Source organism: Sapajus apella, unplaced genomic scaffold (assembly GCF_009761245.1).
Source record: "Sapajus apella isolate SASKATOON/1434 unplaced genomic scaffold, GSC_monkey_1.0 scaffold31, whole genome shotgun sequence".
Taxonomy (NCBI): Eukaryota; Metazoa; Chordata; class Mammalia; order Primates; family Cebidae; genus Sapajus; species Sapajus apella.
The window spans coordinates 8,617,070-8,689,158 of record NW_022436971.1 but is presented as its reverse complement, the minus strand read 5'-3'; the positions used below and the strand labels follow the sequence as shown (position 1 = coordinate 8,689,158).

The 72,089-nt window shown below is 37.8% G+C and overlaps 1 long non-coding RNA gene across 1 annotated transcript; it reads right to left on the bottom strand.

The window, feature by feature from the left end:
• Positions 1–16,107: 16,107 nt before the first annotated feature.
• On the bottom strand, positions 16,108–33,850 carry LOC116562009. Its single transcript, XR_004273706.1, has 3 exons — positions 33,513–33,850; positions 33,263–33,438; positions 16,108–20,187 (listed from the first exon to the last, which is right to left on the bottom strand). It is a non-coding gene; the product is annotated as an uncharacterized LOC116562009 (long non-coding RNA).
• Positions 33,851–72,089: the final 38,239 nt, after the last annotated feature.

Below are 72,089 nucleotides of genomic sequence, written 5' to 3'. Positions count from 1 at the left end.
CACACGCACGCACACACACACGAACACACACACATGCACACATGCATGCACACTTGTAATTCTTTGCCTCATAGGATGTTTAGCAATATCCCTGCCCCCAACATACACCTGCAGTTCTCGCAACCAAAAATGAGCACTGATGGGAGCAGGGGCTTGGGGCAAAATCACTCCAATTTACTAATGGCTAAAACTACAATGCTGAGACAAGCAGACAAGCAGAAGGCAAAGAACTCCAGCATGCTTGAGCCAGGAGAGCAGGCTTCAGTGGGTAGAGAGAAGGGGGCTGAACTGATTCTAAAGAGACACAGGTGGGCAGGAGGAGGCTTTGCCTATGCCTCTAGGCCTCTGCTCATATCTTTTTCTGACTTGAACACTCTCTCTTATAAATCCATTTAACCACTAACTCCTTCAAGGGCACTGTATTAGCCAGAGTTCTCTAAAGGACAGAGTTAATAGGATATATGTATATATGAAGGGGAATTTATTAAGAAGTATTGACTCACACGATCACAAAGTGAAGTCCCACAATAGGCCATCTGCAAGCTGAGGAGCAAGGAAAACAGTCTGAGTCCCAAAACCTCAAAAGTAGGGAAACCAACAGTGCAGCTTTCAGTCTGTGGCCGAAGGCCCAAGAACCCCTAGAAAAACGCTGGTGTAAAGCCCAAGAATCCAAAAGATGAAGAACTTGGAGTCTGACATTCCAGGGCAGGAAGCATCCAGCATGGGAGGAAGACAAAGTCTTAAAGGCTCAGCAAATCAGCTCCTTGCATCTTCTTCTGCCTGCTTTATTCTAGCCACACTGATAGCTGATTAGATGGTGCCCACCCAGATTGAGGGTGGGTCTTCCTCTGCCAGTCCACTGACTCAAATGTTAACCTCCTTTGGCAACACCCTCACATACATGACCAGGAACAACACTTTGTTTCTCCTAATCCAATCAAGTTGACACTCAATATTAACTATCACAGGCACTTTCTCCAAAGAAACTGGCCCTGACCACATCATGGCTCAGATGTCTTTGAATTCTGCTGGCTTGGACTATCTGTGCCCCTTTTTGGACACCCAGTAAAGTGGTCATCTTAAGATGTTTAACTGCCCATGTGTGGAACTTCCTCCTCAGTTGCATTATAGGTTTTGCCAGATGAAGTGGTTTTGGTATTGCCCAAACACTATTGAAGAAGAGTGTGCTGTCTCCCTGCACCAGCCTCCTCTGATTCGCAAAGGTTTGGGAGAGAACAGAAAAACGTTCTTAGAGTGAAGGATCAGTAATGCACTCTTCAAAAAACTTGTCAGTCTCATCCTTCTCCTCTTTGATCTGATCATCACCGACCCTAAAGAAAACGGGGAATGTAAGATTCACGTGGGTCCTCTCATGAAGAACTTTGTAAAGGGTTTCTTATGTTTCCTGTATGGTCAACTTTTATTTATATGCTCACCAGGGGCTCCACAGTGAAAATGCTATTGACAAAGAGCATGCTGTCATCCCTGGGAACTCAGATATGTTCCCAACATCTTTGAGTAAGGAATGAATGGCATGATTATGAATGGCGGGAGTGCATACTGAAACATAAGAAGCCTCTGACCCACTTTCTTCTGAATTTGTAGTATGCTGCCTTTCAGAGGAGATGTAAAACTGCCTGGGGTGGAGTTCCTCAAGCAAGAGTTAGCTGAGAAGCAGCAATGAGACCCTCAGACTCAAGGTACCACAGCACCTCCTTTATCCCATCTGCAATGAACGCCGCAACACCATTGTGGCAATCTATATGTTTTTAGAATAGCTGAAGACCAGAGTATTCATCCATATAAAAGTGTTTCTTGTTTGTTTGTTTTGAGGGATGTAGAACTCGAGTTCTTCAGGAATCCAACATCCACACATCTCTGAGCATTTGGAGCTACACAAGAATCTATGACATCGCTTGGTACATAGATTTTCACTGTGTCAGCAGTACTTCCCTAAAGCAACCAATCTTCAATCCATAGCAAAGGCTGAAGAATGCAACAAACGTTAGTGACCCAGATGCAGCAGACTTTACCATTGAGTCTGACTTCGGGAAAATTCTTTATAAGAAAGGACCATCCTCATTTCGTCCTCAGGTCCCCCTCCCACTGCTCTGAATCCTGCAGCCTACTATGTACTTAACCACTCACTGCTCCCCAAACAAACTTGTCCTCTTTATGTGTCTTTCCGCCTGTTGTTTCCCTGGAAAACATCCACTCATCCTTTGAGCCTGACCTCAAAAGTTATTTCCTCATTGAAACTTCTCCTGAGTCCTACAAACAGGGTCAATTCCTCATTGTCCTGGGCAACTGCTGTCCCTTGCACCTACCTCCATGATGAACACATTCACCTATTTTAATTCTTTTTATCTGTTGCTTTGTCATCATTCCTTACATCTTGACCAAATAACATTGCTTCACTCATCTATGTAAACATCTCTGGCATAGGCCATGCTATACTAGGGGTGGTTCTAACATATCTGTTGCTTTCTATCATAAATAATGACCTGCCACTGGAGAAAACATTCCAGGCTGTATAGGTAAAAACTCATAAAGAAAGCTGACATTAACTTAAAGATTTTATTGCCTCTCATATCCCCAGATTTCATGGCATCAATAAACATATTTGTGTAATGTTTACATTCATAGTATTTACCCTGAAATGATGGATTACCATTCATTTGACTCTAGTGTGGACAGACTTTCTGAATTACTTTAAAAATTATTCCAAAAATTATTCATTAAAACTGGTGTATATCATATCAATCTTCTCTCAAAAAAGAATTCATTATTATAGAACGAGTGGAAAGATTCTCATTTTAAAAGAATGCATTTAAACTTCAACACCTAACTCTAAGTATTCAAAGATTTGGCAGTCCCACTTGAAGTGTTTATACCTGTGTAGAATTTAATAATTTCTTTTTAAAATACATTTTTTTCTGATCATAAAAATTGAGAAATATTTCTACTCCTAATTTGATTTGAATGATATTTTGTCATAATAAAAATTGCTAACTTTTATTGAACAATCTTCCATATTATCATAAATTGCTTTATTTTATCATCATAACATCTTAAGGTAAGTTTTCTTTTCGTGTTTTTTTTTTTGTTTTGTTTTGTTTTGTTTTGTTTTGTTTTGATGGAGTCTTGCTCTGTTGGCCAGGCTGGAGTGCAGTGGCACAATCTTGGCTCACTACAACCTCCACCTTCTGGGTTTAAACAATTCTCTGTGTCTGCCTCCCAAGTACCTGGGGTTACAGGCACATGCTGCATGCCCAGCTAATTTTTGTATTTTTAGTAGAGACAGGGTTTCACCATCTTGGCCAGGCTGGTCTTGAACTCCTGATCTTGTGATCCACCTGCCTCGACCTCCCAAAGTGCTAGGATTACAGGTGTGAGCCACTGTGCCTGGACTTCAGGTAGGTTTTTAGTCTTACAGCTAAATAATTTGCAGTTATTTAGAGAGGCAGTAAGTTTTCCAGGGTCTAAGTAGAAATATTTCTCAACTTTTTTAAGCTGGGTGGGAGTGGGGGTGGAGAGTTAGGATTTGCCACAAACTCACATTTTATGACATAATCCAAGACTTTTTCATTTCAGGTGCTAGAAACACTTTAATAGGTATGGCTCTGTGCAGTTTGCAAAGCGCTTTTGGAAAGCATGACTAGTCTGGTGATTCATGTGCTTATTTCATATTAGAAATAGATAACCTATAGTTTGTAAGATAATTTGTCTAAATTCAAAGAATTGAAGAGTGGGAAAACTGGAAAATCAAGCCAGGTATTGTGATTCTCAGTTCAGCACCTAATCCGTCCTAAATTACCTTTTCCACATATCTGGACATTTAGGAGAATTAGAAAATATGCATGAGAATATTGTGATGGCTAATTTTATGTGTCAACTTGACTGGATCATGGAGTGGCCAAATATTAAGCTAAAAATATTTCTGACTTGTTTGTGAGGGTATTTCCAGATGACATTTGCATTTGAGTTGCTAGACTGGGTGAATCAGATTGCCTTTCCCAGAGTGGTGTCAATGTACATTAACAGAGGTCCTGAATAGTCCAAAAAAAAAAAAAAAAAAAACTGGAGAAGGGGAGAATTTGCTCTTCCTGCCTGAAACCTTAAGCTAGGACATTGGTCTTTTCCTTTCTTTGGATGGGGATTTACACCATTGGGTCCCCTGTTTCTCAGATCTTCAGACTCGCACTACACTACCTGCTTTCCTGGGTCTTCAGCTTGCAGAGGGAAGATAATAAGACTTCTCTGTCTTTATAATTGCTTAAGCCAATTCCTTATAATAAATCATATATATGTATATATTATATATATGTAGAAATATATGGATATAAATAGAAGATCGATAGGTGTCTATTTTTAACTATCGATCCAGCTGAGATCTCCTATTGGTTCTTTTTCTTTGGAGAACTGGTATGGTTTGGATGTTTTGTCTCCTCCAAATCTCACGTTGAAATATGATTCCCCAATGTTGGAGGTGGGGCGTGGTGGGAGGTGTTAAGTTCATGGGGGTGGATCCCCCATGCAGGGCTTAGCATCACCCTTGTGGGTAATGAGTTCTCCCTTTGTCAGTTCATGTGAAAGCTACTTGTTTAAAGGAACCTGGCATCTCCTCCTCTCTCTCTTGTTCCTGCTCTCACCATGTGATGCACCTGCTCCTCCTTCACCTTCTGCCATGACTGTAAACCTCCTTAGGTCCTCGTCAGAAGACAAGCCATGCTGGTTTTATGCTTGTACAGCCTGCAGAGCTGTAAGCCAAAATAAACCTCTTTTCTTTATAAGTTACCCAGCCTCAGGTATTCTTTTATAACACTGCAGAACAGACTAGCACAAGAACTATGACTAATACACACCACACACACACACACACACACACACACACACACACACAACCAGCCTTACCTGATTACACAGCCTTTAAAAATTACATGAAAAAGAGACATTAAATGCTCTAGTTTATCCCCCAGGCTGGATTAAATTGGCATAAACTGAAGACTGAACAATTGCTCCATTCTCCCCTGGGATAGGGACTTTTTTTAGATAATTAACAGATTGATGTCATTAAAAATATTTATGAAGAGTATTATTAATACAATTCTATATGTATGATGAAAATTAATCAAATGTGTTTAACTTAACACACAAAATGATGTTATTTTCTCTGCAGGTTAGTTATGGTCAAGCTCAAGGACATTGGAGTCTCAATTCACTCAGAGTAGTACCAGGATGCATGCTCAGATTTACTCTGAGACTCACAGATTCTGTTTTTGCTGGTGAAGAACATGGATTGCATACAGATGAATTCACCTCTGCAGCACAGAATTTAAATCAGGCAAGCAAGAAGCCAGCTAGTCTCCAAAACATATGTAAATCTGCCCCTAGAACAAACCTGCAGACTGACTAAATATTTTGGTTTTATCAAAATTCCAACGTATTAAACATCACTTCGAATAAAGGTAATGTTAAAAGCAACTAATTTTGTCAAATTACCCTTGCATTTATTATAAAGAGTTCTGCTCTGTTCATCTCTTGTTTACACTTTCATTAGAGAATAGTCGACATACAGCAATATGTTCATATTTAAAGTGTTCAATTTAATACAGTTTGACATAAATCTGTACCTGTGAAACCTTCACCACAAACAAGACAATGAACACGTCCATCCCTCCAACAGCTTCCTTGAGATATTTTGTAATCTTTCCCTCCTGCCTGTCTGTGTTCCTCTCCCCACAGTCAACCATTGAGCTGCTTTCTGTTATTATGGATTAATTTACATTTTCCGAAGTTTTCTATAAATGAAATCATACAATATGTACTCTTTCATCTTATTCCATTCACTTAGTAAAATTTTGTAGTTGCATGTATTACAACATTCATATTACTGCACTATCAGTGGTTCATTAATTTTCATTACTGAATATTATTTCATTGTATGAGTATACCACAATATTTTTAGCTATTCATCGGTTGATGGGTATTTATTTCCAACTTTTGCCTTTTACAAATGAAGCTGCTGTGAATGTTCTTGTGCAGGTCCTTATGTGGAAGTATGCTTTCTTTTTGGTAAATGTGGAGAAGAGGAGTGGCTGGGTCATACGTTAGGTGCATGCTTAACTTTTTCTTTTTTTTTTTTTTGAGACAGAGTTTCACTCTTGTTACCCAGGCTGGAGTGCAATGGCATGATCTCCGCTCACCACAACCTCTTCCTCCTGGGTTCAAGCAATTCTCCTGCCTCAGCCTCCGGAGTAGCTGGGACTACAGGCATGCACCACCATGCCCGGCTAATTTTTTTTTAAGAAACTGCCAAGCTATTTATCAAAGGCGTGGGACCATTTTATATTCCCTCCAGCAGTGTATGAAAGTTCCCATTACTACTCCACATCGTCACTAATACTTGGCATGATCTGGCATTACTTTTAACTCTTCCATTACAAATGCAGTGATATCTTTTGCTTTTAATTTATATTTCTCTAGTAACTCTTGATGCCAAATATTTTTTTCTTGTGCTTATTTTCCATTATTAGTTGTTCTTTAGTAAAGTGTCTGCTCAAACCTTTTGCCAATTTTTAATTGGGCTGTTGGTTTTCCCACTCTTGTGTTCTAAAAGGTCTTTAGGTGGATTTTGTTATCAGATACACATTTTGCAAATATATTTTATCTCAGTCTATAGATTATTTTTCAACCTTTTAATAATTTCCTTTAAAGAGAATATGTTTTGATTTTGATGAAGTCAATTTGTTCTTTTATGAGTCATAGTTTTGGAAGAAATCTTTGCTTTACACAAGTGCACAAAAGATTTTCTCCTATTTATTTTCAGAAATTTTCAGAAGCAGAGAAGTGACATAGTCTCTTTTGCTTTGAAGCACTCATTCTAGATGCTCAGCTGAGAAGAGACTGGAAGACAGAATGAAAGGAAAAAGATTGTTTAGGAGATCATTACAGTAATCCAGACATGGGGAATACATGCTAGGATTATCATATAAGAAATGGAGGTGGTGAGAAGTGGTTAAATTCTGGACATATTTCATAGGTGTAGCCACATAATTTCAATATAGACTATATATGAAATGTGAGAAAAAAAGAAGAGTCAACTATGACTCTAAGTGTTTCACCTGAGTTCCTAGAAAGATGTTCTTTTCATTTACTGAGATGACGAGGTTTTGTACAAGGAGAGGATCTTCAGTGGGAACTGGGGAAGATCGGAAGTTCAGTTCTGGATTGGTTACTCATCCTCGTGGAAATGTCAAGTAGGCAATTGGACAAGTGAAGCCAAGTTCAGGGGAGAGGTCTGGACTAGAGGGACACATTTGGAAGTCATTGGCATTTTGATGGAATTTAAGGACATGAAATTTGATGATATCATCATGAGTGTAAGTACACGTAGGGAATAGAAGTAGCACAATTCCAGGACTGCACTGCCTCTGAGGTATATAAATGTGTATGTGTATTTGCTAGTTTCTAGCCAATTGCAGACTGAAACTTCTGTAAAATAAAATAAAAGTGAATTACTAGAAAAATAAAACAAAATAAAAATAAATACATACAAAATGCAAGCCCAAATTTGTATTACTATATTTAACAGACATGAAACTACATTGCAATAAAACAATCAGGAAAAGCACAATGTAGAAAAAAAATTATCAAAACTGCACATTGCTCATTGAAATTATGCGTATAGGGGATTATTGACAGCACTGCATTTGTTATTTTTTATCCTTTTGAAATTATAGCTAAACAAAACATTAAGAATGAGACAGTGATTTCACATTTTCAAAATCTCTACACACATTTTGAACATTCACTGCATATCAACAGTTAACTTTTTAAAGGGACAAATGAACTTGCTTTTCCTTGTTAATTTAAATTGATGACAAGAGTACTTATTGAGGACAATGTATACCTAAACTATTTCTATGTTTTTGTTTTACTGTTACTCATGGTAGAAGAGATGAGCATGGAAGAAACAATTTTAAAGTGAATTCTTCAGGCTCAAGATATTCATGTTTAACTTTTACGTAAAATGAAAGAAAGTTATATTTTCAGTATCCATCTTCAATTCTTCACCAGCAGCGCATTCAATGACACATCCTATAACATGTTAGTTGATTTAATTATATTTTTTCAGCTTTATTGAGGTATAATTGACAAAATTGTATATATTTAAGGTGTACAACATAGTATTTAATGTAGCTATACATTGCAAAACGATTAATACAAGCAGGTTAACTAGTTAACACATTCATCACCTCACAGTCGTCTGTGTGTGTGTGTGTGTGTGTGTGTGTGAACACTTAGGATCTACTCTCAGTAAATTACAAGTATGTAATACAGTATTATTAACTATAGTTGAGTTATTTATATTTTATTGAAATTATTTTTTAATAAAATACATGGATTCAGATTTTATGTACTTTTACTTGACTAATTAAGTTAAAATATCACACACTAACTTATTTTGCATGCCTGGTACACAGCTCACATCACGTGTGACTTTCCATGAGTTCAACAATGCCCAGACTGGTCTGTACCTGACCAGATCATGAACACTAGAAGCGTCTAAGTGGGGCAATGTGGATGCAGCAACACTGTCACACTGCTCTAAATGTTCGTTTCTAAATAAGTGCTCTCAATATCTGTTCTTGCCTTGTGAGCCGAGAGCAAACAGTTGGTAGACCAGCATCAATTGGTCTATGATCATGCTTCAGCACTGGTTTAGTGAATAACTGGGTGTTGCAGAACTCCAGATAGCACCAAGATATCTATGTGAATGTGCCCCCTGGTGTCAATTCATGCAGCATCTTAGTGGTCTAAGAATTCTAAGAACCAAGAGACTAAAATGTTTAGAGCTCAAGTTAATGAGAGCTCCATGAAAAGAATGACATAAAAAGGGATGAGCCAACCCAGGAGACTGTGGTGTTCTGGAAAGCACATGCTCTGCTAGGTCAAATGCTGCTGATAGGTCAAGTAGGAGGAGGCCCGGGAAATGACTTACAGATTTTATAACATGGTCATTGATGAGCTAATGGGAGATGTGTAGTCTGATTAGGAAGTTCCAAGAAAGACACAATCAACCAAATCAGTGCCCAGCTGCATTCTCAAAGAGAAGCTGTTTGAATAGGCTGTAAGAGTTTTATGAGCCTTCATTGTTTTGACAATAGAGGAATTAAAGTCTACCTTAAAGGATGTAACACCTTACTTGAGGCAGTAAGGTCACAGAAGGTGGATTCCTTAGGTAGATGGACTGCTGAATTCCTAGACCACTCAACACCAGGTTCAGTTCTCACTCTCTCTAACTGCCCCATGTATCTAGGGTCTCAGCTGCCAAGGTGCCACTGACTTGCATGTACCCTATTTGACTGATCTTGGTCTGAGCCTGTAAGAATGCTGTCTCCCCACTGTGTGCAGGAAGGAGCTTGGCACCTAGCTTGGCACCTTGGCACCTACCTAATTTATATCAATTACCATGACAAGAAAAATCATAAGTGGGTTTTTATATTTAAAGAGTCTTGCTTTGTTGCCCTGGCTGGAGTGCAGTGGCATGATCTCAGCTCACTGTGACCCCCATCTCCTGAGCTAAAGCAATCCTCCTGACTCAGCGTCCCAAGTACCTGGGACTACAGGTGTGCACCACCAAGCCCAGGTAATTTTTTGTATTTTTAGTAGAGATGGGTTTCACCATGTTGGCCAGGCTGATTGCAAAGCTCAGATGATCTGCCCACTTTGGCCTCCAGAACTGCTGGGATTACAGGTATGAGCCCCCACGCCTGGCCATAAGTTTGTTTCTGTTTTTGCTTTTAATAACTAGGATTAGGACAGCTCTTTATTTGTAATGAAATTCATTAGGAGAATATCTCTCTGAAATAGAAATGGTCCTGTAGAATCCAGATATCTTAGTCCCAGCTCTCTCTCTAAATGCAAATCCTGTGGTTGGTGTCTTCCCCCAGTCTGTCTGTAAATAGTCATGGTCTCACTTCCTGATGCCTCACAATTTAAAAATCTCCACTTGCTGCCCTGACACTTAAATCACGAAAACATCTCCCTGATTGAGTAAAGTCCTCCAGTTCATCTGAAACTCAGCGAAGGCCTTCAGAGGAGGGAGGGCCGAGGGGCTGGTGCTCTCCAGCATCCATTTCCAAAATGAGCTTTGAACAGCTGTGTGGTGTTTCACCACCTCCCACAAGGAAGAAGTGAATTAGTATGGCTGCTTGGTCAGGACTCAAAGAGCATTACAGTATTTCCTTAAGAATTTTTCTATTTTTTTTTTTAAGTCTTAGCAGAGGGGAGATACAGAATAATTTTCAAAATAAAACTGATTGACACAGAAAGGTTTATGAGGATGAGATATCCATCTGGGCTAAGTGCTTATGGGCCTTGGATGAGACCTTAGGAGAGGTCAGAGGGAGCTTCCATGGGGGTAGGGACATAGTCCAGTGCTGCTGTTTCTTTCCTCTTTACCCAAGAAAGGTGTGGGTTGGACTACACTGCCCTGTGAAGGGCCCTGACAGCCTGGGCAGTGGAGATGCCTCCTGTCTATCCTTTATGTAATTATTTGTGGCTACGTGGTCTTGGTTATCTTGACATTTAAATGCTGAGTGATTTTCTCAAAACATTCACACTTTCTGAGGGATGAATGCAATTTCTGCTGTGTTTCAGACAGCAGTGTATAAATGAGGTGAGAACTGCATGTAGGGGCCTGGGGCCGGTGGAGTTAGGGGACTTTTGAGGACCCAGAAGCTGAAAGTCAAAAGCTATTTTGATGAATTTAACTGTTTTAAGCCCTCAGTGATATTCACAATCTGAGCACATCCATTGGAAGAAGCTGAAGAGAGAATCAGAAGGGAATTCTGAGAAAGGGTGGAGCTGGTGCAAGCTCCTGGGGACACCTGCACAGCGTTGAATGAGGGGAAGGAGGGCAGTCAAAATTCTTCATGCTGATCCCAAGGTCTAAACCCCACCTTTTTTGACATATGAGCTATAAAATCTAGAGAAGACATCTCATCTTTAGTAGGAAGTAAGAAACAGCCTTCCCATGGGGAAGGAAGGAGGAATGAGATCTCAGGAGCCCTGAACCTGGACCCAGCCCAAATCTGCTGAAACTAGTGAAAAGGAGCCAGCTGGAGGTAGACTGTCAGAAATAAAATCCTGAAAGGACAGATGCATCCAGGGGTTGCCAGAGAGTGAAGAGGGATATGCCCCTGCACAGCATTGTGCTTGGCGCAGCTAAGCATGGAGTGCTCAGCCACCAACTCAGAGTCTGGAAGTGGAGGGGACTCCTGCGGCATGGAGAATGATGGTGACGCAGGACTGGAGACTGGCCTTGAACCTGAATCAGGAGGAGAGACTTCTGCAGAACCAGAGTTCCAGGAAATCAGTCCACAGGGGCAGAGGTGGAGTGGATGGGGAGGTGAGTGGGGAGTGAAGGGGTGTGAAGGAGTGTGAAGGGAACAGAGACACTCTACAGTATTCCATAATATTCCACCAGGTCTAGTGGGAGAAACCCCTGTTACCCTAGCCTAGGAGCTCCCCTTGAAGAGCCCAAGGAATCCTAGCAGGAGGAGCTTCAAAAAGAGCAAGGCTGCTTGGCTCAGAGCTCATGATCAGATCTGTGTTTGCATTACAGGGGCCAACCCACTCTGGGAAATCAAAATGCCTTCCAGTGGAATCTTTCCAAGGTTCCTTCTCGTTTGCCCACATAAATCTATTTGGGGGTTTTCACTGGGAAACAGTTACCACCACCCTCTGGTAACTTCATGGTTTCCTTCCTATTCTGATGCTTTGTGATTCTATTTAAAATTCCTTTGTAAATAAAGTTAGGTGATAGGACACATATGTTTTATTATGTTTTCCCAAGTAGGTACCCACTGTTCATTTGTTGGACATTTACTGAGCAATTGTTCAGCACCAGGCTTGATACTGAAAACAGAGGTGACTGAGACTGTGACCACCCCTGAATTATTTCATCAAGTGCAAGAGAGAGAAGCAGATAGCAGGGAGGCTTTTCGCATGCAGCAGGGTAATCACAACGTTAGACGGATGTATGTGGTTCTGTGTACCCTGCAGAGGATGAACTGCACTGGAGAAAGGTGAGCGTGAGGGAAGGATGCTCAGAGGAGGAGGTAGAGGAGCTGGATCTGGAAGCCAGAGTGAGATTTCACCAGGTGCGAGTTGGGTCGTGGTCGGGAAGAACATAGGGGCTGGGAAAAAATTTTGTGCACAGAGATTGGCATTTGCAGAGTAACGTTAGCCTGAAATGTTGATGTTTACTTATGCAAATCCATGAAGAGTGACCACTTTGGACTTGGACTGACCAATCACCAGATGCCCAGAAATCAGTCTTCCAGTTCTGCAGAAACTAGAAAACAGGGGCAGACAAAGGAAGAAATGGATGACAACTACTAGGTGTCTACCAGGTGGAGAACTCGCCTGTCTCATCACTGCTGGGACTCCAGGCTCTGAACCCCCTTCAGGGCAGTGGAGACTAGACAAGTGGAAGTAACCAAAGACATCAAAAGCAGAGATCTTTTCAAACTGAAGCAAATTGTAGATTGATTATATTACTGGGGATTGAGGTTGCCACATAACTTTTGGCAAATCTGTAATAGGAAAATAGAACTCTTATGGACTGGTAAGATGGGGATAAGTAAAAAAATAATAACATTTGCCTTCTTGCAAATCACAGAGTGAACAGCTGAGCATGGAAGGGCTGGCAGGAAATGTGGTTGGAAAGACAAGCAAAAGACGGATTATGGCTGTGCATGCTATGTTAGGGAGCACGGACTTAACTCTGCCTGCCTGAGAGCTTTTCAAGAATTTTAAGCAGGAAATTGGCATTACCACATTTGTGTTTCAGAAAGATTACCTCGGCTTCAGTGCAGTTGGAAGGATATGAGGGCAAAGGCTGGAATCAGTGAAATGAGACATCGAAGTGTTGTTTATATAATCCAGGCAAGAGATTTCTGATAGCTGCAATAAATCACAGGGACATTTGAAGGTAAAATTTGGTGCCTGACTAGATGTTTGAGGTGAGCTTGAAGGGGTTATGAGTGACTGATGTTTTGGGCTGGGCAGCTGGATGCAGGCTGGTATCTGTTATTCGCCGAGTTACGGAATGCAGGAGAAGTAGGTTGATGTAGGGCAATGTGGAGATGGCTGAATCCAGGCCAGACATGTTGATTTGAGATGCCCCTGGGGTATCCAGGTTGGGAAGTCTAGATATTCAGTACAGAGGTGGTCATGTGGCTGGTGCTCAGATGGGAAATGGGGGCTGGAGATAGAGATTTGGGAGACATTAAGTGACAGGAGTAGTGAGAATGCCAAGTGAGGAGGAAGTCACACAGAACATCTCTGTGAGACCAACAGCAGGGAAGAACCTGAAATAGGTGGTGCCAGGAGTCAAGGAAGGAGACAAGTTTGTAACTACTAGTGTGGTTTAAAAGTACCAAGGACAGCAGCAAGTGCAAGAAGGTGAAAGAAAAGTCTTTGGGCAATTCCAAGGTTATTGCTGACCTTGGTATGAACTGTTATAGCCAGACTGGGAGGACTTGAAAGCTGCATTAAAGTTAACTAAAGAGTGAACAGGAAGAGAGGGGGTGACAGTGAGAAAAGAGAAGAGATGGAGCCATGTCTTGTGCAGGTGCTGAATTGCAGGAGAAATTGGGAAACCTGTCTTATTTTTTTTAAGACAGAAGAGATTTGTGTATGTTATTGGCTGTGTATATTATATTTGTGTATTTAATCAGATGTAAATTTGTATATTTAACTTGGATCTAGTCAAGTCTTCCAGAAGCACATTACAGAGCACAGACAGGGACTCTTCACATGAGGGAGGAGAAAGAGAATGAGGGCCGTGTGCACGTGCAGATGAGTTTAACAGGGTAGGAGGCAAAAGGCTGAGGGATGCCTGGCCTGATTTCCTCTACTTTCTAAATTAGTCAAAATTTCAAATAAATGTCTTCCATTTACCATGAATTTGTATTCTTATCTTAGAAAACATGTATCACAAAATATCACAAATGCCTTTGTACTTTATTTTATACCTGATTGTGCCTGAGGAGTCCTTATCAAGAACAGCAGGTTGGTGAGAATAAGTAAAATAAATACATCTAGTATTTGGTGAAAGCAGAGCTCCATATTCTAATATCAACCCAAACCAAACATGCATGTACCTTGCACACACGCAACTCTAAGACACTGGAGAAACTACAAGGGTTATACTTAAATTTTAAGAGCTATCGATCCCTACCCAAAATAAATCTGATCAAACCAATGTAGCACCCACTCCAGCTGGGCCTCACCAATAGATTCCAAAACTTCCTCCTTAGCAAGGAATCAGTAATAATTATAATGATAATTAGTACAAGGTTGATCAGAAGAAAGCCCAGGAGAGCTTCTTCTATGCAGAAACTATGTCTTTTCTATTTTCTTATTCCAGAGACAACCCAAAATGTATGTATTTTAGAATGTTTGTTCACTAAAAAATGAATTATTTATAAAAATTATTTTTCAGTAACTGCCAAGATATGTGAAGAGTAGCCACAGAGATTTTAGAAGCATTAAAAGGTAGATAAAGCAAATTGGAATCAGGGGAGAGTTAACAGGAACTGCAGAGCTTAGGGCATTGGGACAGGTTGAGTGAGATTGTACCATTCACTAAGTTCCGATGAATAAGAGGTGACTTTGCTCCTTACTAACTTGGTTCTATGTTGGACTCCTCATTCTTTTTTGTTATTGTACTTTAGGTTCTGGGGTACATGTGCAGATCACTCAGGACTCATTCTTTAGGAACTCTGGGGCTTTGAGTGTGCCTCAGGTATCAGAGACGATCCCTTAGGGGGATGATTTAGCCACTTTTGCCTGAAAGTCTAAAGGATAATTCCTACCTCACAACATTCCTTGTGGCAATTCAGGTTGACTTCATCTTTAATCATAAGAATGCTGGAAGGCATGCAGATGGGTGTTCAATGAAGACAGATTAAGCTTATTAATTTGAGGAGTAGTTTAATTATATTTTATGCTCAGGCAAAATAAAGATTAATTTTCATTATGTTTTGTTTTGATTATCTGTGGTGTTGAGCAAGACTTATTTGCAATGCATATTTTTTACTTAGAATATAAATTTCTCCTTTCAATCCTTATGTATTTACTTGTTTATTTCTTTTCATTTGACACATAAAAATTGTGTATATTTATTGTATACAACATCATGTTTTGAAATATATATACATTGCGGAATGGTAATATAGAGCTAATCAACTATGCATCATCTCACATACTTATTTTTTGCGATAAAACACTTAAGATCTATTCTCTTGGTGCAATTATTCTTAAACTTAAAATGGATAAAGCAGTAGACATCTTTTCAGGTGTTCTCCAAGGCTGTGGGTCAAAGACATTCTATTTCCCTTAGAACTATCTACCCCGATTATACAAGTGGGCTCCCTACAGTCAAGACACATAGATGGTCACGTTCTAATGGCCAAGGTTGACTAGACTATGGACAGACACCTAACACTACCTAGAGAGATCCCAGTCCCTTTTTAAGCATTTGGAATTTTGGCTATAGATCTCTTTATATAGGTATATATATATATATATATATATATATATATAATTCTGGAGTACATGTGCAGATCTTGCAGGATTGTTACATAGGTATATACATGCCAAGGTGGTTTGATGCCTCCATCCTCCGTCACTTACCTTAGGTATTTCTTCCCATGTTATCCCTCCCCAATCCCCCCACCCTCTGCTATGCCTCCCCAGCCCCTCATCCCCCAACAGACCCCGTATGTGATGTTCCCCTCCCTCTGTCCATGTGTTTTCTTTGTTCAACACCCACTTATGAGTGAGAACATGTGGTGTTTGATTTTATGTTCTCGTGTCAGTTTGCCGAGAATGACAGTTTCCAGATTCATCCATGTCCCTGCAAAGGACATGAACTCATCCCTTTTTATGGCTGCATAGTATTCCATGGTGTACATGTGCCACGTTTTCTTTATCCAGTCTATCATTGATGGACATTTGGGTTGGTTCCAAGTCTTTTCTACTGTAAACAGTGCTACAACCAACCTAAGTGTGCATGTGGCTAGAGATTTTAATCACAGCACAGCCTGATGTCTGGAACTTAAAAGCTACAAAACCACAAAGCTGTGGGGCAGATGTCTCCTGCCACCTTCACTGAGTCATAGGAAAGTCAGTCAGCAGGAGTACAGAGAGAAGTAGGCATAAAAGAAAGGGAAAACACTTCTTCACTTTCACTTACTCAATTTCCTAGTTCCACGGGGTCATGTCTCTTTTTTATTCAGCAAGCTTTTAACTGCCGCACCCCCCAAAAATATAGATAAGATAGCTTCAGCCCCACTCAGCCACCCAATGTGGTCTCACAATGCCTGACACACATCCTGTTCTTAGATGCAGTGGAAATTCCCTTGATCTCATTGCCTCACAATAGGTGCAATATTAACCAAAACGAACTTTATTCTGAGAAGGAAAGGGAGCCTTACAAGTTTTGTCAGAATATATTTTTACAATGAAATTATTTTAAACTTTTGACAAAATTCAATTTAGGCATAAAACTTGTTGGTTCAAAGACACCTGCAAGCTTTTTATCATAGGTAATAGGACCCCCACTTACCTGAACTGTTAACCTGTAGTGTGAGTCAGATAATCAATGAATTCAGTTGCCAAAATCAAGTCTGTCAACTTATTGTAACTGTTTAGCGACACTGTCTGCCAAATGCACATATTTCCTTTGTTTGGAGAATCAGTATTCCAGAGACGCTGTCCAGTTTAAATTTTTTTTCTTTTTAGTTCTTCCAGGCTGCTAAAACAGAATGTCATAGACTGGGTGGCTTACAAACAACAAAAATTTATTTCTCACAGTTTTAGAGACTGGGAAGTGCAAGGTTAAGGAGCTGGCAGATTCATCATCTGGTATGGGCCAACTTCTTTGTTCACAGATGGCCATTTTTTTCCTGTGCCTTCCATGGTGGAAGGGGTGAAGAAGATATTTGCAGTTTTTTTTCTATAAGGACCTTAATCTCATTCACAAGGGCCTCGTCTTCATGACCTAGTCGGCTCCAAAAGGCCCTATCTTCAAATATCTCCACACTGAGGATTAGATTTCAACATAAGAATTTTGAGTAGACATAAACCTTGAGTTTATAGCAAGATTCTTAATTCACTACAAATGCATACTATGAGGTTTATAAAATCCAAGGAAATAGTAACATTCCATGAGACCATTGTGAACCCTTCCAGAGATGGCAAGTCTGTTACTTCATCAAACAGCTAATTTTCTTAAGTGAGACAACACCAGCCTTCCAATAACATCTTCTAATTGATAATTCCAGAAACAGTAGATAATAAAACCCATATGTTCTTAAGAATTTAAGGTTGAATATTCCATCAAAAGTATTTCTGGGGTAAATTCCAAAAATAGTAATTCCCACTGCATTGATTTAATGATCATATGTGTAATTATGAATTCAATATATTTCCATCATAAGACTGCAAGACCCATTACAGCAGAAAGTCTGTCTGGATTGATAGATCTCATATCTTTCCCTTGTGGTGCTGATACACAGTTGCCATCTAATAAATATTTGTTGGATGGTGAATGCATTAAGGAAATCAGTTTCTTACCCTTTGGCAGTCCCTGTAAGTTACTCAAAGCAACAGGAATTCTGGTCTATGTATCAGAAGCCCATAAGGAATCAAGAAGGTAGCATCAACCATTTGAATGTGGAATGATTGTTGGACAGCAGTGCAAAGCCATAGAAGTAAGGTCAATACCTCAGAAGTAAAAAGGCAGATTGCAAGTTCTCCAATAGAAGAGGCTATTCATTTTTACTGAAATCTAGTCTCCCAGATTCTACTAAACACTATCTCATTATCTTATTTAATTATCACAGCAACTTAACAGGTCAGTGTGATTTGATCCATGGTGTTGCAGATATAAGAAAAAGTGTTTAAAGGACTTATTAATACATATCTTGCCCAAGTTACCTGGTTTGTAAATGTCACTATATGTAAATAAAGCCAGGATTGTCTGTTTCTAATATTCTCACCTTTCTATGGCACCGAGAAGAGTAATGGTTGTGAAAGAAAGTAATCAAGAGAGGATTCTCGGCAACAGATGATTTGAGCAGGTTCAACGCAATTAGAGATCTAATAATCACTAACATTGATTTACTGCTTATTGGATATGAGGCAGTATTCTAAGGCCTCATAGTTTTTCACTAATTTAATTCTTGTCTGATGAAGATCCATGAAATAAATGCTTTTACCACCTTTATTTTATACGCAGGGAAACTGAGGAATAAGCAGGATTGGTACCTTATCTTAAGATTACACAGCTAGAAAATTATGGATCTAAGATTTAAGCACAGTTTTTACCAAAGCATGTGCTTTCAGCCATGACATAACATTCCCTTCAGTAAGAACCTATTAACAGCTAGTTTACACAGACTCATCTGTTACACCAGGACAGCTTGGTCAATTTATATTTTAGTCAACTCCAACCATTCAAACCCAAGTGTGAAGGTAAGAGGATATTCTCTGAACAAATAAAAAAGTCATAAGAGTTTGACTAGAGAATGTCAGCACCTGAGTCTTCCCCATGTTTTTGTCTGCTCCATCTGCCCAGAAGCTCCAGCCAAGAAATAGCTCTTGGTCATGGCATTCAACTGCTCTAATAAATAAATTTTGTTCTAAATGTAATGACACTTATTTAATCACGGACTTTCAAGAAAATGGCCTATTCCTCAGCAATGGGGACACTAACATCCTTTGGTTTCTTTCTAGAGTTGAGACTTTTCACTAAAATAAATCACAGTTGCTCCATAGGAGAAGAAACAATTGATGCCTCAACATCTCTTAGAAACACAAAACCTAAGCCAGTTAATAAAAAGAGACTGTCAAGGCCAGAGGAAACAGAGGGCCCACTGCAACCTCAGCAGGTTACACAGGCTGGAAGGATATGGCTGGGGAAAGGGATAAGCCCCTTTTTCTCCTATGTACAACCACATTACTGTTATTCTGGTTCACAGCTTTTATAGAACACTAACTATCACCACTGGGACTTCAGAGCAAAGGGGAGGTACAATAACCACGAGGTGGAAAAGCATTGGGGAGGAAAGTGGACTGCATCTAAAATCAGGAGAATAGATCCAGGATCAGAGCTTCCACAGCCAGGCAGGTGACCTCGATCCCTACTTTACCTGACAAATCCCTGTGCAGCTTTTGCCAGGTCTTACTTACCAGACTTTCAGCACAGGAGTAAGCGGTGGTGTTCTTGTACTGGGAAAAAATACCATTGTTGCATCTCATTCAATGATATTAGCTACATTGATGGGCAATACCTAGTTCCATTAATTAAGGCATTAGACCTCCGTGCATTCACAAGAGAAAGCAAAAAGAGAAACCCTTTCGTCTGTTCTTTGGTTACTCAGTGGCACTGCATAGGCAGGAAAGACAGGACAGATGTTTTACTCTACCCATTTCTCTACTCAAGGTGCTGATGCCACCAAAATCCCTTATAAGGAGAACTTGATGACTCCTCCTTGTGCCCTCTTGTGTCTGCCATTTTGCTTTTCTGCCTGGGCCACAAAGTCATTTTCAGTCTTCTCCTTAGGCCACCCAAAGCATATTGGTTAAATAATTTCTCCCATTTCCTATCTAATCTCTGTATTGTTATTAACATGCACCTAGATCACAGCTCATTTACAGTGTTGCTGTTAGGAATAGAGACCACACAGCATTTTTCCTATTCTTTCCATTTTAAGACATTATAGCGTCATATGCATATGTCATTAAAAGTGAGAGAATGTGGAAGAATAGAGTCTCTTGGTGCTCAAAATAAACAGGATCATGCTGGCTCTTTTTCTACTTCATGTTGCAAACAATGGACAGGAAAACAGTGGATTCAATCTGGTCTCTGCATTTTGTTTGTCTAAAACAAACAAACAAAAAAAACCCAGCAAGGTTTTTGTCTTTAAAATAAACATAATTTACTATTTTTCATAAAATAGAATATATAGACAATGGGACTACCACCTGCGCTCTGACAGAGCAGTTGTCTTGATGTTGGGATTGGCATTGCTGACCTGCCCAAGAGCCTCCTCTGACACTGCCACGAAGCCACCCTTAGTCTATTGTCCATTGTCCATCATAGAGCTGAAAATGGTGAATTTGAGGGAAATGTTTTACATAAGTCCAGTGCATAATTCCAGCTCTTCTTCATTCTGTAATTCAAAATTGCCACTGCCACTTAAAATCTTGGTATCATCATCTGTAAAATGAGATAGCAACACATGCTTTCAATGGTATTATGAGGATTAAATAACATAGGTAGAAATCCATATATACTTCTCAAATACATACATATTTACCAAGAAATGCCATTAAATAGCAGCTATAAATACTTCTGGATTCCCAGCTTGTGGATAAAAAGCACAAATTTCAGAAATCAGGTAAAACGTTCACTTTCTTTAGGTCTTTAAAATGCAATGCACATAATAATTATTCCCTTTTCCAAAACAGATTCTAAAATATCCCTTAAAGGCAACACTCACTGTACTGCAAGCATCTCCTACAGATGGTAAACTTCCTGAAGAGAGGCACTTTCTTTGAGTCCTCAGCTGATGGTGCCTGGGATATACTCAATAATTAGCTTTGAAATGAATGGATCTAGCCTTAAATGACAATACCATCAATATACCACTAAGTTACAGCATGTGATTTGCATAAAATTACTTCCCTTAGAAAGTTGTAACATTCTAGGAGGCAGTGTGAGAACATGCTCTGTTTTGCATGGATAACACATGTTTAGTGCTTAAACGATGTCAGTTGGTCCTCTGAGAGTGTTTTACAAATTTTGTCTCCTCCTTCCACCCCTTGTACCCAGCATACAATAATTCAGCACTTTTCTAGCCTTCTTCAATAATTCAGTGTTTCACTTGTAATACATCTAAGTAGAAGATCATGAAAATCTAGCTGATCATGTATCTTAACTCCCCAACTACTATGGTAAAATTTGAAGCCAATTCATCTTGGTTTGGAGTCAGCTGGTTCTTTGTCATGCCTCTTATCCCATGAATTTATTAATAGCACCTTTCACTCTCAAAAATGCCCCAGTTTGATCATCCTATTAATAAACTACTGGAGGGGCATGTCTTCTGTCCCATTGGTCTTCCTAAACACAAAATTTATTCTCAACAGATGTTTGTTGGTTGAAACAAGCATAGTGCTTTGCTAATCAGTCTAATAAGAGCAGGTGTTCTTGTCTTATACATTTCTCCTCAGCTCTTCTCTGAATGAAGCATCTTCCCTAAAAGCCTTTATTTTGACATATCCTTAATAATGCTTCTCTTGTCCTTAAATAATTTATGGGTTTAAAAATATCTGTCAGCGTAAACAGAGTGATACATGGAGTGGAGAAAAACAGTGAATATTTTGGCAGAACAAATAAAAGCTGCACTAGTTAACTATATAAATCTCACCAATAGAGCTCATCTGCCTTTCACAGCAAGAGTTTTAATTTCCTTTGTCACCAGGACTCAAAAATCCATGCCACATGAGTGGGCCTACTGCTTTATCCAGGACTGACACTAAATTTCTTATGTGCATTAGTGCAATGGTCAACTTGTCCTGGTAGAGACCAGGTAGGTGACTGGGTGATGGTGACAGAGAAGAAAGGGCATGGAAAGATAGGGCAGAATCTGGGCAGGAAAGCTTCCTACATTAATTGGCTTTGTTGCAGCCACACAGAGGAAAGTATATTTCACACGCATACATGTGCACACATACACACACACACACACACACACACATACCCCTAATGTCCATTGGCCTGTTTTTATCACTACAAAGGGATTTAGAGGAATACCTTTCTCTGGCATAGCTGCTCCTTAAAAGAATGTCAAGGAGACAGTCAAGCAAGGGAAGAAATAATTGCAAGTAATTTCATTTTCACCACAAAGTTCAACCATGTTGGCTAAAACTCTTATATTCAAAGGACAAGAATATCATTTTTATCAACATAGTAAAATGTCTTCTCATATTGTCAAACATTAGTGGTTCCAAATTGTGAGTAATCCCCCCCCATCTGCAAGGGAGTATTTAACCATATCTGGAGACACTTTTGAATACCATGATTACGGGGTGAGGGGGAGGGTGGCTATGGACACCTAGTAGTCAAAGGCCACAATGATGCTAAACATCTGGTTGCGCTAAAGATAGGTCCCTATGACAAATAATTAATTGGCCTCAAATGTCAGCAGCATCATTGTTGAGAAATATTGGTCTCTTTGTTAATTAAAAAATATGGAATTACAGAGGAATCAATTTGCTTCTTCATTTAATAACTACCAAAAACTAAGCAGTATATTGTTTGTTCTAGATTCTGAGACTGGAGATGAATATGACATGGTTCGGAAAGATCTGATTCTGGCGATTGGTGGCCTAGAGACCCTGAAAGCCGCCTGTAATATGATATTTGAAAATTCTCAGTGGACTATTATTAAATAATACCTTTTTTAAAAGTGAAATGAGGCTATAAGAATTTTTTAAGGAATGCTGTTCAAGTCAAAAAGTGAGAATACTTGGAACAAGAAGTAGGCACATCTCAGCCGCGTTTCGCCCTGGGGGTTAAGTGAAGTCTGTGTGCTGGAGCTTTCGTCTGCTAAGGGAAGGGGAGAACAATTTTGCCTTTTAAAGCCTATAAATGTTTTACATAGTCAGAAAATAAAATTTGAAAAAGAGAAGTAAATTCAAATCCTAAAACTGAAAACAAATAAAAACAATTGTAAATCTAGCATAGTAGTATATCAAACTAGTAACAAAACTTGTAAATAAAATTTTTCAGGTTACTTTTGAAAACAAAACTGGGAACTTTACATTCTAGGAGAAATATGTTTTGAGGCCAAATAACTAAAAAATCTTAAGCAGCAATCAGTAATTTTATTTTTGTTAGTAATAACATCATCATATTCCATTTTAAAACCATTATATGTTTTGCAGATCGAGTTTGACCAGGAAATAAAAATACATGTTGAAGAACATAGAAAATTAAACAGTATGTTAATTTACAAGGAATCAAATTTTCGGTATAAGAATAGAAATAAAGTATGAAATAAAAAGCCATTGTTTCTATTTGTTTTCAGCTTTAGGATTTGCATTTGCTTCTCTTTTTAAAATTTTATCTTCTGACTATGTAAAACATTATAATTATAGGCATTTAAAGGCAAAATTTTTCCCCCCTTCCCTTAGCAGGATAAACTTAACTTTTGATTTTATAGGATGTATAAGGTTTAACTTGAATTGGCAGTATCAGGATTTTTAAATACATCTCTCTTAGCACCTTCCATTGGCCTACAAACCATAAAACCATGACATTCCAAAAGCAATAAGAGCACAAACGTTATTTTATCAGAGCCCAGCACTAGTGCCATTGTTGGAGAAAAAAAAAAACTCACTAGATAGAAGTAGAAAATAAATCACTAGAAATATGTGTGTATTGTATACCCACAACTGCAATGAAATATATTTCAGTGGATTTAATCTGGTTAGAAGAGATAAATTATTAAATCACAAAATGTAAAGAAATAGAAATTTGAAATTAGCAAGACTAAAAAGAATTGGATGTAAAAGTTGATGAAGCTATATTAATATCAGACAAAATATAACACACAGTAAAAGTATTAATATGATTGCAGAGGCTTTCTTCAAAATGATATAATTTTAATTCAATATGAGGATATAACAATTCTAGCTTTTCATTTTATAAAATATAATAGCCTTAAATGTATAAAGCAAAAATTTGTGTGACTATAAAAATAAATTACCTAGGGAATATACAACAAACCTCTCTTATTTTGGAACAATAAGCAGAAAAATACTATTGTAGATTTCAATATTTTTTATTACCTAATGGAAAAATGCAAACTATTTTACATTACTGCCCACCAACATTCTTAAAAATGAACTAACACCTTAATTCTAGCAGATGACTTTGCAGATTCTTTTTCTCTTTTTTTTTTTTTTTTTTTTTTGAGACAGAGTCTTTATCACCAGGTGCCAGGCTGGAGTGCAATGGAGTGAGCTCGGCTCACTGCAACCTCTACCTCCTGGGTTCAAGCAGTGCTTCTGCCTCAGCCTCCCAAGTAGCTGTGACTACAGGCGCGCACCACTACGCCCAGCTAATTTTTGTATTTTTTAGTAGAGACAGCGTTTCACCATGTTGGGCAGGATGGTCTCGATCTCTTGACCTCGTGATCCACTCACCTCGGCCTCCCAAAGTCCTGGGATTACAGGCGTGAGCCCCCACGCCAGGCCAACTTTGAAGATTCTTTAAGACTTTCTTCATAGGTTACCATGTCATATCATAATAAAGAGTTTTATTTCTTGCTAATTAATCTAGAAGACATTTATTTTTCTTGCCTTATTGTACCAACTAGAACCTAGTACAAAGTGAATAGAATTATTGAAGTGAATGCCTTTCCTTTGTTTCAGTCTTATAGGATAACATTCAGACTTTCAACATTGAATGCATATGATGTTAGTTATAGTTTACATAGTTCCTCTTTATTTCTTTGAGGAAGTTCCTTCTTATTCCTACTTTAATGAGAGTTTCTAAAACGAAAGGATACTGAATTTTGACAACTGCTTTTTCTGCACTATTGAGATGATTGTATGGATTCTACGCTTTAGTCTGTGGATAAAGGAAATTGCATGAATTATTTTTTAATGTTAAAACAACTTTGCATTCCTATGATAAACTCCTCTTAGTCATAATGTATTATCCTCTTTATATATATCTTTATTTTTAGTATTATTTTTAAAGAATATTAGAGATATTCATGAAGGAAACTGTGCAGTTATTTTTCTCTGTAGTGACTTTGGCACTGGCAACAGGGTAACACGGTTCTGAGAAAATAAGTCAGAATATATGAGCTTCTGTTTATTTTATGAAAGAATTTGTGTGAAATTGGTATATCTCCCTTATGGATTTGCAGAATTATTAAATGTTCCTGTCGAATTATTCTTGCATGAGGGTTGGAATTTGTTCCTTCTGACTAGTTTTTAAATTAATAGCATAAAGTGGTTCATCATATTCTCTTTTTATCCTTCTAATATCTATAGAATTTGCAAAACTGTCCTCCTGCTGGAATCTCTACCCTGCTTTTCATTTATTCTATAGGTTTTATAAAAGAATCAGGTTTTATTTTATTTTTTATTCATTGTTTTGAATTTTTCTGTTAACGGAATAAATGTATTTAAGCATGCAAATTTCCTCTGAGAAATTGGCCACAGCATGAATTCTTTAAAGGAATACTATTTGTCATGAAGCCTTAATAAAAACATTTAACAAAGCATTAGGCTGATAATTTGATTGACAACATAACCAAATCTGTTCTTTTCTGATTATTCAGTTCAGCAGTTCTTTCTGACCATTTGCATTTCTACTGTGTGCTAGGTATAGGCATTTACATTAAATAATTATAATAATAAGGGTACCATAATAAACCATTATCCATAGAGATCTCTTAAATGGGTAGTTACTGAAGACCCTGTATCTGATCACTGCTTAACTCCTGATGGCTTTGATTTCAAATTTGACACAAGACTAATTTTCACGTTTCCTATGGAGACTTGGAGCCTCCCTTTAAGCAGACTATGACCTAGGTTGAATCCCTGAGTCTGCCTCAGTTTCTTCCACTAGCATCTTGTCTATGGAATTTTGACATTAGATCCTTAGCTGGCTTCTAAAATTTTCTGTTCTACTCCTGTCTTTACTACTTTTTCCCTTAGTGAGATAGCCTTGTGTGTATAACTAGTGTGTTTAAAAAGCAAAGCAAAACAAAACAAAACACTGATTTCAAAGTTACCACCACATTTAACTAAACTTTGCTGAGTGATTGTCCCCAGAGCCTGCTGGAGGTTGTTTCTTTTCACATTGCTCCATATCCAAAGTTATAAAAATTCCACAGCTGAACTCAGCTCATCAAAGCCCTCATGCACTTCATAACTCTGTCTGCATCGTAGATGGAATGCAGAATTCAGTCTTAAAGCCCTGCTGTATTTTGACCCAGTCTGTCAAGTATCTCCCAGATTTGCACTGTAAAAATGCTACTCTCATCCTCTATTTATTTCCTCTTCTTTTAAATTTATAAAAATTATCCAGATATTTCTTTTAAAATAAATGTTACGTGAAAACATTTTATGACAGCATAATATTCCATTATTGAACAATTTTTGTATTGTTCAAGATTTTCTTCTTAATTTCCATGTAGGTGAATTTTGTATGCCTTTGTGATTGGTACTCGGGGACATATTATCTTAGGTGAAGATTCTAGGCAAAATAATACAGATATTTTAAGGCTCAATCCATATTGTTAAACAGTTTTCTCAGAAGGTGACACAATTTATAAAAACAACAGTTGTATATATTATATCCTTCTTTTTTGATTTTTAATAGGTGAGCTTTTTTGTCTCCTTTTTGTTTCTGTTAAACAAGTAAAAATAGCATCATTAATTTAAATCTGCATATGTGGTAACTTACAATTTTTTAGTTTTCAAATTTGTGCTTATTATCAACTTGTATTTAACCTTTTATAAATTATTCTCTGCAGTTTTTCAGTTTTTGTGCTTTTCTTATTGGCATATAAAATGTTTCACAAAAAAACATAACAATCAGTATTTTATATGTAAAATCAATATTATTAATGTATCAAGGTTTTAAATGTGAATCTAGTCCAATTTATCAGCCTTTGTCTTCATGATTTTTCTTATTGTTTATATCCTTATAAAGTTTATTTTCTTTGCGAGATCAATTAACTAAACATGTATACATTTTGTACCTTATGATTTCACTTTTCTCAACCACTTTAAACATCTAACATTTATTTTCTAATGCTTTATAAAGTTTGAGTTTTTAAAGAATTTTCTCCTAAATCCAAATTTTTGATGTAATTTGCTTAATAATTTTTATACCCTTATGTTCGTTATTTTATAAATAATGTGTCAAATAGGTCACATAGAAAAAGTTTAATATACATTTAGTCACATTTCCATATATATACCTGAAGAACGAATAAATGAATAGTTTTATAGATTCATATTGATAGGTTTGCTATTATTTTCCAGAGTTTAATATTTCATAAAATTGATGAATACTTTTCTCAAGTCTTTTCTCTGAAATCAGAGCTGAAAACTACAAGAGAAATTTATAGTGTTTTCTGTTCTCTAATTCCTTAGAAGTAATTCCAGATATGAGAATTTAAATGAACAGTGCTTGAATTCTCTGTTCTTCATTTCCTCTTAAGAACCTTTGTACTTTACAGATTTTAAATACATGCTAAAGATGGAATCATTATAGCCATTATGAGTTTATAAATTTAGCTTCTCCATGATTCCACTCTTGTAGATATATAGTTGGAGATGTTTTCCTCTAGTAATCAAAACTAGTAACAATGAATAAATCACATATGTAAGGGTCAAGTCTTTCTACCTTTGACCCTTACATAATGTGATTTATTCATTGCTACCAGTTTATAACCTCACTAGGGTTGAGGTTATATCTCTGAACCCATACCCTTCCATTCTGTCTCCTTACTGCTTTTGTTCTGATCTTTAAATCCAGACTCTGACTTGATAATTTGAATTTGACCTCAATTTCTGCTTATTCTCTTTGCTGCTAGTGCGGGTCAGCTTTGACCGAAACTGGCCCTGTACTCTGTGGTAAACTGATCTCCTTACCCTACAAGCCAAGTATTTTCTCTAGACTAATCCCCCCAAAATGCTCATTAGAGTGAGATTTTTGCCTTGAACAGAATCTCTTATGAACAATAAAATAGCATAAAGATTGATTTGGTCAATGTTTTAAATTAGAATGAGCTGCCAAAGAGCTCAAAGCTGCCTTTGGTCTTCTCATTTTCATTAATCTTAAAAGAGATACATCTTATTAATTAAATTTGCTGTTCTAAATTGGATGACATTATAAACTAGAGAGAAAGGACCTAAAGAGAGAAATTGAAATGGGTGATGGTGATAAACAAAAAACACAAGATTCATCTCAGAAGAGAAAAAACAGTCCCCTAAAAGAAAGTTCTTCTGTTTTTGCTACAATACAAATAAAAAAATGAAAGCAAGGAAGACCCAGAAACTGACAGTGAATCTACAACTCCTGTAGACAGACAAAGAAATTTGCAAACTACAATCTGGGAGAAAAAAGCTGAGCTGATTCCATCAAAATCCATAAAACAATGCTTGAACCTTTATTCTTCAAATACTGATACTTAGAAAATTGGGCAGTTTATGTATAAGCAATTCAGGCAGTTGTATTAGACACGTGTTTTTTGCTCATGATCATTAGTCTGGGCTCCAGGAAATAGTATGTCACTTTATCAATCACTATGGATTTGACTTGGGAAAAGTATTCAGATCCTCTGAACTGTAAATGCCTTATGGTTACAAAGAGGATAATAATCATTTCCATTTAGTTGGGTTGTTTGAGAATTAAAAGAGAAAATGCACATGAAAAACTTGACAAAGTGTCTACTATTTATTAAGTATATGACACTTCTTAACAATTTTTAAGGTATGATTTCAAAAATGATAACTGTAGGAGCAAGAAAAGGTTGAGGCCCAGGCCAGGTCTAAAACTGTAAACCTAGTTAGTAATGGGGCCATGTCATAGGCAAAGAAGACCACATGAATAAGTCAGAAAAAGTGTCCTCTAGAAGCTCACTGTACAGAGAAAAGTACGAGTAAGTATACGGGGATGCTTTGATTCCAATAACAAGAAGCACATTACGTGCAGTGAAGCTCCAAGTGAAACAAGTCACTAAAACTGTATTGAGGCATTTACAAAGCCTTCACAGAAGAAAAAGTATTTGAGGTGGTGCTTCAAAGAGGAGGGGAATTTTGACTGCTTGTTTGGAGGTTCTCGCTAGGGGGACATTCCCCAGTGCTCATCTATTGGGAAGTGTCACCCTCCTCAACCTAGTGCACAGCTTCTGGAGGGATGCACATGGAGCAGTGAGGCAGGAAGGGGACACCCGCCTTGCCAGCCAGGCCAGCTGAGTCAACACTGGTTGTCAAAGTGTGACAGATACCACAATCAGATAACCCTCACATCCTGAGAGAAAATTTTTCAAGTAGAGATTGGTACAGGAGTATCCTAAAGACTGAAACCAATGCTCATGAGGAGGAAGTTCCCAAAAAACAGAATGAGTAGTTTTGTAACCAAAAGCAGGTTCAGTCACTTGCCACTTGCAGAATCCAATTAACAAGAGCGAGGTCTAGTGTAAAGAAAGTGACTTTCATTTCAAAGCTAGCTTAAGGGAAGAAGTACAGGCTTCCTGCCTAAAGGGTACCACTTCGCTTTTGGAGCAGAAAGTGGGCACTTTTAAAAGGTGGCGTGGGAAGACAGCAGGTGGTGTGGGGAATCCCTGTGCTAGCTTGGTAACTTATCTACCAGGCAGTTGAGTTGGCACCCTCATGGGCAGAAATAGGTTGTAACGGTGGCCAAGAACTCTCTACATGGAAGAGAGTTTCATAGCAGGATGCTGGGTTATAAACCAACGGTTGTCTCTGGAAGCAATCTTCTGGTGGGTGAGAGTTCTGTTCTAGAGCTTGGAACACATGTTTAGTTGAACTTGTCCTATAGAGAGTGTCTGGTGAAGGGGAGGTAGAAGGCCACAATTGCATTTCTAAAGTGCTAAGTAGTAAGTGGGGAACAGAGGGAAATAGAGAAAAGAGAAAATAATCTTAAAAAGTAACTCATTAGGCCGGGCGCGGTGGCTCAAGCCTGTAATCCCCGCACTTTGGGAGGCCGAGGCGGGTGGATCACAAGGTCAAGAGATCGAGACCATCCTGGTCAACATGGTGAAACCCCGTCTCTACTAAAAATACAAAACATTAGCTGGGCATGGTGGTGCGTACCTGTAATCCCAGCTACTCAGGAGGCTGAGGCAGGAGAATTGCCTGAACCCAGGAGGCGGAGGTTGCGGTGAGCCGAGATCGCACCATTGCACTCCAGCCTGGGTAACATGAGTGAAACTCCGTCTCAAAAAAAAAAAAAAAAAAAAAAGTAACTCATTCTCTTTTTCTTTAAAAAAATACAAGTACTTGATTACAGTTTGATATATTTGAAGTAGATTGAGATAAAGCAAGGAGTGGAAAAGAAGAGGGGACTACAGTAATTCAGCTGAGAAAAAGATGAGTTTAGTTTGCGAATACCATTGAATGGCATGTTGGGGGTGTATACAGTACCCTGAAGACAATGGTGAATTGAAGGATATTAAGTTGGGGAAAGACAAGTCTTCAGGTTACAACCATGGAATGGGACAGCTGTGGCAGCATAGGCAAAATGGGTGTTTATCGTGGTCAAGACAATCTCCAAAGGAAGAAAACTTCCAGAGGAGATAGCTAAATGTTCAGTCAAGGGGCACAGATCTATGCTCTGAGGAGGTGGGAAGGGAAGTACCAGCCATAGATCCTGGAGTCTGTAATGTTGGATGGAAACCCAAGAAGCTACCCAAATAAGAAGCCTCCCATTATAATAAATAGCTTATTCCCTGACCCAGTGGTCAGAAGTTTGTATGGAGTCTTTCAAGGGCTCACAAAGCCAGTCCTCTATGAGTTAGGATGAAAGAGACAAGGTACTTCTGAAGCACCCTTGAGAGTTAAAAGGAGATGTTGAGAAGTGACTGAAAAGAAAAAACAGAGCCACTGAGAAGTCCGCCTTCATCACCCAAAGGATAAGTTCTCTTCTTGAAAATGCCTGGGAAGTATGTAAGGGGGAAAGAGAAACACATATAAAGAAATAAGTCTGGGGACTAACACTTCCAGGGCAAGGCAGGAAAATAAACACTGTCTTTACAGACATAAAGCCTGAGATTGAACTCCAAATCCATTTGCAACTGTATGATCTTGGATATATTACTGAATTTTTTTAGTTCCACTTTCCTTATCTGTAATGGTGATTATTGTATTTATGCTGCAAGACTATTATTACAAAGGATAAATGGATAATGTATGTCAAACATGTAACACAATGATGGTGAATCACACCCATCCAAACACGGTAACTCTAATAACTCCTGTCCCTCCCCTCCATCCCTTCCAGCTCTGGCAGCCTGGAGGTGCCAAGTACATGTATCTTGATGATTTTATCTCAGCTCTCTATGGAGCTCAAAAGTATAGGAAAAGCAACTGAGGCATCCAGCCCTGACACAAAGAAGACCGCCAAATCCTGCCCCAGCTCCCTCAATTGGCCCGTTAAAGACTTTTCTTTTTTTTTTTAATCATTATTTTCTCTATTGTTAGAAGTCTGTGGCCGCTTTTCTAATAAGCAGATGCATTTTTGCTTTTCTAAGAAGCAGGTACTTTTCTAAGAAGCTGTTAATCTCATGGAGCTCGTTTTAATATGGCTTTTAAGGGCCAACAACATAGTGTATATTTCAAAATAATTCCTACTGGATGTTTTGTTGAAACAATATATGGTTATGAATAGCTACTGCCATGTTTAACAGCCTTGTCTGTTAATTTATCAAAGGGAAGTTGAAGCAAGTATATGAATTAATTTGTTTTAGTCAATAGGTATTGGGAACTTGAAGCATCATTTAAAAGTCATTGGAAAAACAAAATTCACTCTTATTTTTTCCTGAGCTCCAAGCCATATTATCAATAAAAGAAGATGACTAATCTTCTAGCCCCACTGGATCCTGATATAACATCAGATTACTAGCTCAGAACTATAAACAAATTTCTTATCACCTAAAATTTCAGAGTTTAATATCCTCTAGAAAACAAGCTTGCAACTATATGGAGAGCCATAAATTATTAAAATTAAACTACAGTCATGTCTTGATTTACTCACTGTATTAGAGGGCTCTCAGCATTATTAAGGGGATTGAAAATGGTATCATTTCAAATGGTATCAAAGAGCTGATAAGAGTCACATGGCCTGATGTCTGTTGGTTTCTCTGGCACCCTGAGCAAGTCACTTCACCCTCCAGTGCCTCAGGTTACTCGTCTATAAAAATGGGATGATGGCTGCCCTAGTATCACTCAGGATTACTGAGGGCACATTTTTAAAATATTATTAAAAATTATAATCCACAATATAAAATCTGCTGGAATTATTGACATTAGAAGTGGTACAATTTATGTCAAATTTTAAGTTGTCTGCTTATGAAAGACTTGTTTTCAGCACTGGGCTTACTAATGCCTGACTTCCCTCTAAAAATAACAAGCAATTTCAGTAAATTGTAAAAGGGGAACATTTGCACGGCCTCCTGTCAGTAAAGACCATTTATGTGCTTGAAAGAAATACCATTTAGATATGACATAAACCCTGCAATTGCTTACAATTAAACCTTGCTCAGCAAAAAAAAAATTCCCATAGAAATTTACCATGTCAACAGCACCTCCCTGGGACATGAAAGACCTTTATTCCAACAGACGAATTGAAAGAGGATTTATAAGTGTCACTGCAGTTTTTAAACACTTTTTGTTTCAAATGCAAGTTATCACCTCTAATTTACAACAAACATTATCTGTGTGGTGACTACTCAAACTACAGCTCAAGCCCAGATAGCTCAGTTGAGATTAAGCTCCATTCCTTCAACGGCCAGTTGGATATTCTGCACTCAAAATATCCATGACTGAACTTATCAGCCTCTACACCAAAACTTCTCTTCTTACTTTCTTCCCATGATTGTGACTGGTTTCATTTGCATAAGCTAAAATCTGCCCAATGAATGGAGTCAAGGATAGGTGCCATCCAGTCATCTGACTGCCATTTAAAACATCCATCTTCCATACGTCTTATTTTCCTGGCTGTGCCTTCTTTCAGCTATGCCTAAAGCGGCCTTACTCCACCATTTCCACATTCCAGCAAGCACTAGGAAAAGAAAGAGTACAGAAGTGGGAGTGAAGCCAGCAATATTTTTGCTTCATCTTATGTCTAAGAATTAAGGTTTGACATGTCTAGTGATACAGAGTTTGACTGTTTTCCTGATGTTGACGAAAGAAATTTAAATTAGAATTCAAGCACTGTACCACCACTTACTAGCTTATGATCTTGAGAAAGTCATTTGGTATATCTGACCTCGGTTTTTTCACTTGTGACTTAAATGTGATAATAACTACTCTCTTTTCTCACACAGCTGTGGTGAGGCTAAAGAAGAGATACTTAAATTTAAAGATGCAATGTCTATTGCAAAGTTTTAGGTAGTACAAATACCATCATTTTTCTTCCAAAACTGCGACCGTGCTTGCATCTCCATCTCCGCCTCCTTTCCTTCTGTTTAGGTGAAGCGTGAAGGCTTCTCCCACCACAGGCCAAGCCATCTGCTGTGTCTTGCTCCACTCCATTTCTTCCTCCTCACTCAAAAATTTTGTTCCTTTTAGATCTCTTTCCTGAAAGAGAGAGATCTTTAATCTCATCTGTTCTCCTAGCTCATCTTCATTAACATACAAACACGTTGCAGGACCTTTCATTGAAAGTCTTTCTTTACCCCCCACATTTCTCTCCACTCATTGTCTCTGTTTCCCTCTGTGTGTGTTTATCAAATGCACAACTCACACCCATTGTCTCCCCTTCCTTACCGCCTATTCAGTCTTCAACCCATTTTAATCCCATTCTTTCCCTCCTTCTGTAGTCAGCAGAAATTGTTCTTCTTAAAGTCACCATTGACCTCAATGCTGTAACTTAATCTTATTCACTAACCTCCCACCCAGACTCCCTAGGATTTGGCCACTCCTCTTCTGAAATCTCCTCCTCTCTGAGTTCCTCCACCCCACTATCCTGGTTTAACCCTCAAATTAAGATTCTGAGCTTCCTTAGTTACAATCTATATCTATGCATATGTATATCCTCAGCTACGAACATAGCCATCAGCACCATGCTCAGGAAGTGTTTTTATTTATTTGCCTTGCTTGCTTGTTTTTAAAGAAACTGGTCTCCCAGTTTTGTTTGTTAGTTTGTTTTGAGTTTAAGAAGGATATTATATTTGGATAAAGAATATATGATATTCCAAATAAATTCTAGTTTCTTTTGTTCTTTTTTTTCCCATCCTGTAGCAATTTTTATGACTATTTATACGTATATGTGAAATAAAATGATAGGTATTTGTCTTGTGCTATCTTTGATGTTTACATTTTTATTTTCTAAATCAATTTTATACTGGTCTCAAAATGAGCTGGGTTGTTCTGCTTCTTATCTGGGTTGTCCCAGATGTGGCTGTCCCATTCATTTATGTAATGTGACTTTGACATGTGTAGAGGTCTCACACGATTATCCATAAAGTCCTCCATGTCTGCTATACTGTCCTCAGTTTGCAGTTTTAAAACCTCGACCTTTTTATTTATTAGTATTAGTGATGTCAGGCTTTATGCTTCTATTTATTTTGGCATTACTGAGGTAAATTTACTTTATAGTAAGTTCTCAATAAAAAACATTAATTTATATTAAGGTATAATATGAACACATTTAAATGCACCGTTTTTAGTGTTCGGTGCTGAGCTTTGACACCATTTTAGGTAGTATCAGTATTATGTTTTGATATTACTGATTATATTTTGTTGTATAGTTGTATAACCACTACTACCATCAAATCATAATACAGGTTGAACAGCCCAAAGAATTTTTCTGTGCCCAGTGTATCAAGCTCTTCCCAGTCCTCTGCTCCGAGCAACCCCTGTTCTGTTTTCTGTGTCTGCAGTTTTGCCTTCTAGAATGTCAAATAAATGCAATGGTATAAAATGCAGCCTCTTGAACCTGGCTTCCTTTACTTAGCCGAATGTTTTCAGGTTTATTCATGTTGTGTGTATCTGTAATTCACTTCTTTTTTATTCCTGAGTAGTATTCCATTGTATGGATTATTACTTATTATTTATTCATTTATCCACCAGTTGTGACAAGCACTCTCATCAACTCTCAAAATTGTCCGTGTTCTAATCCCTGAAAGCTGTGAATATATTACCTTACATGGCAAAAGGGACTTTGCAGATGTGATAAAGGTTATAGACTTTGAGACTGGAAGGTAATCCTGGATTATCCTGGTGGGCCAAATATAGCCACATAAATCAGGAAGATGATAGCATCAGAAGTCACTGGTGCCCCGTTATTGGTTCTGTTGTAAGGAACCACATGCAAGAATCAGACAGAGACCTACAGGATCTAAAACTGGCACTCAGCTGACAGCCAGCAAGGAAATAGACCTCAATCTTCCATCCCCATGAAGCCAGATTCTGCCAACACCTGAACAAGAAAAAACACATTTCCCTTAACGCCTCCAGAAAGGAATGCAGGCAGGCTGACATCTTGATATTACCTAGTAAGTCCCCTAGTAGACTTCTATCTGCTAGATATTCAAAATAATAAATCTATATGGTTGTAAGCCAGTCAGATTGCAGAAATTTCTTACATCAGTAGCAGAGAACTAATATACCAGTTGAAGGACATCTGCGCTGTTTACAGTTTTTGGCAATTGTGAAAAAAAATCACTGTAAAATGTAGAGTATAGGTTTTTGTGTGAATCTGAGCTTTCATTTCTCTTAAGTGGAATTGTTGGGTTATATAATACGTCCATTTACTTTATCAGAAATTGCACCACTGTTCACCAAAATGAGTGACTTCATCATTTTGCATTTTTATAATTAATGTATGTGAGTTCCAGTTGTTCTGAATCCTCACCAGCATTTGGTATTGGCAGGGAATCTTTCATCTGTTTGTTTGTTTGTCCAAATCAAATGAGTATGTAGTGGCATCTCGTGGTTTTATTTGCATTTCCATAATGATTAATGATTTTGACTTGGTGAAGTGTCTGTTCACATTTTTTTTTGCCGAATTTTAATTGGGTTATTTATTTTCTCATTATTGAATTTTGTATATTCATATAGTCTGGAGTATTTATTTCCCAGTGCTGTATATATTACCACTAACTTGGCGGCTTAAAATAACAGTCATTTATTCTCACGCAATGTGTATGTCAAACGTCCGGCCATGGCATAACTGGGTTCTCTGCACACGGTTTTAGAAGACAAATTCAAGGTGTCAGCTTGTTGCGTTTTTATCGGATCTCATCTGGATCTCAGGTTCCTTTTCTTTTTTTTTTTTTATGGTATTCAGAACATCGCTTTATAAACTGTTGTCAAATTACCATTTTAACATGAATACCCAAATAGAGAATTGAGAAAATTATTTTAAATTTTAACTCTACCACCCCCTCTCAGTTATGAAGGTTCCTTTTCTAAGCTCATTTAGGTAGTTAGCAGAATTCAGTTTCTTGCTGCTCTAGCAGGACTGAGGTCACTGATTTTTTGTTGTCTGTTGGCCACGGGTTGCTCTCAGTTTCTAGAGACACCCTTAGGCCTAGCCAAGTGGCTCTCTCACACCATGGCTGCTTATTTCTTTAAAGCTAGAAGGAGAATCTTACCAGTCTTTATGATGGATACTTAGCAATGAAGTGACTGTCAATCACATTTCTCATAGAATGCCATCTAATCAAGGGAATAACTATCCCATCATGCTATAAGTTTCTGCCATCACTCAAGGGGAAAGGATTATGCAGGGTTTATACATCAGAGTGTGAAAACCTTAGGCACCATCCTGTAATTCCGCTAACCACATCTGGATACAAGTCCTTGGTCAGACGTGTTTCAGAAACGATTTCTTATAGTCTTAGTTTTCATTATTGTCAAAGGAAAAAAAAGCCTTCTGAAGAATGTAACTTTAATTTTGGAAAAATCCAGATTTTCTCTTTTTTTTTTCTTTCAAGTATCATTTTTTTTAAATATTTTTTGCTGTACCTAAGAAATCTTTGCCTAACCCAAGAGCACAAAGAATGTCTCTGATTTTTTTCTTTTAGAAGCTTTATAGTTTCAGGTTTTATATTTGAACAATTACCTATTTTGAATTAACTTTTGTATGTAATGCACAAGTGTAGGTCACATTCTTTTTTTGCATATGGATATACAATTGTTCTAGCCCCATTTGTCAAAAACACCATCCTTACTCCATTGAATTGCCTTTGTACCTTTGTCAAATATCACTTTTAATATATGTACGAGTCTATTTTTGGATTCTAAATTCTGTTCCATTGAGCTACGTGTCCATTATTTTGCCAGTGTCCAAATTACTACAGCTTTATATTCAGTGTTAAAATTAGAATGAGGCCTTCAAATATGTTCCTTTTCAAAATATTTTTGGGTGTTTATTTTTATTATATTACATTTATATTTATAAGGCAAAAGGTATTCACTTGATAAGATGAAACTTATTTGTCTATTTTTGAGATAGGAGTCTCCTTCTGTAGTCCAGAGTCAGGCTGAAGTGCAGTGACACAATCTCTGTTCACTGCAACCTCTACCTCCTGGGTTCAAGCAAATCTCCTGCCTCAACCTTTTGAGTAGTTGGGAGTGCAGGCGCCTGCCCCTAGACCTGGCTACGTTTTGTATTTTAGTAGAGACAGGGTTTTGCCATGTTGCCCAGGCTGATCTGGAACTCCTGACCTCAAGTGATCTGCCTCCCAAGGTGTTGGGATTACAGGCATGAGCCACCATGCCCAGCCATAAAATTTAGAATTCCTTTTTCAATTTCAACAATAATCTTTCTGAAATTTTTGTTGAGCTTCTATTGAATCTGTAGGTAACTTTGGAGAAACCTGACATATTAACAATATTGAGCCTTCTAATCTATGAATATGATGTAGCTCATCATTTATTTATTTATTTTCTATTATCTTTTTTTAAGGGTTTTGTAGTTATCAGCATATATTTCTATATATATTTTGCCAGATTTATACCAAAATATTTCATATTTATTAGTGCTAATTTAAATAGTACTTTTGGAATTCAATTTCCATTTGTTTATTGCTAGTACATACAAGTACTGCTGATATTTATACATTCACTTTGCACACTGCAACATTCCATTTCCTAGTTATAGTAGATTTTTGAAAATTCTTTGAGATGTTTCTATATAGGTAATCATGTCACTTGCAAATAGACAGAGTTTTCTTACTAACTTTGGAATATGCATATTTATTTTTTTTTTGAAACTTATTTTCCTGTTTCACTAGCTAGGACCCCCCTGTACGTTGTCCAATGGGGGAGGTGAGCGTAGATATTCATTTCAGAGAAAAAGCAGTCTTCAGTAGATGTTTTCTATTGCACAGAGAAAGTTCCCTTCCATTTCTAGATTGCTAAAGGATTTATATTATTAAAGGATCTTTATGCATATCAAATGCTTTTGGTATACCTGCTAAAAGTATTTTAGGGTTTTTATCATAATTTTCTTGATATGGCAAATTATATTGATTGATTTTTGAATAATGAACTAACCTAGCATTCTTCGGATAAATCCTATTCAGTCAGGATATATTATCCTTTATATATTGCAGGCTTTGATCTACTAAAATGTTTAGAATTTTGTATCTGGTTTATGAGGGTTATTTATCTCTCATTTTCTTATACTGTTCTTATTTGTTTTGGACTCAGGGTGATATTAATCTTATAAAATGAGTTGGGAAGTGTTCCTTCCTCTATGTATTTTCTGGAAAAAAAAAATGTAGGATTGGCATTTTGTTCTTCCTTAACTGTTTGGTACAATTTTTAAGTAAAGCCACCTGATCCTGGAGTTTCCTTTTTTGGAAGTATTGATGTTTTTTAAACACAAATTTACTTATTTAAAGTTATAGAACAATTCTGATTATTGCTTTAGTGAGTGAGCCTAGGAGTTTGTGCTTTCAAGATATTTTGCTATTTTATCCAAGTTGTTCATATATCAGTATGAAATTATTTGTAATAATCCATTATCATCCATCTAACGCCTGTAGCTTCTATACTACTGGCATGTCTTTCCATTTCTGATGTTGATAATGTATGTCTTCTCTCTTTTTTTCTTAGTCAATCAAGTTAAAACCTGGTTCTTTGGAAAGATCAATAAAATTGGTAAACTTTCAGTTTCACTGATTTTTTCTACGATTTTTTTGTTTTCAGTTGTGTTTAATTTTGCTGTTAATGTTTTATTTCCTTGCTTTTAATCTAATTTACTTGTATTTTTCCATTTCTTCAGAGAGGTCTTGAAATATTTCTTCTTTTCTACTACAGTATAAAATAAAGGACCTACATTTTCCCTGCTTTAGCTGGATGACAGAACTTTTGTTGTCTTCATTTTTATTCAATTCTAAATATTTCATAATTTTCCTTGCTATTTTCTTTTGATCTATAGAATATTTAAAACTGTATTTTTAAAAATGTAAAACATTTAGGAATTTTTCACATACCCTGTGTTAGCATTTTATAGTTTAATCTATATGGTCAACAAAATATTTTGTGTGATTTCAATTTTCTTCAGTTTGTAAGATTTGTTTTATGATGCTTCTTGCTAAAAGTTCCATGTGCAATTGGAAAGAGTATGTATCATGCTGTTGTTAAGTCTAGTGTTCTATACATGTTAATAAGATCACGTTGGTTGATAATGTCATGCAAGTGTCCTGTATCATTACTGAAGTTATTTCTGCTTGTTTTATTGAGAAAGTAAGGTTGACATCTACAATTTAAATTATAGACTTTTCTATTTCTCCTTTCAGTTCTTACACCTTTGCTTCATGCACTTTGAGTTCTGGTTTTAGATAAATACACATTTAGAGTTATGTATTCTTGGTTAATGGATTCCTTTATCATTCTGTAATATCTCTTTTTATATCAGGTATATTGTTCTTTGTTCTGAAGTCTATATTTTCCCTGATTCTAATAGAGCCATTCCATCCAGCTTTCAAGCAGTATTAGCACAGCATGCTTTTCTTCATTTTTTTTCATTTAACCTACCTGTGTTTTCATGTTTAAAATGAGTTTCTTGAAGCAGTATACAGATGGGTCTTGCTCTTGTTTTATCCTATTTGTAAATTTCTATATTTTAATTAGATGTTTAGGCCACTCCCATTTGTGAAATAAACATGAAGTCCCTCACCCCCCAGGCAAAATTAAACAGGCTCCTTATGGCAAAGGAGACCCCAGAAAACTTTAAAAACTAGATTCAACAGCTTAAACAAAAGAAGAGGTCACTCATGTCTCATACTCTCCCAACTCTCTAACCATCTCAAGATCTCTTGCCTATAATTAAACAGAAACCAGTTTGTGACAAAAAAGTGTAGTTTTCTCCCTCAATCTAGGCAAAGCACTTGACATGCTGGCCAGGTGCCCACCTTTATCACAGTTAAGCCATGAAATCTGACCAATCTTACAAAGCATTCCTTCCTGATAAATGACCACCAACCACAAACTCATTTTGGCTGGTTTACAGACACACACAAAGTGCCTTGGTGATCTGTGTTTCACCTGTTGATATATAGAACCTAATTTTACTACATTTTAATGTTAAGTTATCCCTCAATGAACATGGGTCACATGCAACACGTATGTTTGCTCACCACATGCACGTGACTCCCTCCATGCCTACTCATAGCTCCTTCTAGAGCCCAATAAATAGGTGTGTTTAGCTGATCCTGTCAAGCATAAATTCCTACCCTCCCATTCTTTCTTATAGCACCTGCTTTCCATGTTGGCCAGATGCTCTGTTTCTTAACCTGCAGGTTGTAGCTTTTTATAAGAAATAATGCTCTTCTTTTCTCCTTTTGGAGATCTTATGGCTTTAATTGGACACATTTCGTGTTACAATTGATGTGATTGAATAAAAATTACAAAATTGATAGGTTTTCTATAGTTTTCTATGTGCTCTTTGTTATTTTTTTCCTCCTCTGCCTTCTTTTGAAATAAGTGTTTGTTTTTGATTTTGTATTATTCTATTTAATCTCCAATATTGGTTTATTTTTCAGACTTCTTTTACAACATTTTTTAGTGGTTGTCATTGAGTTTACAATATATATTATCAAATAATTATTAATTTCAAACAATATTATATCACTTCACATAATTATGAGCCTGATAAACATGTACTCCTAACGATTCCCTCTTTTCTTTCTGTGTTGTTGTTATTATGTATTTGTCTTTTGAGTATACAGTAAACCCCAAATACATTCTACTATTTTTACTTTTAAGACAGTCAATTCCTTTCTAAAGCAATTACTAAGAAAAAAAGTATTTTGTGCTTAATTTTTTTAAGAGTTTCTGGAGAACTTTGTTTCTTTCTGTGGATCCAAGTTCCTGTGTATTATCATATTCTTCTACCCAAGTAATTTACTTTCCTATTTGTTCTGGTGTAAATCTATTGATCAAGAATTATATCCTTTTTTAAAAAATACCTTTTTAATTTCTGAAGTATTCTTTTACTGGATGTAAAATTCTGTGTTGGTGTTTTTCTTCTCCCACCCCTTTGAAGATATCACTCCATTGTCTTCTGGCATGCACAGTTTCTAATTGGAAATCTGTTACATTTTTACTCCTTTGCTCATATGAACAAAGTCATATTATATATACGAACAAAGTTATATATATGAACAAAGTCATACTATATATGTAACATGTATATGTTTCATGCAGTTTGGCAGAAAAGGCATATCTATATCTATATATATAGATATAGATATAGATATAGATATATATTTTGCCAAACTGCATGAAAAAGTCACCCTTTCTCTTTGACCTTCTGTGGTTTGAATACAATGTATGTAGTTGTCTGTGTGGGTATGTTGGAGTTTGTGTGAGGGGCAGTGATAGAATGTTTTTAACTGTATCCCACTTGGTGTTCCCAGAGCTTTCCTGATGTATGATTTTATGTCTTTTGCTATTTTCGGAAGATTATCAGTCATTATCTCTTTAAATAATTCACAAGCTCCATTATCTTTTTATTTTCTTCTAAGATTCAAGTTACACAAATATTAGCTACTTGGATGTTATTCTATAGTACTTACATGCCTTGTTCTGCTTTTATTTTTCCCAGTATCTTCTGTCATTGTGTTTTAGTTGGGTAATTTTTATTGACCTATTCACTAATTTTTATGTCCCTTACATTTGTTGAGTCTGCCAATGAATTATTCAATGGCTTGCTTCATTTCTGTTTCTGTATTTTAATTCTAGCCCTTGAATTAGAGCATTTTTAAAATGTTTTTCATCTCTCTTCTAAAATTCCCCATGTGTTCATGAATGTGTTACACTTGTTCTACAAGATTCTTAAGCATATTAATTATAGTAATTGTCAATTCTCCATCTCATAGTTCCAATATCTGCTTCATATATGAGTCTTTTTTTGCCTCTTGGCAGTGGGGTGAGGTTTTTTTTCTCATTTTTTCAATGTGCTATATATTTTTATTAGAAGTCAGATGTACAGTACAGTAGAGACTGAAGTAAATAGCATTTATACCTGAACATGTGAACACTTGTTTTTCTGCTTGGTCATTAGTGAAGATACTTGTGTTTTCTAGGCCTAAACTACAAGGTATGCTTTCTATGGCCTCTTGCCCTACCATCTGTATTTTTCATGTAAGTTGTTGTGAACTCCCTTTGTGACTAAGGCCCCAGGGGCCTTACATTATCCCACTCTCAAATTTTAACTCAGTTCACTAAATGTAATAGTGAAAATTTTTCCTTCTTACTTAAATGGAGGGGCTGTCTTCCTCCTCTCCTTTGCATTGGTTAGTTCCATCTCTCAGCAGAAGTACCTGCCTTTCCTTAGATTTCAGGTTAGTTGCTTTCTTTGCAACCTCACCTTTTTGAGGTTGATACATTTAATGATTTTTACATTTTCTGAATTTTTTTCTGTCATTATTGTGGAAATGATACTCTTTCCAACTTTCTGTGTCCTAAGTAGAAGCTGGGGGTCCAGGATTTTTTTATGACAATATAAACATGTATGTCTGGCCAGGCTTGGTGGCCCGTGCTTGTAATCCTAGCACATTGGGAGGCCGAGGCAGGTGGATCACAAGGTCAGTAGTTCTAGATCAGGCTGGCCAACACAGTGAAACCCCATCTCTACTAAAAATACAAAAATTAGCTGGGTGTGGCAGCAGGTGCCTGTCATCCCAGCTGTTCGGGAGGCTGAGGCAGAAGAATCACTTGAACCTGGGAGGCGGAGGTTGCAGTGAGCCGAGATCGTGCCACTGTACTCTAGCCTGGGCAACGGAGCTAGATCTCCTCTCAAAAAAAAAAAAAAAAAAAAAAAAAAGTATGTTTGTATACATACCAATCAAACCAATCAAGAAAGAAATGAGAACTTTAGTTATAACAAATGAATTCAGCTTCAATGTTTCCAGAAATTGTCCTGTGTCTAAGACAAAGAACTACAAGATCTTACTCTGACTTCATCTTAGGGCAGAAAAAAAATTTTTTTTTAATTTAAAAAAAAAAAGAACTACAAGAAAGACTCAGGTTTATTTCTGCTTTTAAAGAGTTTACAGTCTTCTGGGAAGGAATAAGGAAATAAGTAAAATGAGCCACTGTCAGATTCTGCTATTCCCCTATTTTGCATAGTAAAAATTACATGAGTTTCTTCTGTGAAAGCCTATGGCTTGAGGCCTGATCTGATGGCAACTCAGTCGGCCACCTCTCAGGTAGTTAGGAGCTCGTGGGGAACCTAGAACGGCCACCTAGATGCCGGTGTCTTATCTTAATATAATAAACTCCCGTAAAAAGAACAGACTATACAAAACCTTACAGAGCAAACTAAGACTTTAGAATTAAATCTGGTTTAAAAATAATGCCGAAACTATCTGATTCTCATTGATCATCTTTGATGACTATTGAAATATATTTTCAGCAATTAATTTCTACTTCTCTTTGATCCTACCAAGGTGGGAAAAAAGATTAGCAATGGAGATATAAGTAGATAGGAACAAAGAAAACATTGGGATCACAGGAGTCCGAGGGATAGTTGACATTCAAATATATATGTAGATAAAGAGTTTAAAAATTCTCTGCAAAACCAATCTTAATCTTGGGTTATATAGGATGATACAAGGACAAACAAACTTGGCTTTTGAAGCAGAGAACAGAAGACAATAGAATCAGCCAGGTGTTCCAATAAATTGCTGAAGTCCCGCAGCAGTTTTACTCAATGCCACCCCATCGCCAGCTTTAGTACAATTTAAGATCAAATTCACAGTTAGCCTGACAAAACATATTTACCCAAGACCTTCTCCATTATAATTCCATTAATATCTCTGGGCTCAGAGCCAGCCAGAAACATCTGGTAGGGATGATGTTTTTGCAGAGATAAACTTGCAGATGTTCAAATTATTTTTAAGAAAATTTATAAAACATTATAATAACCAAATGAAAAAAAGTAGTAAAACTGTGGTGGGGAATAATATAGAAGTATTTTGGGAAATTGGATATTTAAAATATATTAAGCAATATATTACATAGCTTAAAAAATCCATATGAAATAATCAAAGAAAATCTGAAATACGTTATCCCATTTTCTTGCACTTATAGTCCCACTCCCCATTCAATTTCCCTTACAACTCTTTGTATCGTTTAATAATTTTGAGAGCTTTCACAATTCCAAAGTAGATACTCAGAGCTTAATTTCTTAAGCGAATAAGCATTGTTTAAATATTGGCTTCCTATTTAAATTATAAAAATGTTAGTTTATTTAATCTTGTCCTCCTCTATCAAATGTTTGATTTTATGCTATTAATTTAAATCTTCCAGTTATGATTTCACAGTTTAAAAAAAAAAAAAAAAGTACATAAACCACCAGGCACAGTGGCTCACGCACTTTGGGAGGCCGAGACAGGCAGATCATCTGAGGTTGGGAGTTCGAGACCAGCCTCACCAACATGGAGAAACTCCTGCTCTACTAAAAATACAAAATTAACCAGGTGTGGTGGCACATGCCTGTAATCCCGGCTACTTGGGAGGCTGAAGCAGGAGAATCGCCCTAACCCAGGAGGCGGAGTTTGCCGTGAGCTGAGATCTCGCCATTACACTCCAGCCTGGGCAACAAGAGAGAAACTCTGTCTCAAAAAAAAAAGGTAAACCTACATTTCTTCATCCCTTCTTTCATTGACGATTAGCTGGCATCTAATCCTTCACCACTGCAGAAAATGAGGTGAGGAATGCCCTGTTCTTTCTCCTAGATTCACTGACTGTTGTTAGCTCTAATATTATTTTCACATTCTTAAGTTTATAATATTTAAATTCTCCTTATTATCATTGGTAAGACATTCAAGCATTATCTGTAGGGGGTAATAAAATTAAAAACAAAGCAAAGTAATTTAAAATACTGTAATATTTTTCAGCATTACATAGCATACATTCAGTAATGTGATTGATTCCTAGAGAAGAAAATATAAGGCTATTTCTAAATTCTTGCCACTTGGAGAAGAGTATTTTAGGCTTCAAGATCAAGTAAATTCTCTTTTTTCTTCACCACATCAATTCATAAAATCCATGCCATAACACAATTCTTCTGTACTTAAATTATGATTTTCAGGTATAGTATACTTAGACAATATTTAAATATATTATTCTACATATTGTTACTTATGATTATTTAAATTGTCCATTGATCTCTGTTTATTGAGCCTGAGATTTCTATTGCATAAGAGGGAGGGATAAACTCAGCTAAGAATAAAAGGGTGTTTTTTATACACACACACACACACACACACACACACACACATTTTATGTACGTATATACATATATATATTTTTTACTTTGAAGTTGGCTCTTAAGCTTATTTCAAGAGAAAGAATTAGTTGTGAGATTTTTCATACACAAGATTCTTGCTTTGCTGAAAGTAGATAAAACTCATTAGTGAATGGGATAGACATGGTAGCTCCAAAACGGAGCCTATTGGCTCAATGTGGACTCAAGAATCCACATTCTTGCACAACACAGTGGAAGACCCAGGAATGTTGAAACAGGCAAAAGACTGAAAGATGCATGACAATGAGAGTGGGAGGGTAAAGAGTATAGACAACTAGCTGAGGGTCATGACTCAAGCCTATAATCCCAGTATTTTGCAAGGCCAATACAGGCATATTACCCGAGGTCAAGAGTTCGAGACCAGCCTGGCCAACATGGCAAAACCCCGACTGTACAAAAATACAAAAATTAGCCAGGCATGGTGGCCTGCTCCTGTAGTCCCAGCTACTTGGGAGCCTGAGGCAGGAGAATCACCTGAACCCAAAAGGCAGAGGTTGCAGTGAGCTAAGATCTCACCATTGTACTCCAACCTGGGCAACAGAGTGATACTCTGTCTCAAAAAAAGAAACAAAGAGTATAGACAACAGAAGCAGAAGCCACAGCAGGCCATGGTCAATAGCAGCGTGTTATCACACATACTCAAAAGCAAATATTACGAGTTGTATCAGCAATAACAGAGGCTATCATTCAAAGACCAAGTAGCATGAGACATCCCACGGGAACTCATCAAGAATGCACCGGAGATCCAGTGGAGCTGGGACAGACACTCCCTGTTTGCTACCTCCCACTACAACCAGACATCATTTGGGGGATGAGAGATACAACCGTAAATCTAAAAAAAGTGTCTGAGACGGATCTCAATCAGTTTAGAGGTTTATTTTGCCAAGGTTGAGAATGTGTCTGGGAAAAAGAGACACAAGCCACTGGAGGATCTGTGGCCTACACTTTTTCCCAAGGAAGTTTTGAGGGTTTCAACCTTAAAGGGGGAAAAAGCAGGCAGGAGAGGAAGGAGGGAAAATGAAGATGGAGGGTAGGGCAAAGGAGATGAACAGTGATGTTCTTTTGAGGTTTTGATTAGTACTCACTGAATCCACAGATTGCATGTGAAAAGGAGTGGGTAGAGGAAGCGCCAACTATGTATATCTCAGGCTCTGTGAATCTGCACCTTACATAAGATAAAGTAATCATACTGCAGAGAAAGAAGGGATAATTTCCATTCTCCTCTTGTCCATACCCAGGAAGATAAGCTATTAATTTACATTGTCAGAGTAAAGGAGGCTACCTGGGGAGATATGTGGCCTTCTGTCTTGTAGTTATTTGTTTAGGAGCAAAAAGAAAGACCAGGGATTTTTTGTTTATTTGTTTCTTTTTTTTTTTTTGCATGACTCAGTTTCCAAGTTGGCTTAACTTTTTCTTTGGCATAGTGAGTTTGAGGTCTCAAGAGTCTCTTTTCCTTCCACACAACCATGTTTTGTTTCACTTTTTAAAAAGTTGCATAAGGTAGTAAATTTTCTAAGATTATCTTACCTAACAATCAATCATTTTATAAGGCATATCAAATTTTACATTCAAAGTCTAACAGCATCAGAAAAATTAATAGCCTAATTCGTACTCTCTGGAATGTGCCAAAATATCTGGTATATGATTTAGAAATTACTACCCATGCCAAGAAGCATTTGATGAAAACAAACTCAGATTTTCTATTTTAGTCTAACACGTAAAGAACTCAGAAGACATCACTCCTATTGCCACAAAAAAAATATGAAGAAACGGAAAATCAACTCTTCTTAGATCCATCAGAGAAATTAGAACACAGAACAAACTGGTATCCTGAAAACTAAGGACAGGTGAATACTGTAGGAGAGGAAAGATTTTCCTCTACCACCTGAGGGTTTGATAGTTGAGTCCGTGATCTAAACTGACTGTAGGCAGATTAACAGGAGAAAAGGTGTACAAATTTATAATGCGCACGGTGGCATCACATGAAAGAAAAGAATATACCAAAACCCAGTGAAAGCTAGACACTTAGACACCCTCTTCATAGGGGAGAGAAGAGGGCGGATGTAGGCAACTTACGGGAGAGTTAAGTGATTTTGGGGGAAGATGAGTGAGCACTCAGAAAAAGAGGTGATAGCCTATGACAAAGTCTGTCTGGGTGTGGTTTCAAACCCAGGGGAAGGGAAGTAACCTAGGTCAGATGACCGCCCTGCCCACCCCCATTGTCACCCCCAAGTCTTCCCATTTCTGCTAAAAAGGAAGAAATAGCTGAGAAGCAGTTGTGATGTCTATAGACCAAAGACATGGCAAGACATGGATGATAAAAGCATATTACTAAATGGGGGAAAAAAAACAGTCTGAAAAGGTAGCATAATATATGATTTCAACTGTAAGACATTTTGGAGAAATCAAAACTATGGAGACAATAAAAAGGTCAGTAGTTGTTGGTCAGTAGTTGCCAGGGATTCGGGAGGAGGGAAGGAGGAATGAAGAACAAGTGGAGCAGGCAGCAGTTTTAGGGCTGTGAAACTATTTTGCATGATATTGTACTGATGGATACAAGACACTGGGCATTTGACAAAACCCAGAAGTACAATAGAGAATGAAATCTAATGTAAACTATTAACTTTAGTTGACGATAATGTATCAGTATTGTTTCATTAATTGTATCAAGCATACCACACTAATGCAAGATGGGAAGCTATGCAGAAATGGAGGGATACAGGAGGTATATGGAACTTTCTGATCAATTTTTCTGTAAACTCTGAATCACTCTTAAAAATAAAAATTAAAAAAAAAACACTAAAAAACTGAGATGATGTGATGTTGGAATAAGGATTGGTATATTGTGGTTCATCATTAGTCCAATGGCAGCTTTGGTCTTGGAGGATGGGGTTCTTACTTTTATGGTATAGTTTTTCTGAGATTTCAATAAATGCTGAAACTAAAAAGAAAGAGAAAGAGTCCCAAATGAAAAGTAAGCATATGAAGCCTGGTGTGGCTATATTAATATCAGACAAAGTAGACTTCAAATAAAAGAGTATTTCCGGGCATAAATAATAATATTTTATAGTGAAAAAAGAAAGAAAAATGTAATTACATATGAATATAGTAACAGAGCTAAGAATACAATAAATCAAATTGACAGAAATAAAATATGAAGTAGACACATATACAATCAGAAGTGGACAACTTAAAGAATCTGAGTCATTAACAAAACAAGTAGACAAACTAAGTGAAAACAGAAGATTTAAAGAGCACTGTCACAGGATTGACGTGATGACATTTTTAATAGCACAATGTACAAAAAACTATAGAATACACTTTCATGGGTACAACAAAATAGACTATATTCTAGACCATAAAGTATTATACATTTCAAAAATTAAAATCTTGCCAAGTATATTATCTGAATATATCATTAAATGAGACATGTACAAAAATAAGACACATTAAAAACTCTGAATATTTAGAAATTAAATAACACACTTTTAAATAGCCCATGAATTAGAGAATTACAGAAACCACCATGAAAATAGACAATATTTTGGACTGACATGAAAATAAAAATAGCGAAATTTGTGTAATGCAGGGTATAATGGAAAATGTATTAATGAAATGCTCATATTACAAAAAAAATACAAATAATTATTTAATTTCCCATCTTAAGAAGCTAGAGAAAGGGCAATTTAAACCTAAAGAAAGGACAGAATTAAAAGGAGCCGTAATCAATACAATTGAAAACATAAAAACAGTATATATATATATAAATGTATATATATACACACACACATACACAAATATAAACATACAAAGGTAAAGTTTGTTTCTGTGAAAAGATTAATAAAATATTAATATAAAAATTAATAGAATTAATAAATGGATTAGAAATAATAAAAGTGAAAATTACAGGTTATCACTAGCAAGCAAGAAAGAGCGCATCATTGTAGCCACTGCAGACCTTAAAAAATAAGGGATTATTATGAATAATTTTATGCCCAATAATAAATAAATCATAAATCAATTTGATACGTTATATAAAATAGATAAGCTAACAAATAAATAACTTGAAAGAAGAAATGGAAGATATGAATAAGGCTACATTTATTAGAAAGTTTGAATTTGTAATAAAAGTTTCTCCATGGTTAAACTCTATCAAATATTTAAGGAAGAAATAATATCAACTCTGTGGAAACTAGAAGAGGGAATGGTTATTAACTCATTTTCTGAAGATAACATAATTCTGAAACGCATAGAGTATTGTAGCAAAAACAGTAAAATAAAATTACAATCCTATACACTTTAAGAACATATATTCAAAAGTCCCTAAACCAATTTTTCTGAATAGAATCCAGCAACGTATAAAATGATAATACTTTGTGATCAGTGGCGTTTATCCCAGGGTTGAAGAATTGGTTTACTTTAAAAGAATAATAAATGCAAACTATCATATTTATAGAATATATTATTAAATTTGTTTATTTATAGAATAAGAATATATATTTTAATAATGTAGAAATATCATTTAGCAATTTTCACCAGGTACGCATGATAAAAAAAGCAAACTCTGCAAAATAGGAATAGAATGCAACATCATCACCTTGATTAAGTGAAATAAAAACAGCTTACAGGTAAATTGATAATTAGTCGTGAAACTCTAAATACTTCCCTCTCACATTCAGGAACAAGACAAGAATGTCTGCTTTCTATCTTATCCTTTGTTGCAGAATAGTCAAACAGAAAAATGGTGAAGGTGTCCATGGATTTGGGCAAGAAGGAGGTCTTTGGTGGAGTAATGCAAAGATCTTCAGCATTGTGATGGGACAGAAGATGAATTTCAGTAGTTTAAACAGTAAATCGGAGGAGAATAGGTCATACTGTTTTGGAAATTTCTAATAACTGTGAAGAGAAAGAAAAAGGCTATATGTAACCAAGGGAAACAAGGGGTCAAGAGTAGAAATTTTGTTTTTAAGATGAAAGAGGTTTACGTATGGTAAAATATATTGCAAGAAAGCCATAAGACAAGGAGAGAAGAGTTGCAGCGAAAGAAGAGAATAATCCACATAGAGATTTGTAAGGAATGTGTGTATGTGGCGGGGGGGGCAGGTAGGGGAAGAAGGGTGGTGGAGAGAGAGAAAGGCAAGAGGTGGCTGAAACCCCTGTCACAGGTTAACCCTTAAGGAAGGACATCTTTTCATTGTATTCAGAAAGCATGCTTGTATGGATGATGGCCAACAGTTGAAAGCGTTCCTGCTTAGTGCTCCCCTTTTTTTTCATATTTGTGTGTTGGCGGGGTGTGGGTGTGTCTAATAAGAAATGAAGCCACCTGCTAATAATCTTGAAACAGAAATAATGTATTAAAAGTGGGGGCAATTTTTAAACAGACTGTTTAAAAAATGGGGAGGAGGCTAACTAGCAGCGTATAAGTTTGCTGAATTCCTAGTTCATGTTGGCTACCTGGAGTGTATGTAGCATGAAACTCCATAGAGACATCTTTTGGTTCAGCAATGTTCCGGAACCTAAGCTAATACGAAGAAGTTGGACCACTGGACTGCTTCATAATAGTGATTTTTCTTTTTCTTTCTCTTTCTCTCTCTCTCTCTCTTTTTTTTTTTTTTTTTTTTGGTGGAGTTTCGCCCTTGTTGACCAGGCTAGAGTGCACTGGTGTGACCTCGGCTCACTGCAACCTCCGCCTCCTAGGTTCAATCCATTCTTCTGCCTCAGCCTCTGGAATAGCTGGGATAACAGGCACCCGCCACCACGCCTGGCTAATTTTCTTTTATTTGTAGTAGAGACAGGGTGTCACCATGTTGGCCAGGCTGGTTTCAAACTCCTGACCTCACGTGATCCACTTGCCTTGGCCTCCTCAAGTGCTGGGATTATAAGCATGAGCCACCGTGCCCGGACCATAATAGTGATTTTTCAAGTCAACATGGCAGAAAATAAGAAGAAAATCTGAGGCTGTTGGCAAGGGTGATTGATGAGAAAGACCCTGTCCATAAGCTGAACACAGAAAGAAACAAAATGAGGATGCCGAGAGATAAGGTACACAAATGGGAGTCTTTAGACTGAGGATCTTGATGAGGGTACAGAATTCAGTTACTCAGTGAGTCATGGATAGGCACCAGAAAAAGAGAAGATTCTAGGTAGAGAATAGAAGATTTAAACACAAGATCTTAAAGCTGAATGGTTCCTGGGTACGGCAAAGCCTGAGAGTATGTCACTGAAGTTGGGTGGACAGAAACCGCAATTGGGACCCATGAGATCGAGGTTTGGAATGGTCATCAGAGCAAACATGGGAATAACTCTGTATAATGACTTGAGTGGAAATGGAGAAGAAGAGTCAAGTATGGTGAGAGGATGAAAAGTGGAAGAAGCAAGAGGAACAATGCATCGAGGTTATTACAGGCAGGTAGAACACCTATGCAAGGCCACAGGCACCCAGGAGAAGGTAGCAAGTTTCAGACCCACAAGTGCCGCCGCCTGGAGCACAGGGAAGGAGAAGGGGAGCAAAGACAGGGAGGCTGCAGAGACCCTGGATTTTCATTTTATACAAAGGGACTTATGAAGGCATTTTCTCAACAGATAAATGGACAAATAGCCACATGTTTACACACATACTTGTCTAAACCTTGGGGATTTAAGTAGCAAGTTATACAACAGCAGAATGTGAAAGGGCATTGTCATTATATTTGAATTGAAAAAGTCATCAAAAACTTAAATAGTGGTTATTAAAGCTTCCAAAATTTGCTAGATCCAGAAACATTTTACAACTAGAAACTTGATGAGAAGGTCACTTTAAAATGAATAAAGATGTTTGCAGCAAGAAATAAAAATAAAATAAAAAAGCTGCTGGTAGAGGGAGTCAGAGCTGGTCCGTAATTAATATGAACATCAATCTCTTTGAATGTCAGGATGAAAGCCTATTCTTGCTGAAATAATTTGATTCACAGTCTCTTAAAATAGCATACAAGGGGAGAGAAAGAAGCATTGGCAAGGAAAAGGTTTGTAAAAACAATAGTGTCTAGCTTCTTCCCTTGTTCCCTTTGGTGAGAAAAGTCCTAGAAGAGGGAAAGTGCTTTAAGGTTGGATGCTGGGTCAGCCTGCTCCTGGCCCAACCCTCTGGGAGAAGCAGGCACTGGTTTGAGCAGTTGGAAAAGCCTCAGAGAGCAGGAAGTTCCTGATCAATTTATATTACAAAGGAAGTCATGTTCCAGAGGTATTTTAGCCTAAAGTGCAATCTTTCCTCATCATGCAACCTAGAAGTGTCCCTGAAAAATGCTGACAATATGTTTCACGTAACATCAGTATGACACATTGCATAATACAGCATTGCAATGATCTTTATTGAGGGGCTACTATGGAGCAGGCATGGGCTTTATACATGTCACTTCTTTTAGTCATTACGTCAGCCCTGTGTGGAAGACATAATCCCTATTTTGGAGAAAGGAAAACAGAGACTTGGAAAGCTTAAGTGTTAAATAATATATCTTAGAGGTAAGCTGCTGTCTCTGTGGCTGCCCACCCTATCATCTTTCCACCATGTCACTCTGCCTTTGGAACAAGAGTCTCTAGTCAATGGCACTTCCTTAGAAAAGGTTCGGAAAGGACATGACAAATTACATCCTGCTTCAGCTTACAGCAGTGCTCTTTCCAGCTCAGTGGCTTTGCAGCGAACAGGGATCAGGCCCACGACCTCAGGCTAGTACAACAGAGCCCAGCAGCCTTTTACTGCCATACCTGGAAACTAATCACTGTCGGAAAACACCCTAAAGCAAAGTGGTGATATCTGCTCTTTCCTGATGCTGGGTCTCAGTCCCACAGAGAGAGGGCCAATGTGTCCTGGTGATAATGATAATCTTAATTCACACATTCATTCATCCAATGTGCATTTGGTGGGCACCGTCTGTGGGCTGTGTGCTATGATGGGCACTCAGAATATACAAATCAATAAAGCAGCTTTCCTGCTCTCAGTGAACTCACAGATCAGTGAGGCCAAAATAATGAGAAACAATTATTACAAGGCGGTGTGGTGGGGGCAAAGGCAGCATTACACAGCTGTGGGAATGGACAAGGGAGAGATGAAAAGATGGGTGAGTATGTCCCAGTGCTCTACGTGGATACTATGGACCACAGGGGCTCATACATTCACTGTCTCCACAGACAGCTTGCGCTGCTGGAAGTGTTGCCACCTCAGAAATATCCATTTTTCAGCTATAGGTCACTCCAGGAACAAAGGACAAATAGATTAATATTGAAGACTCACTTTCCTAAAGAGTCTAATAGCTTTATAATAAAAGTGTTTCTACTAAAAATTTGACTATAATAAGACCAAAATATGCTGGCTTATTTACAGTTGGTTTCCAGAACTCAGTCTTCTTACAGATTTCTGAAGATACAGTATTTTTATCTGAAGACACATATTATTTAGGAGTTGCATTCGCTGTGAGCAACAGCTATCCAGGCAAATAGAGCTAAGGTGCTGTTGTGCTCATTTTTCCTCATAAAAATACAAAGTCTGGGAGTAAACTGTAGTTAGCATTCGTTTTGATTGGTTTAGATTGTTTCTCCTTGTTTTTTCCTTACAGCCTGTATTGAGGGAGCTGTGGCTGTTCTGGATGTGACTTGTGCCCTGGGCTGAAAGAAAGGGAGGAGCAGAAGGAAGCCGGTGCACACCCTCTGAGTCGGCCTTTCTCAGGTTTCCTGGAAGCTACCCCCAACAACTTTTGCTTCTGTCTCAAAAACAATGGCTATGTCACTTCCCCATCTCCAGCAAGGGATTTCCCGCATGGAGTTCTGTTAAAAAGAGAAAGGGGGAAGAAAGACTCTAGAGGGGACAAATGTTAGTCTCAGTTGTAATCATCAGCCTTTATTTTTAGAAAATGATGCTACTTGGGCATTTTAGGAAAACTTTTATAAATTACTAGGTGAATAAATTGTAAGACAGCAGGAAGAAAAACAAGTTAGTGTGTTCAGCTTCTCTATCAGTAACAAAGAAATATTTCTAGCGCCAAAACCAGACCTGCAGACAGAAAGTTATGGTAGTGCTGATTTATTTGTACCAACTGATTGAATTTATGAGCTTGCATTTATTATTTTATCCTAGCCATTGCTTAAGAACTTTATTGTGACATGCTTACATACTGGTTCATAAACTATGAATCTTTCTTTCACAAAAATGTGACATATCAAAAGAGAGGCTTATTTCATTTTTTTTTTCTGCTTTCAGATATTGAGTTTTAGGGAGAAAGAAAATACAGCATAAAGTAAAAATGCAATCTTATTTGAAGCTGGTATTCTTGGCCTAGCAATTCCAGCTAGCAAAGCAAGTTACTGATTCAAAATAGTACTTGTCTTGAAGAGGAAGCTGGTGTGTATGTATTTATATATACGCATATATATGTGTCTATATATTAAAAATATATGTATATGTCATGCATATATGTACATATTTAACATCTCATTTAGTATCTCAAACACATTTTTTTCTGAAACAGGTGCTTATATATTTTGGGTTGTTTCAGTTGTTTGCTTTACTGTTGCCAAAGAACAAAAGCACTCCTTGGAGTGACTTCTCCCTTCCATCAGAAGGAGACCCCTCCATGTTTCATGTAGGGAAAACCTCTGAGTACTTCTTCCCATTGCAAGTGATAAATTGGTTGGCCAACTTTTTTTCAGCCAAAAACAGTGGATCAACTTAGTGTCTTTCTATTCTCTGGATCTCAGCAGTTCTAACACTTTAGTAATTTCTGAGGCACTACTATAATTTGGAAAAATCTTACTGAACATATTAAAATTTAGTAAATCAAATGTTTTCAGCTGAATAGCTATATTATCTATTTATATCCATTTACCTAGATATACATAAATGATAAAACATTTGTTTACATCTGTTATGAACCAGGACCTCTGTTGGCCACTGGGGCTTCAGATAGAAACACACAACTGTGTGTCTTCAGTGTTTCCCATAATGAATGGAAAACTACAATACCATGCAATAAGTTTCATGATCAAAGCACGGGGACTTGAAACTGTTTTTCTGAAATATAAGTTGAGTGGGGAACGCTGGGGGGTAGTCACAATCAAACCTAGTATCTCTGTGGTACACTAGTAAGTAAATGCACAAATGTACTTTCTCTCTCTTTTTTTTTTTTTTTTTTTTGAGATGTAATCTCGCTCTTGTCGCCCAGGCTGGTGTGCAGTGGCCCAATCTCAGCTCACTGCAACCTCTGCCTCCTGGGTTCAGGTGATTCCCCTGCTTCAACCTCTTGAATAGCTGGGATTACTGGTGTCCGCCATCATGCCCCCCTAATTTTTGTATTTTTAGTAGAGATGGTGTTTCACCATGTTGACCAGACTGGTTTTGAACTCCTGACCTCAAGTGATCCATCCGCCTCAGCCTCCCAAAGTGCTGGGATTACAAGTGCGAGCCACTGAGCCTGGACACTTTCTGTTTTTTGTAAGATTGTAATGCTCTAGTGCAGACATCCACTCGTGTGGATGACAATCATTTTTTCCTAAACTAAGCACTCTCTATTGTGCATTAGTGGAATATTTACGTGAGTTACACTCATACTCTTTGTAAAAGGGTTTGGATTCTTCTGAATCCCCGGCCTGAGGTCTTCAAAAAAATGTTAAAAAATAATGTTTTTCCCCTTTTTGGCACCAGACACCAGTTTTGTGGAAGTCAATTTTTCAACAGACAGTGGTGGAGAAAGGATGGTGAAGACGGTTTTGAGATGATTCAAGTGCATTGCATTTACTGTGTGCTTTATTTCTATTATTGTATACTCAACAAAATGTAGAATCAGTGGAAACCCTGAGCTTGTTTTCCTGCAACTAGACGAGCCCATCTGGGGGTGATGGGAGACAGTGACAGATCATCATACACAACCAAGGAGCACACAACCTAGATTCCCTGCATGCGAAGTTCACAATACAGTTTGCACTTCTAGGAGAATCTAATGCCACGGCTGATCTGATAGGAGGCAGAGCTCAGGCAGTAATGCCAGAGATGAGGAGCAGCTGTAAATACAGATGAAGCTTTGCTCCCCAGCCTGCCACTCACCTACTGCTATGCCGCCTGCTTCCTAATGGGCCTGGGACCAGTACTGGTCTGTGGCCCCGAGGTTGGGGCCCCCGGCCTTAGACCACTTAGCTATGTAACACACTGGCAATTATGTGTCAACTAAAAACATTTTTAAATGCTGTTTTGAAGAGATATTCTTAATAAATCAAGTTAGCCTGCTGGTTTTAGAAAGCTGAAAGTAAAAAATTATTTTAATTTTACATACAATGATACAAGTAAAAATACTTTATTCTTCTGACTTTGGAAGTCACCAGACTCTTTATAAAGTTGATACGTAGTGTGTGTATGTGTGAGTATATGAGTGAGTGTCTGAGTGTGTGTGAACATGAGCACGCTTGTGTGCCTCTGTGATATGGGCTGTGGGATGGGCTGTTTCTGTTAATTTTTAAAATTCTTTTTAAGATACAGTATATCTGAGTTGCAAAGGCTATTGATGTTTTTCATAATTCTTATCTAGAAAATAACTGACAGTTCCTCTTTATGAAAAGACCAAATTCTAGAAGGATTTCTTGGTGTCCTTGAAGATGCTTCAGAGTTTTTTGGCTGCTTGATTCCTTTTCTATTTAAAGGGAGGTAATATCTGCAGTGGATCCAAGCACAGGTGAAGGGGGTGGGAATAAGCAAGTTGAAACGGATGATTTGGGCAGGGTGATCATCTGTAAAAAAGAGGCCTTAACATTTATCTCATTAAGTTATTGTGAGAATTAAAAGACCTAATGTATGTGAAGTGCTCGCTCCAGTATGTAGTAAGTGTCCTGTGATTAGAAGTTATTATTATTATCTAGCCATTTAAAAACACCTTGTTACTTATTCTCCCCACATTAATTGAGTTGTTTAATTAAAATTAGCTGAGGCATCAAAGAACTACCCTTTCAGTATGAAAAGGCAGGGACCATTTACGTAGTCCCCTTTCTACAGCGTTATTTACTAACACATCTTAAAATGCCAAGTAATTCTTCTCTTGCTCAGAATATATGTAATTCAGACAGTAATAAATTTTCAATAAATAGAAAAGTCGAAATATTAAATGGATGATTTAGGACTAAATAAACTGGGCAAATATTTTCAAAATATTCAATGTATTCCTTGATAAATATTTTTATTTTCTCCAGTGGAAACATTTATAAAACTTTATTTCCTGTCAAACTCTCTGAAACATATTTTTGCTTTTCTTTGCAGTAAAATAAGAGAATATTCACAAATAAGTCTAAAGAGAGCAAAGCATGACCTAAATAAAGAAAAGTACAAATTACAACTGGAAGTTATAAAAGAAGACCAGAATAAATGAACAAATGTGCTATATTCCTAAAAGAAAGTTAAATATCACAAGGGTATCAATTCTCCATAGTTAGTAAATCAAGGCCAATCAAAATATCAATAGTATTTTTCTTATTTGTTATTTTAAAGTTGTAAAATTCATCTACAATATATATTTTGAAAGAAACGAGGAAGATTTCATCCCCAAATATATTAACATACATTAAAATGTTGAAATGATTCCATTATAAGACCAATCTGTAGATCTTGACGGAGAAAATACATATTCTATGGAATTCCAACTTTCTATGGAATTAGGGTAGCTTCATAAATCAGTGAGAAACAGATGTATCAAATTATTGTTGTTGAGTAACAATGGGATTTAAATTAATTTTGCTTCATGTGACTCTAATTTCAATATAAATTCTTAATAAATTGAAGAGTGCAAATTTTTTTAAATTATGGATATATCAGAAAAGATAACAAAAGAAAACAGTGGCTGGTCATGGTGGCTCATGCCTGTAATCCCAGCACTTTGGGAGGCCAAAGCAGGTGGATAACTTGAGGTCAGGAGTTCGAGACCAGCCTGGCCAACATGATGAGACCAGCCTAGCCAACATGTAAAAATACAAAAATTAGCCAGGCATGATGATGCATGCCTGTAATCCCAGCTACTCGGGAGGATGAGACAGGAGAACCGCTTGAACCCAGGAGGCAGAGGTTACACGGAGCCCAGATCTCACTACTGCTCTCCAGCCTGGGAGACGGAGTAATACTTTGCCCCTCCCCACCCACACACAAAGTATACATTTTTAAGAAAGAGAAAATCGCAATTCATAATCCTGTCATAACTTGAACTCCATGTTGACTCTGTTTCCCCTCCAACTCTCCTTTCATTGCTGAATGGTATTCACTTATTCACAATATTTCTCCTACAAGTGAGCTTGAGTCCTTCGTGCTTCTTATTTATATTCCTCTGTACATCTCCTAATGAATATCAAGAGTTCTCAGGGAAAACTCAGAAAAGGGAAAACAAAGAAAACACAACTTTATGGGTCAGGAACCGTGTCATTTTGGTTCTGTTCTAGAGCATAGCACAGTGCTTGCACCTAACAGATTCTCAGTCATATTTGCTGAATAAAGGAATAATGGGATGAGAACAAGAATATCAGTGACAAGTCACTGGGACTTTGAAGAATCAAGAATCAGAGAGGGTACAGCTGGAAAAACATTGAGAAATCACTTGGTAACATCTTCCAATTTGCAGACAGGAAGCTGAAGTCCAGAATTTTAAAAAAAAAAAAAAATGGCTTGCTTGAGATCACACAGCTTGTAAATGGCAGAGGGCTAAATGAATGAAAGCTAATACATCCCTTTCATACTTTTCTGTCTCTACTAGATGACCCGAAATAGAGCTAAGGTTGTAATTATAGATTCATTCATTCAAAAAAATGCCACTTTCTCTTCATATTTTTTTTAAAAAATATGTAGACATTTTATAAACTAAAGCAGAGAAGGAGAGCTGAAGTAAATATATTCTATCTACAGACCAGAACAAAATAGGGTAGTTTTTGCTTAACTTTCTACCGTTATTCATTGCTAATATGAAAACCAAAGGCAATTTTTTTAGGAAATGTATAATTAGTTGTTAGCAAAATAGGACAGGAGCTCAACTCTCCTGGATTTATATCTTATGCTCTTTCCACCATATCCTTATACTAACCAAAACATCTTTTATTAAAACACAACAGGCCGGGAGCAGTGGCTCACGCCTGTAATCCCAGCACTTTGGGAGGCCAAGGTGGGCAGATCATGAGGTCAGAAGATCAAGACCATTTGGCCAACATAGTGAAACCCCATCTCTACTAAAAATACAAAAATTAGCTGGGCATAGTGGTGCACGCACGTAGTCCCAGCTACTCAGGAGGGTGAAGCAGGAGTATAACTTGAACCTGGGAGGCGGAGGTTGCAGTGAGTCGAGATCCTGCCACTGCACTCCAGCCTGGCAACACAGTGAGACTCTGTCTCAAAACAAAACAAAACAAAATACCAAAAAACAAAAAACCCCACAACAATACTAGGTGAAAAAAAGGACACAACTGTGTTATAGTTTAAGAATAAGTGAAAAGTACTTAAGTAAACTTACTAAACTGAATACTTCAAACAGATATGTAAAACATAACATTTATGCAATCAACATTAATTTTATTCAGCATATATTTATTAATCACTTACTATATCAAGGCACAATACGAAGTGCAAGAGATATAATGAACAGATGAGGAGCCATCCCTGCACTTACAGAATTTTCTATTTAAGGACTAAGTATCAGTGATGAAATTGAGATTGCAAAATCTGCTACTCTGGGATTCAGCCACTTTAGAGTTAAAATGTGACCACTCATCTGACATTTCTCATTTTTTATTTAGACAACTCTGCACCTTTAACAACCGCAAGTCCAAACCAGTCTTCCACCTCCGGAACAATGTCAGTCTCATTAAAATGTACACAGTTATCTCCAATGTCTGTTATCAAATAGAATAACTCTGAGTGTAAAAATGAGATCTTCAGGGAAGATAAAGCCGAAAGGCCTGATCATCTTGTTTTTACAGTTTCCACAGACATGTAAATCTGCCTCACTCATCAGTCAGTCCACATGTAACAGCAATTGCTCATACGCAGTCACTAAGATCAAGACACATGTGGGAAAGACAGCTACAAGCAAAGGTGCCTATTAACTGTCCACATTGCAACATTGTTTAGCATCACAGCAGACATGGGAGAAAAAGGGGAGTTAAGAGACAATCACCAAATAGCACAAAAAGTCAAGAGGGGAAGTATGATATTGCTTCACTTCTCCCTATTGGTTTTTTGGACTGAGCATTTTGATCGTTTTCCTGATTACAAAGCCCATCTCTTATTAGAGTAAAGAGAAAGGAGGCCAGGTGCCTACTGTTTGTAATGACAGTGCCACACTTACGTTGTGTGCTAGCAGCACATCTATGTGTGTGACTGTGTCTCTATGTGTACATGCATGTAAATACATGTCCATACACATGTACAACGTGCTCAAGACAAGTTCTGTGTGCTACCATGTAACAGCTGGCTTTAATAACAGGAGCTCCTCAGATACACCTATTTGTGTCTTTCAAACTTGAAATATATGGCTCTACATCCTAGTTATGATTTATTTTTGCCTCCCCTCTGCTTTGGGGATCTAGAGCATTGACTCCTAGAATTGGGCCGTTGTCTTCTCCCTTTTCATCTCTCTAACCAGTTTTTGCACCACCTGGAGGAGTTGCTAAGATTCTTAAGAGGAAGGGAAAATTTTTCCAGAATCTGGAGAGTGTTGAAATGAGCAAAGAAGAATATCTGTATTTACTGAATACCTGTATTTACTGACCACAACACAGGGATTGCTTGTTGGTCCACCCTGTGGGTTTCAAAACTTAATTTTCTGGTTCCTAGAAGACAAACCTTGCCTTATCCATTTGAACCATCCTTCACAAGCTTCTCTCTGATACAAATACTGCCCTGAAGATATTACGGGCCCTGGTTCTTCTAATTAAGAATCCCAGCATTTAACAAGGATATTCAGACTCAGCAGCATCTGCAAAAAGAAAGTAAGAAAGAGTGGCAACAAATTGCTCCAAGCTGATGGTGGAGAGGCAAATTATTATTTATGGAAAATGATTGAATTTTGGTTCCAGTTAAGCCTGAAACATTAAGCATTTCTCTAATGTTTCTCTCTGTGGTAGTAATTGACTGCACATTATGATTTTTAACGGAAAATATGATGAAGCATATAGCTACAGCCCCAGCTCCTCAGCTCAAATTTCCTCTTCAATTGTTTATTTGCTATTTTAATACATCAGGCTTCCAAAACAAGAAAATTTCTTTTAAACAAACTTTACTCCATAAAATTTGCTAAAAATCCAAGCTAAGTGAATCATCATTCAGTGCCACTTTTCTCAGCGTTTACATTTAACTTTATACTGGTTTTGAAATGTGGTTTTTGATGTTTATTGGTGTGTCTCAGCTCTATGGCTATGAACATGAAATGACTTATGTTTTTCCCAAAACCTATTTACCAACTTTGCTGTGTCACACTCCTTTCCTAATGGGTAATACTTCCCTTGATGTGACATTTTGGTCTGATGCCTTCACCTTTTGGTCACTTAAAGTTATTAGGGTAGTCTTATTTGGGTACATAAACTTCTGGCACACAGACTTCATTTAAAACTTAAAAGCTCATTCTTGATCAGAGCTATTCTTTGCTCCTTTGCCAATATAGGATAGAACTTCACCTTGCAGTATGGTGTGGGGGCTGGGGAGGGTAGTGCGGGGGTTGGTCTGCCTTCTAGACAACCTGAGATTCCTCTCCCGCTTCCAGGCAGTAGTCTCTCAGATGTTGCAGATGCTGAGAAACGATGGTTGGACAAGACAAGGGTCAGAATCCTTCTCTTATTTGACTGGACACATTATAACCCTTCTTCTTTTAGTCATTGCTACTTCTCATTCTAATGGCCATTGATGTGCTTTGGGTGAATTTCCAGGGTGGAGGCGGCATATATGAGTGAGCTTTTCAGAGGTTCTTTCCACCACACTGATGTAGAAGATCCTGTCTCAGTCTGTCGTCTCCCAAGAGAGAGAGGGATGGCATTGCTGAAACACTGATCAATCCCCGGTGCTCACCTCACTTACATACACACACTCCCTATGACATCCATGGTTGCTCCATCACCTACTTTGGAGTGGAATTGCTGAAACATTGATAAATCCTCTTAGTTTCTTTCTGATATTCAGACCTGTCCTCACATGCCCCTAACTGCCACATCCTCAGAATATCTTTTTCGTCAGGAGAGCTGCTCATTATCTTCCCTTTATGGGCCAAGAAAGGGTCTACCCCTTGGCCTCTTGTTGCCAGAGCCCCCTGTCCCATCAGGTGACCATCCTGGATGAACTCATGAATGACAGTTAAATCCAAGCTATGTTCAACAGTCTTCACTAAGCACTTAGGGAATTGGTATTTTTATCAGGACAGAGAGTGAGAATGCTCACTGCATTGCTTCAACTCCCCCCACTCAGTTTCATGGTCTATCTTCTAATTCTCTTTTTGACTATGTAGGCTGCATGGTGTGGTGGTGATAGTCAAGTTCACTGGCAAATAAGGTAAGGAAGGACAGAAAATGGCAGTGTCCATCTCACAGACTCTCCACCTCATTTGGAGAGATTCTCTTGGAAGTCATCTCCTTCACTAGCTTGTAGAACGAGGAGCACTTTTCTGCAGAAAAGTAACACCCTTCAAAAGACAGAGTTTCATTTTCCTTGTTCAGCCCCATGTTTGTTGAGAAGCTGGTATATTGCAGGGCCTGTGATGGCTGGGTTAGTTCTGGTGTCCTTCAGGAAATCTTCCAGGAAGGTGGCTGGCCCCAACTGGTGAGACCTAGGTGAACTTAAAATGTGAGGTATTTAGCACTTGTCATTCTCATTTTGGACCTTAACTGTGAGTCTGTTAAGAAAGGAAAGAATCTTGGGCCGGGCACGGTGGCTCACGCCTGTAATAGCACTTTGAGAGGCTGAGGCAGGCGGATCACAAGGTCAAGAGATCGAGACCATCCTGGCCAACATGGTGAAACCCTGTCTCTTTTAAAAATACAAGTATTAGCTGGGCATGGTGGCACGTGCCTGTAGGCCCAGCTACTTGAGAGGATGAGGCAAGAGAATCATTTGAACCCAGGAGGTGGAGGTTGCAGTGAACTGAGATTGCACCACTGCACTCCAGCCTGGGCAACAGAGTGAGACTCCATCTCAACAACAACAACAAAAAAAAGTAAAGAATCTTAATGAATCTCACCCTGTAATTAAGTTGTAGCCTTAGAGTTCTGCTCACCTGCTGCCAAGAGGACACCTGGCTAACAGGGAAACAGGAGCATATCTAACCCCTGCTGTGTTGTTCTGACCTTACTGTCCCACTCTTCATGGGAGACCTGGTGTTTCTCTCAGTCAAAACTAGCTTTTTCTTGGATGCTAGCTTTCTGGCTAGTGTAACCTTCCTTTGTTTTCCTGGTCCTAAAGCTGATCATTCCTCACTTAGATCCAGAGCTTCCCCAGGTGCTCAGCACACTTGCATACACACACTCCCTATGGTATCCATGGTCGCTTCATCACCTACTTTGGAGTGGAATTGCTGAAGCATTGGTAAATCCTCTTGATTTCTTTCCAGTGTTCAACCTGTCCCCACATGGCCTTAATTGCTACTTCCTCAGAATATCTTTTTCATTAGGAGAGCTGCTCATCAATCTTCCCTTTATGGACAAATCAAGCAGGAGCCCCGGGTCCTCCTTTCTGATTCTTCTGATTTCCTCCTGACCTTCTCTCACATCTCCACTCCTTTCAGGATGTGATGATGAATAATTCAGAGATTTTACTGTGCTCTACCATAGACGTTGATTCTTTAAACTATTCAAGACAGCATTCGAGCAATGTGTCTCTGTCTGACTCAAAAAGCAAGCTTCAAACCTCCTGGCAACCAGGCCAAACTTTCCCTCGAAAGTTTGCCTCCTGACACATAAATAAATACCTTGTTAGGGAGACTGTAATAACATAGAAATAAATCGACCAGAAAACTCCTATGTTATAACAGGCTCCATCGCCGTAGGAATCATAGATAAAATAGATTATATAGACAAAATTGAAGGATTAACCCTAAGCCATGTTCAGTTTTACTGGATTAGATGATGCTGTTTCAACTTAAAGTAGTTTAAGAGTGGATTTAATTTCATTTTATTCAACAAACAGTAATAAACACCTTCCCTGACCTGGAGAAGCTCACCATCAAGAAGAATGTGTAAACATCTCCCCAAGGAGTTCCAATAGAAGGCAGATGGGGTTATAGAGGTGGCAAGCATGAGAAGGAGTAGTTGACTGTGATGATCTGACGGCAGCAGCTGGGAAAGCTGCATGGAGATGATGCACTCGGATTGGATGTTGGATGATTACTAAGGTGGACAGTGCAGAGCGAAGGGAAGGGATTCTGAGTGAAGATGAAGGGAAGGGAGAGCTCAGCATATATTCTGGGAGCAGGACTTAGTCCAGCGGGACTGAGACTGAGAGCTTAGGAAAAATAAAAAAGGTAATGTGTTCACCGCACTTGCAGGTGGTCTTGAACACCAGATTTAATTGGATTTGATTACATGAGTGAAAAGGAGCTGGTGGCAATTCCTGGAGAAGGAGAAAGTATGGTTATATATAGTTCTAGAAACTTCGCGTGATTAACACATTTTATTAAGATGACAGCTCTCTGAAGTAGGTATTGTCATGATCTCTATTGTAAAACAGAGGAAATTGAGATGATAAGGAATTAGGTTACTTGCCAAGTGTTACATGGCTACTAAATGGCCAAGTAGAACCTAAACCCAGTGCAAAACCCATGATGTTTAATTACTGTGAACACAGCCTTTGATCCCAAGTGGTGTGTGCCGAGGTTCAGGGAAGTCGGGCATTAGGGATGCAGGACTTTGGGAAATAGAAGACTAAATTAGGGCTGCATGTGGGGATATGGACAGGGAAGACTTTCTTTCTGAAAGCAGAGAGGACTGGAGGTGTGGCAGGAGACCACATGCCCTTTCCAATGTGCTGTTGCCAAGGCCATTGTGTGCCACAGAAAAAGTTGGGTAAAAGTGGTGAGGTGCTTCCAAAAGGGGAGGAAGAAATTCCTCTTATCATAGAGATCAAAGAAGGCTTCACCAACTGAACACAACTGCATTTACTCAACTTGCTTGCTTACTACTGGATCTCTACAAAGCACAACGTGTCCAACATGCAACTGATGGTCAGTAATTGAATGAGTGAGTATGTAAATGAATAAATGATACACTTCAGAGAAAGCTAAACTGAGGGATGAAATGTAGAGATGTATTTACTCTGTGCACCCTTCTCCATTTTTCCTAATCATGATCATACCCCATCAGCGATGTTTATAAATGATTTTTTAACTGTGCTTATTTTACTAAACATACCCTGCATGGAAGTCTGTCATTTTGCCCAGAAGTCTTATTTACAGATGTCGATATAAGACAGTGGAGGTGGTAGAGGAGGACTACAGTGGACCTTGGAATCAAGCAAACAAGGACTTGACTCCTGCTACATAGTCGAGGACAAAATATCTAAGCCCTATTTTTCTCCATTTGTGAAAAGAAGTGATGATAGATAGCACTTGAAAGTAACTATCCTTAATATAAATATATAATTATTCTGTTTTAATCTAACAAAAAGCAATAATTAAGCATGGGCACCACACTTTTGAGTGTATGTTTCCAAATTTAGGAGGAAAGGTAATTCCCAATGGCAATATCTGATACCTGACATACTGGAAAACCTTTTTTCTGGCATTGAGGGAAAACTGGTTAAGGTGTAGAATTTTAGAATTAAATTTTAATTCTCTACATTCGTAGTTAAGTAGGCTGACACTTTGGGTTCACTCCACTATCCTGTTAAAGTCTCTGCATGGGAAAGTCAGTTCAGAAACTTGACAATCGAAGGGAATTTCATATGGGTCGACATCTGGACTATGGGGAAGATCTCTATAATAAATGATCCCAACAACTGTACATTATGCTCTTGCCAGCCAGGAAATCACATCTCTTCTGTGGGGTCGTGTGTGAAAAAGAATTTCTGATTGAATTAGCCATCAAACTTTTATTTCTTAAAGCTATAATAATAATACAATAATGATGATGGCAAAAAAAATCACTAATACCTACCATCTATTAAATACCTTCTCCGTACCAAATGCTATAAAAGGCACTTTTTATTTGATCTCATTTTATCATCACAACAACTTTGTAAGACAGGAATTTCATCTGCCTTTTAGAACTAAAAAGTTCTTAGAAAAATTAAATAATCTGCCTGAGGTCATCTGCTAATAAGTACTGGGCCAGGATTTTTGTCTATAGCATTTGATTTGAAAGTCATTTTCTCATCATACCTTTGACAGCACAGGATGTACTCTCACCAAACCACAGCCCTGGAAACTTATTAGCAACAAATGCAGTTGGCCATTGGCAGCTACTTGTTGGCCCCAACCTAAATTTGCTTCACCTGGCTACTTTGTTACCAGTTTATCCACTTAGATGTCATCCTGCTGCAAGATTATCGTTCCATTCTACAGTGGACCCTTGGAATAATTGTGCTTTTTAATTTGATCTCCTATCAGAGTACATTTTCTCAGATTGGATGACCTGTATTTAGAACATACCTGGGTCTGAGATATTTTCTCCTGCTCTTACCAGTAAGAACAAGGTGAAAGATATCTAATATTCCACCTCGCTCAGGGACTAGGATATATATAGGATTTCATTTATAAAGTAGGTATCTAGAGCCTGATGGCTTACACGGCTGAATTTACTTCAGGGATTCAGGAAAAGATCCACAGTGCAAAAACACTTCAGTCTAGTTAAAAGTTGGTCAATTTTGTTGCTCTTTCAATGAACCAACTCTTGATTTCATTTCATTCCATTTCTATTTTTTTCTGTCCCTATTTTGTTCATTTATACTCTAATCTTTACTACTGTCTTCATTGTGGTTGCTGTAGGTTTGTTTGCTCTTACTTTTCCAATGTCTTATGGTATGACGTTAGGTTATTATTTTTGGTTTTTAAAAAATATGGATGCTTATAACTATAAACTTCCATCTAATCATTCCTTTAGCTACATGCCATATATTTTAATTTGTTGAATTTTTATTTTTATTATTCTCAAAGTACTTCTAATTTTTCTTGATATTTCTTCTTTGATCCGTTTAGGATTGTATGTTTTGTATGCACATATTTGTGAATTTTTCAAACTTCCTTCTGTAATTCATTCCATTGTGGTCATAGAACATGTGTGTGTGATGAATCATTTTAAACACATTGAGTGCTGTGACCTTGCATATTCTCAATGAGAAGAGCTGGTCAACATCTATTAAATCACCTTGCTGAGCACTGAAGCACTGTATCTAATCTCCACCCTTCACTTTTCTGGGCAAATTAACTCAGATTTCATTTCTCCTTATTAGCCTTGTCTTTTAATATTAGGATCTTCTTGGTGGCCAAATTCCTAATTACATAGCTACAAAGCTGCCCTTGCTAGAATTTATTCTAAAACCTTAATAATTCTTTGGTCCTCTGTGTCAGGCCCAAGGCTTTTTTTTTTTTTTTTTTTTTTTTTTTTACAGAGAGTAAATGTTAGGAAAAAATCAACACCTTACTCATAGCCACTAGATTAATTACTGTCAGAGGTAAGATACAGAACCATGGTTCTCATTAGTCTGCACATTCAAATCATCTGGGAAATTCTTAAAAATCTTAATGCCCAGGTACATACTCAGACCAATTATATCAGAATCTCTTAAGTTAGAACAGTGCGTAACTATTTATTTAAAAGCTCCTCAAACAATTCCAATGTGAAGCCAAGGTTTAGAATCACTGATTTACAAAGATGACACAAACAAACGGAAAAACATTCCATACTCATGGATAGGAAGAATCAATATTTTTGTTTGTTTGTTTGTTTGTTTGTTTGTTTTATTGTACTTTAGGTTCTGGGGTACATGTGAAGATCATGTAGGACTGTTGCATAGGTACATACATGGCAAAGTAGTTTGCTGCCTCCATTACCTATATCTGACATTTCTCCCCATATTTCTATCTCTCTTCAACCTCCCCAACCCCTGCTATCCCTCCCCTAGCCCCCCACAACAGACCCCGGAGTGTGATGCCCCCCTCCCTGTGTCCACATGTTCTCATTGTTCAACACCTACCTATGAGTAAGAACATGCGGTGTTTGATTTTCTGTTCTTGTATCGGTTTGCTGAGAATGATGGTTTCTAGATTCATCCATGTCTCTACAAAGGACACAAACTCACTGTTTTTAATGGCTGAATAGTATTCCATGGTGTATATGTGCCACATTTTCCTTGTCCAGTCTATCATAGATGGGCATTCGGGTTTGTTCCATGTCTTTGCTATTGTAAACAGTGCTTCAGTGAACATACGTGTGCATGTGTCTTTATAATAGAACAATTTATAATCCTTTGGGTTCATACCCAGTAATGGGATTGCTGGGTCAAATGGAATTTCTATTTCTAGATTCTTGAGGAATTGTCACACTGTCTTCCAAAATGGTTGAAATAATTTATACTCCCACCAACAGTGTAAAAGTGTTCCTATTTCTCCACATCCTCTCCAGCATCTGTTCTCTCTGGATTTTTTAATGATCGCCATTCTAGCTGGTATGAGATGGCATCTCAATGTGGTTTTGATTTGCATTTCTCTAATGACCAGTGATGACCAGTGATTATGAGCATTTTTTCATTTATTTGCTGGCTTCATATATGTATTCTTTTAAAAAGTGTCTGTTCATATCCTTTGCCTATTTTTGAATGGGGTTGTTTTTTCTTGTAAATCTGTTTTAATTCTTCATAGATTCTGGATACTAGCCCTTTATCAAATGGGTAGCTTGCAAAATTTTTTCCCATTCTGTTGGTTGCCGGTTCACTCTAATGATTGTTTCTTTTGCTGTACAGAAGCTCTGGAGTTTAATTAGATCCCATTTGTCTATTTTGATGTTTTAGTCATGAAGTTCTTGCCTATGCCTATGTCCTGAATAGTATTGCCTAGGTTTTCTTCTAGGGCTTTTATGGTGTTAGGTCCTATGTTTAAGTCTTTACAAACAAACAAAAGATTTCAGACTTTTGCATTTGCTGAGGAGTGATTTACTTCGAACTGTGTGATCAATTCTAGAGAAGGTTGATGTGATGCTGAGAAGAATATATATTCTGTGGATTTGGGGTGGAGAGTTCTATAGATGTCTGTTCGGTCCACTTGGTCTGAGATCAAGTCCTGGATATCCTTTTTAATTTTCTGTCTCATTGATCTGTCTAATATTGACAGTGGAGTGTTAAAGTCTCCCACTATTATTGTGTGGGAGTCTAAGTCTCTTTGTAGGTCATTAAGAACTTGCTTTATGTATCTGTGTGCTCCTGCATTAGGCGCATATGTATTTATTACTGTTAGCTCTTCTTGTTGCATTGATCCTTTTACCATTATGTAATGCCCTTGTTTGTTTCTTTTGATCTTAGTTGGTTTAAAGTCTATTTTATTAAAGACTAGGATTGCAACTCCTGCTTTTTTTTGCTCTCCATTTGTTTGATAAATCTTCCTCCATCCCTTTATTTTGAGCCTATGTGTGTCCTTGCACATGAGATAGATGTCCTGAATACAGCAAACCAATGGGTCTTGACTTTTTATCTAATTTGCCAGTCTGTGTCTTTTGATTTGGGGCATTTAGCCCATTTACATTTAAGGTAAATATTGTTATGTGTGAATTTGATCCTGCCATTTTGATGCTAGCTGGTTGTTTTGCCCGTTAGTTGATGCATTTTCTTCATTGTGTTGATGGTCTTTACCATTTGGTACATTTTTGGAGTGGCTGGTACTGGTCTTTCCTTTCCATGTTTAGTGATTCTTTCAGGAGCTTGTGTAAGGCAGGCCTGGTGGTGATGAAGTCTCTCAGCAATTGCTTGTCTGTAAAGGACTTTATTTCTCCTTCGCTTATGAAGCTTAGTTTGGCTGGATATGAAATTCTAGGTTGAAAGTTCTTTTCTTTAAGGATGTTGAATATCGGCCCCCGCTCTCTTCTGGCTTGTAGGGTTTCTGCAGAGACATCCGCCGTGAGTCTGATGGGCTTCCGTTTGTGGGTAACCTGACCTTTCTCTCTGGCTGCCCTTAGCATTTCTCCTTCATTTCAACCCTGGTGAATCTAATGATTATGTGCCTTGGGGTTGTCCTTTTTGAGGAATATCTTTGTGGTGTTCTCTGTATTTCCTGGACTTGAATGTTGGCCTGCTTTGCTAGGTTGGGAAGTTCTCTTGAATAATACCCTGAAGAGTGTTTTCCAGCTTGGATTCATTCTCTCTGTCACATTCAGGTACACCTATCAAACGTAGATTAGGTCTTTTCACATAGTATTTCTTGGAGGATTTGTTCATTTCTTTTCGCTCTTTTTTCTCTAATATTACTTCCTCATTTTATTTCATTGAGTTGATCTTCAATCTCTGATATCCTTTCTTCTTCTTGGTCAATTCAGCCATTGAAACTTGTGTATGCTTTGTGACATTCTCATGTGTGTTTTTCAGCTCCATCACGTTGTTTCTGTTCTTTTTAAGCTGTTTATTCTAGTTAGCATTTTGTCTAACCTTTTTTCAAGGTTCTTAGTTTCTTTTCATTGGGCTAGAACATGTTCTTTTAGCTCAGAGAAGTTTGTTATTATTCACCTTCTGAAGCCTGTTTCTGTGAATTCATCAGACTCATTCTCCATCCAGCTTTGTTCCCTTGCTGGTGAGGAGTTATGATCCCTTGGAGGAGGAAAGGTGTCTGTTTTTTGGTGTTTTTATCCTTTTTGTTCTAGTTTCTTCCCATTTTTGTGGATTTATCTACCTATGGTCTTAGTAGTTGGTGACTTTCGGATGGGGTCTCTGCGTAGATGTCCTTTTTGTTGATGTTCAAGCTATTTCTTTCTGTTTTTAAGTTTTCCTTCTAACAGTCAGGACCCTCTGCTGTAGGACTGCTGGAGGTCCACTCCAGACCCTGCTTGCCTGGGGATCACTTGTGGGGCTGCAGAACAGTAAGGGTTGCTGCCAGTTTCTTCTGTTATCTTTGTCCCAGGAGGGTACCTGCCAGATGTCAGCCAGAGCTCTCCTTTATGAGGTGCCTCTTTGGATATACAGGGGTCGGGGAGCTGCTTGAGGAGACAGTCTGTCCCTTGTCAGAGCTCAAGTACTGTGCTGGGAGTTCCATTGTTCCATTCAGAGATTCTGGGCAGGTATGTTTAAGTCTGCTGCAATGGAACTTATAACCGCCTCTTTTCCCAGGTGCTCTGTCCTGGGAAAGCGGGGCTTTATTTATAATTTCCTGATGTGCTGCTGCCTTTTTTCAGAGATGCTCTCCCCAGCAAGGAGGTAGTCTAGTCACAGTCTACCAGCAGAGGTGTTGATGAGCTGCTGCAGGCTTTGCCCAACTGCTGTGTCAAATCAATATTATTAAAATGGCCATACTACCCAAAGTAATTTATA